Below are 71,889 nucleotides of genomic sequence, written 5' to 3' on the forward strand. Positions count from 1 at the left end.
TGACTCCATAGGTATTGAAACTAATGAAGATGGAGTTGAATGCCTATGGGTGAGAATTAAGGGGAGAGTCAACAAGGCTGACATCCTACTGGGAGTCTGTTATTGTCCACCCAACCAGGAGGAAGAGATGGACAACTTATTCTACAAGCAGCTGGAGACTGTTTCAGGATCATCAGCCCTTGTTCTTGTAGGTGACTTCAACCTGACAGACATCTGCTGGGAACTTAATACAGCAGAAAAGAGACAGTCCAGGAAATTTTTAGAGTGCATGGATGACAACTTTTTGTCACAGCTGGTAGGTGAGCCCACCAGGGGAGAGATTATGTTGGATCTGTTGTTCACAAATAGAGATGGACTGGTGGGAGATGTGGTGGTTGGAGGACGACTAGGGCAGAGCGATCATGAAATTATAGAGTTCTCGATAATTGGTGAAATCAGGAGGTACATCAATAAGACTTTAACATTGGACTTCTGGAGGGCAGACTTTGATCTTTTTAAAATACTTATTCAGAGAGTTCCTTGGGAAGCAGCCCTTAAAAACAAAGGAGTTCAGGAAAGCTGGGTGTTCTTCAAAAACAGAGTTTTTGAGGGCACAGGAACAGACTGTCCCTGTGTGCCGGAAGACCAGTCGACAAGGCAAACGTCCAGCCTGGATAAGCAAGGAGGTTTTGGAGGAACTTAGGAATAAAAAGAGGGTGTATCATTTTTGGAAAGAGGGTCAGATCCCTCAGGAAGTATTTAAGGGGTCTGCTAGAGCATGTAGGGAAAAAAATTAGGGAGGCCAAAGCTCAGTTTGAACTCAAAATGGCGACTTCTGTAAAGGACAATAAAAAGTGTTTCTATAAATATATTAATGGTAAAAGGAAAGGTAAGGCTAACCTTTGCTCTCTGTTGGATAAGGGAGGGAACTTAGTAACTGCTGATGAGGAGAAGGCAGAAGTGCTTAATGCCTTCTTTGCCTCAGTTTTCAGTGGGAAGACAACTTGCCTACAGGACAACTGTCCTCCTGGGTTCGTTGATGGTGTCAGGGAACAGAATGGTCCCCCCATCATCCAAGAGGAGGCAGTCGGAGAACAGCTGAGATGCTTGGATGCTTATAAATCTATGGGCCCAGATGGGATTCATCCCAGGGTTATGAGGGAGCTGGCAGATGAGCTTGCAAAGCCGCTCTCCATCATTTACAACCAGTCCTGGCTCACTGGTGAGGTTCCAGAAGACTGGAAACTGGCCAATGTGACATCCATTCACAAAAAGGGTGGGAAGGAGGATCCCAGTAATTATAGACCAGTCAGTCTGACCTCAGTACCTGGCAAGATAATGGAACAGTTTATACTGAGTGTCATCATGCAGCACCTACAGGATGGCCAGGGTCTCAGGCCCAGCCAGCATGGGTTTAGGAGAGGTAGGTCATGTTTGACCAACCTGATCTCCTTTTATGACCAGGTGACCTGCCTGGTGGATGCAGGAAGGGCTGTGGATGTTGTCTATTTGGACTTTAGCAAGGCTTTTGACACTGTCTCCCACAGCATACTCCTGGAAAAGCTGGCAGCCCAGGGCTTGGACAGGAGCACTCTTTGCTGGGTTAGGAACTGGCTGGATGGCCGGGCCCAGAGAGTGGTGGTGAATGGTGCTGTATCCAGCTGGTGGCCAGTCACTAGTGGCATTCCTCAGGGGTCTGTGCTGGGACCAGCTCTGTTCAATATTTTCATTGATGACATGGATGAGGGTATTGAATCTTTCATTAGTAAATTTGCAGATGACACAAAGCTGGGAGCGTGTGTCAACCGCTTGGAAGATAGGAGGGCTCTGCAGAGAGATCTGGAACGGTTGGGTCGATGGGCAGAGTCCAACAAAATGAAGTTTAATGAATCCAAGTGTCGAGTCCTGCATTTTGGCCACAAGAACCCCCTGCAGCGTTATAAGCTGGGGACAGTGTGGCTGGACAGTGCCCAGGAGGAAAGGGACCTGGGGATTCTGGTCAGCAGCTGGCTGAACATGAGCCAGCAGTGTGCCCAGGTGGCCAAGAGGGCCAATGGCATCCTGGCCTGTATCAGGAATGGTGTGGCCAGCAGGAGCAGGGAGGTCATTCTTCCCCTGTACTCGGCACTGGTGAGGCCACACCTTGAGTATTGTGTCCATTTCTGGGCCCCTCAGTTTAGGAAGGACGTTGAGATGCTTGAACGCGCCCAGGGGAGGGCAACAAAGCTAGTGAAGGGATTGGAAAACAAGCCATATGAAGAACGACTGAGGGAGCTGGGGTTGTTTAGCCTGGAGAAAAGGAGACTCAGAGGTGACCTTATCACTCTCTACACCTTCCTGAAGGGTGGTTGTAGACAGCTGGGGGTTGGTCTCTTTCTCCAGGCAGCAACTGACAGAACGAGAGGACACAATCTTAAGCTGCGTCAAGGGAAATATAGGTTGGATATTAGGAAGAAGTTTTTCACAGAAAGAGTGATTAAATACTGGAATAGTCTGCCCGGGGAGGTCGTGGAGTCACCATCCCTGGATGTGTTTAAAAGGAAACTGGATGTGGCACTTGATACCATGACCTAGTTGAGGTGTTAGGGCTGGGTTGGACTCAATGACCTTGAAGGTCTCTTCCAACCTATATATTCTGTGATTCTGTGATTCTGTATTTCTTTGCTGTGGATTCTTTTAGGAGAAAAGGTTAAAATCCTGCTTTGGTATAATACCCAAGATCCAGCCTAGAAGTACCTGAGTGCTGGAAGGTCAAGTACAGACACAGCTATTTAAGGTGATTTTATATTTCCCTATGATAAAATGCAGTTTAAAATAGTTTCATGACCTTTTTTTTTGCTCGTTGTTATGAGTCACTGTTGTACTAAATCTGCATTTTTTTCAAAACTAATCATGGCTTACCCATTTGGCATATTTTCTCAGAACAGTGAAGTAAATTATCTCTCATTTTAGGTCTGTGTCTAAGCAAATTTAAACATTGCACAGCAGCAAAGGTATTCAGTGTCACAGTGCAATGGAAATTACCAAAAATGGCACAAATCCCATAACCTCATCCCATGCTGGGTTGTATCCCATCCATCCAGTGAAGTAATCAATCAAAGATAATAAATTTTAGAAGCTCACGGTGGAAAGCTTGGTTTTTAAATTGGGTGTTTAGAGCCAGAACCGAGTCTGTGACATCATGCCTTGTACAGGGAAGAGCATATGGAATGTTGACAGTGGGACCATCTCCAAGCAGAGCCACGCTGGAGGAGATCCTTGTTCCAGAGCTGAGGATCACACAGCAGCCAAGCACTTTTCTACGAGCTGCAGGTGAGGCAGAATTTGGGGGTTTGATTGGCCAAACTGCAGGTACTGGTGTTCACATCATTGATTTCCCCTCAGTCATCTTAATCCTTCTATTTGCACTTCTGAAACGTACGTTTCCTTAGATTTCCTTGGCAATTACATCCTGTGCATGTGTCTTGCCCAGCGAAGCTGTGGCTGCCCTGTCCCTGGCAGTGTCTCAGGCCAGGTTGGATGGGGCTTGGAGCAACGTGGGATAGTGGAAGGTGTCCCTGCCCATGGCAGGGGGTAGGACAATGCTCTTCAAGGTCCCTTCCAACCCAAACCATTCCAGGATTTTATGTAATAGTGAAGCCAAACCCATAGACTATTTGTGCAGGAAGGACCTCAAAACCAAACAAGTTTAGTTGTGACTTTTCTTAGGTTTGGTGATGTGAGAACTGGATCACCAGGATAAAAATGTCTGCCACCAAGTCAGTGGGACCTTCTTTCCACGGACTGACAGGACCTCATGTTACACCAGGGGAGGGTCAGGTTGGATATTAGGAAAAATTTATTCATGGAAAGAGTTCTCAAAGCATTGGAATGGACTGCCCAGGGCAGTCATGGAATCACAGAATCATGGAATATGCTGAGTTGGAAGGGACCCATCAAGATCATCAAGTCCAGCTCCTGGCCCTGCATAGACATCCCAACAATCCAACCTTGTTCCTGAGAGCGTTGTCCAAGTGCTCCTGGACCTCAGTCCCCATCCCTGGAGGGATTTAGCAGCCATGTAGATGTGGCACTTGGAGACTCGGGTTAGTAGTGGGTTTGGCAGCGCTGAGATCTCTCGGTGGCCTTAGTGGGCTTTCCCAACCAAAACAATTTCCTGATGTTATGATTCTTTGATTCCACGCTTCCGCAGTTCTATGTCCTCCACCGGGAGTGTGCGGCAGGGAAGGTGGACGAGGCGACGGTGGCCGTATCCTCTCGGTGCCACCGCGGGGCAGAGCACAGCCGCGGTGCCGGTGGGCGGATCCTCCGAGCCGGGGCTGCGGGTATGCTGGGGGTACCGGGTGTGACAACGGTGCCGGGGGTACCAAGTGTGCCAGGGGTCGCGGCGGTGCCGGCGGGCCCGGCCGGGCGGCGGCGGGCGCGGCCCCCTCACGGCGTTGCCATGGCGGCCGCGCTGCGCTCCGCGGGGGCGGGCGGGGGGCGGGCACGGGGCGGGGCGGCCCCTTCAGCACCAACGCGGCCCCGGACAGCAGCGGCCCCGGCGCGGCTCGGGCACCACAGGGGGCGGCTGCACGGTGAGTGTCCCCACACGGTGAGTGAATGTCCCTACACCCGCTCGGTGCGTGAGAGTCCCCACACCTGCACGGTGACTGAGCGTCCCTCACAGCCGCTCGGAGCGTGTCCCCCTCGGCCGCTCGGTAACTGACTGTCCCCGCAGCCGCGCGGTGAGTGAATGTCCCCCACGGCCGCTCGGTGGAATGGGTGTCCCCCGCATGGCGGGTGAATGTCCCCGGAGCACCCAGCCCGCAGGGCCGGCGGGTCGCAGGTGCCCGCGGGATCGGGCCGGGCGGGGCCGTTGCGGGAGCGGTTGGGCTCGGTTAAAAAACTTTGAAAACCCCGTAGCGCTCAGCTCGGCTCGGGCCTTTTCCTTCTCTCCCCGTAAGGCGTTTTCCTTAGAAACTTTAGGGGTGAACTTGTAAAAAGGCCGGTGCTGGAGTCTGTGTGTGTCTGACTGCACGTGAGCTCCGTCTCACTACGGGCGTTCCTTTGCATGAATCCTAGAAGCTCCCTGGATTTGGGCAAGCCCTGCCTTGCCACATTCATAGTAGTGGTAGTAGGAGCGTGGTATTCCTTACTCGCTGTTAGAAGCTCTGTCATCCCACTTAGATGATGACAGCCCTGGTAGCTGAGGCTTTTTCTGTGTATTCTGCAAGGACCATCCGTGTTTTGGGGGAGGTCACAGCCTGGAGGTGACAGTGACAGTGAAGTGACAGTGACAGCAAGCTGCGATTCTGTGCCCTAAACTATTCGGAAGTGCCTGCATGCAAAGCAAAACTGCTTTCCAGCAACTCGGGGCTGGAATTCTGTGTCTTCCCAGCCAGGAATCGCTCTCATGTGCTCCCTGCCTTCTCCCACAGGCATCTCTGATACATCGTTAAGCCGCTGCAAATCTGTAATAACATTAATTGTTTCCTTGGAAAGAGGAGGGTGGGCTCTGCGGGCTCACATATTGTGTTCCATGTGCCGCCTTAAGAGTAACAGCCTGTTCGTGGCTCCCATGAAAAGCGGCCAAGTGGGAATGAATGGGGATGTGCCGAATTCTCCGCTAAAGGCCGAGGGATGAATAATAAATGGCAGTGACTCCAGAGCAGGGACTCTCCCATGCTTCGTGCTCCTGACTTCTCCTTAAGTTCTAGAGATAGATGTGATGTGTCTGTCCCATTCAGAAATGTTAAAAACAATCCCTGTGCCCTTTCATCCTCCATGTGCAATGCCTGCAGCATCCAGGACTCGGGAATACGGGCTTGATGTGTGGAGGGAGAATAGCTGCTTGCATTATACCTTCTATTCCTTATGTCTTATCCCTCTGGCATTCCCACAGCTTAGTTCAAAGGGAGCACCAATAATTCCTTTAATTTGCAGTGCTGCAGACCTTTGACCTCAGGGCAGTGCTGCCTGCATGCCCTCCCTGCCCAGTTGTGCATCCCAGGCATAATGTTAGAGTAAATTTAGTTTTGTTGCCTCATTAGGCACCAGACACACAGGGCTGTGTAAGGACTGTGTGCTCTGGAATGATTCAGCTGCCACACAGAGACACGTTGACCCTTGTGAGCAAAAGCCTGACCCTAAATTCCTGCCCTGCAGATCAGGGCTTGAGCTCCTGCTCAAGCTCAGGAGTAACTGCTGACACAGTAGAGTCCCATAATTTATGAATCAACTGTAAATCAGGAAGACAGAAGAAGACCAAGTTCCTTGAAAGATCACATTAAGACTGAGTTATTTTGGAGAGTCAATTAAGCAGCATTTAGGCTGGCAGTGGAAATTAATTCATTAATTAACAGTGCTTGAAGGAATTAAATTCTACCCATATTTCAAAACACTCCTAATCCAGAGTGGTTTCATGGTTCTGGGCTCTGATGATCAGACTGCAGGAGGGGTTTGGGTTGTGCCACCCCTGCTTGGCCACAGCAAGGGGGAAATCTTGGTATTTTTTGCTCTGGTTTGCCTCTCATTCATGTTGAGAAGCCTTTTGTGGGTCGTCCTGAGGTTGCTGACAGTGTTTGTTGAATTCTCAGTACCTTGATGGTCTCTGCATATGGGGATAGATTTTTTAAAATGGATTTAACACATAGTTATGTTTTCCATGTCATATATCTCTTATGTATCTATGTTTAACCCACTGGTTTTAATGGATGAAAGTCAATGAACAGTTAGAGGATTTGGAGGCAAATTCTAAGTCAAATTTCACCATCAAAGGATGAGTAACCTGTAGTGAGGAATGGTCCATGGAGAGTGGAAGTGAACTCAGGGTTTATCTTACAGAACTCAGATGCTCAGCCATGAACAGACCAGGCCAATTCCACTCCCATTTACACCAGAGCAGTTCCTGCTGAATTGAATTGTTATTCAGTCAATTCTTTTATCAGGAACTGTAATGGTGGGATGGGGAATAATAATTTCAAACTGAAAGATGGGAGATTTCACTTCAATATAGGGAAAGAATTGTTCCCTGTGAGGTTTGGAAGGCCCTGGCACAGGGTGCCTAGAGAAGCTGTGGCTGCCCCTGGATTCCTGGAAGTGTCCAAGGCCAGCTGGAACAGGGCTTGGAGCACCCTGGGATAGTGGAAGGTGTCCCTGCCCATGGCAGGGGGTGGAACTGGATGGGATTAAAGGTCCCTTCCATCCCAAACCATTCCATGATTCTATGAATTTATGCCATTTGGATTCACACATCAAAAAAAATAGAAATATTTTGTGAATTGCAGTCTGGCTTTTTTGCCTTTGCAACCATGATCTTCATGCAAAAATAATTATTCAAAGCATCAGCAGAGAATCTAAGATGCCCCAGGGAATCAGCAATGTACCATTGCCTATGGCCGTATGTGCCAGTTTAGCATGGACAGCAAGAACTAATTAGTTACTGGCTTTGAAGTTGACAGCTTGATTGACCAATTAGGAAGATGACACGCCTCTGGGAACACACAGGCTTAAAAAACAGAAGAACCTCTGGAAAACCTCTCTCCATTCCAGCCTGCCAGCAGGTAACACCAGCTGTGTGGCAACCGGGTGGGCCCGGCCAGGCCCCGCTGCCCCACGGGGCTTTGTGGGGCCAGGCCTGGCCGGGCCCTGGTAGCAACTGCCAGCAGGAGAGGGGAAAGCCCCAGCTACTAACATCTAGCTAACTTTAAAGCTTGCCCCAGCAGCTGCCCGCACCTCCGGCCAGGGCCAGGGGAGATGTTCCCCCCGGGCCCCCGGGAGCAGCCCTGAGCCCGGGCTGGGCCTACTCCATGAGACCGAGGGGTGGGCAGGAGGCATTTATAGGCATTTATGATCCTGGCTGCTGAGGATTCCTGACTGCCCAGACTGCTCCAATCTCTGATCTCTCAGCTCGAGTTCCCCCTCCCCTCCCACCAGCGTGGCCTTGAAATCTGACACTGAGCCGCAGCCTGAGGGAGAGAGGACCTGGGTGTCATGGTTTAGGTTTGCTTATCTGAGTTACGTCACCATTTATGTGGTGGTTTCACGTTAGCTGAATTTTGTTTGCCAACTGGGAGATAGGATTTTGGGAGAAAAAGGCAAAACAGGCCCCAACTTAAGATAAACAGATAGATTTTATTAACACACACTAAGAGAAGCAAAGGGAAAAAAACCCCAAAAATTAATTTCTAACACCACAAACTGTTCATTTTCTACAAACAATGTAAAGAGGCAAAACTCAGAACTCCAGGTCAGTACTACTTATAAAACAGTCTTTCATTCAGTCTTTGAGAGAGAGAAGTCTCTCCTGTTGTCTGGTAACTTTCCACAAGAGAAACAGTCTGCTTGTGGCTTCTAACTCACACAAAAGCAGCCTGCCTAGGAGATTGTGCAGTTGTGGTACCTCCCATATCACGTAGCCTTTCCTGTGACTACATATGGGCCATAGACTCACATATATATTGGGGTGGCACTTTTAAAGATAAACAATTTCAAAGGCAAAAGATTCTTCATCTCAGGGAACAGACATGTCTTCTCACTTCTTTCGCTGGCACAGGGGGCTTCTTCTCATCTCTTTCTGTTCAAACCTCTTATGGGATCACCAAATCACAACTTCTAATTCAATATTCACTCAGTAAATCACAGATACCTTTGCTCAAAGAATCCACAAATCATCTCCCCAATTCATATTGTCCACGATTTAAAGGAATACTTTAGCATATTCATATTACAGTCTGTTACCATAACTCATAGGAGATTTTCAGCCTAGAACTAAGGCAACTTGTAATCTCTTCCACCTAAGAGGTCACTCTTCCTTTACTGACTTTGAGATTTCTATATTGTCCCTTTACATGTCTCCAATTTGGCCTTTTCTCTCATCTCTGAGAAGGGTTAGTTTAAGAAAGTTTCAATTGGTTTCAGAAAAGAGTTAAAGCTTGCCCAGGCCTGCGGTGGTCAAGCCGCAAAGGTTTCAAAGCCATGCCGGGGGGAGGGGGCAAGCCAATGGATGCCTTCTCTTCTATCCCTTGATTTGATGGTGTGAGCTGCTCAGAGCTGCTCTTCAGGGCCCAGCGTAGGGTGGAGGGAGATCCCATCCTCCCCCCGGGCCAGGGGTGCAAGCAGCCAGGAGATTGGGGCATGGCCCTGCCACGGCCCGCCCTGATCCCTGCCGCGGCCCCAGACACGTGGCCAGCACTGCCAAACTGCAGCACTGCTGCTGGCAGCCGGGGAGGGGGGGGGGGGGGGGGGGGGGGAACTTAGCCAGCCCTGCCTCCTCTGCGAGCTCTCGGAGGCCTGGCCAGGCCCGGCTGCCCTGGGGCAGTGGGGCCTAAGCCAGGCCCTCCTCAGCTGCCTACGATGTTACCTGGTCACCAGATGGGGGGAAGAGGAGGGCTCGAACCCAATTTCAGCTTTATATGGGTATTAACAAAAGTCACATTCTGTTTTCTGAGTGGTCAAAACTACATTCCAATCCAAAAACTGGTCCCTGATAGGTCCCTGTCCTTTCCAAAGCAAAGTACCAGGTCCTAGCAGGGCGACATTCCATTAACCAAAATACCAAACTATGTTAACCTATGACAGTAAGATATTAACTCTTTCCTTACACAAATGAAACTTCCAAAGCCCTAACCCTTCTCTGAGTGAGAGGAAAGGGACAGAGTGAATGTAGAGACAACACGGTATGAGACGGAAGTCAGTGAAGAGAGAGTGAAAAGACTAATTGTGAGAAGGGATTAGAGGAGTTGCTATTTTAGGCTGGACTTCTTTTATAAGCTATGATAATGAACTATATATATTAGAATATCCCTTTAAATCATGGGAAAAATATGCATTATGGGGAGATGATTATTCAGATTTGTGGATTTGAGCAAAGGTATCTGTGATAGACCGAGTGAATATTGAATTAGTAGCTGTGATCCTGTGATCCCATGAGATGTTTGAACAGAAAGAGATGAGATAAGAAGCCCCCTGCACCAGTGAAGAAGTGAGAAGACATCTCTGTTCCCTGCGATGAAGAATCCTTTGCTTTTGGAGTTGCTTATCTTTAAAAATGACACCCCAGTATGTATGAGTCCATGACCCATATGCAGCTTGGGAAACTGCTAATGGGAGGGATTTCACAATCTGCAGAGAGTTTTTTCTGGGCGGGTGCAGATTCGTGACATGGGAGCCACCAGAGGACTGTTTCTTGTGGTGATGTTACCATGGGAGTTCTAATAGAGACTCCTCTCCCAAAGAACTGATGAAAACTTATTTTTTAAATGGTGAAACTGACTGAAAATCACAGGTTTTGTCTCTTTATGTTGTCAGTGGGAAAGTGAGCAGTTTGTGGGGGGAGGAGGAGGAGTGTTTCGAAAATTTCATTTTGATTCTCATTTTCTTCTTTTAGTGTGTGTTAATAAATCTATCTTTGTACCCTTTAAGTTTAGGCCTGCTTTGCTTCTATCCTAATCCTATCTCACAGAGAGAAAAAGAGAGTAAACACTTAAACCACTACACTAAATTTAGCAGAGACAGGCAAATGTGAAACCATTACACCGTGCTGAGTTAGTGTGGTACAGCAAGGGAGAACCTGTTGCTAGATTTCTTAGGGAAAGAAAACATGATTTATATTTAGATATTGAACTACCTTGACTGAGGTCTGGCTGAGGCCTAGTTGAGGCCCAAGGCCTGTGATACAGGAGAAAATTCTCAGTTAGCTGTGGCGCAGCTAGAATTAGATATTAAGGTGTTTGGGAAAGATAATAGGGTGTTGAAGGTCATTGAATAGAATTGTTAGTATGCAGGTGTTAGCCACCTTAAAAGTAAACCAAACAATGTGTGTTTACATTTTTTCTTTTGCTGTGTGCCAATGAAAAAGTTGTTACATGTATAAACAATGTAGAATAGTATATAAGTTGCTGCACTGCACGTAATTGGGGGACTTTGTAGAATTAACCATACTGGTTGTATCTACGCCTGTCTCAGTCCCACCCTCTCTTATTATCGGTATCCCTGGCTTCATAATGGCGCCCGAACAGGGATCGCTTAGCTTTAATGCATTTGTTCACTTAAATGCGTTTCGCTTAAATGCGTCTGCTTAAATGCAGAAAATCGTCTAGACGTGTGTGTGGGAACTCTGTTTTAATTGTGGTGAGAGTTCTCGGGCGGATTCTACCTTGCATGCAGGAAAGAACCCCCAGGAGTTCTAGCTTAGATGCGTTAAGGGCTCATTAAGCCTCCTGGCTTGGACCTGAAGCAGAACCGGTTCGAAAGCAGAGTGAGCTGAGACCGGACGAACCGAGTGGAAGGAGCAGAGGGTTGGAGCCGCGGAGCCGGCCGTTCGAAAAGCATCAGTGCTATCCCGTGGCAGGAGGGTAAGCCGCAGTGGGGAAACAGCTCAGAGAAAGTTCAAAGACAAAATGAATGCCAACCTTAGCACGGCAGTGCGGCTTCTTTATTATATTCTCTCTATGAGAGATAAAAAACTGAAGGAGTGTGAGTTAAAGCAGTTAACCCTGTGGGCCAAGAAGAAAGGAAAGTTAAGCAGATAAGCAGACCGGCACTTGCGTTTAGTTGCAGCAGAGCCCGCGCGGTGGAAAAGCGGCGGCCCCGCCTCCTCACAGAGCAGCTGCAGCGGAGCGGCCGTGATAGCGACAACAGCCCCGGCGCAGCCCCGCAGCACCAGCGCAGCACTCACCACACGGCAGCAGCCCGGCGCCGGCACTGGCGTGGGCTGGGGGGGGGGGGTGGCGCGGGCCGGACGGTGGGGGCTGCCGGGGACAGTGGAGTCCGGGCAGTGCGGGACGAACAGAGCAAGCGCAGAGTTGGAAACTACAAATCCCAGGAGCCCTTGTGGCTGGTGCTTGCACAGGCACAGAACCAGGAAGCACAGCGCAGGCGCAGAACTATGTACTACAAACCCCAGAAAGCCTTGGGACGGGAACAGAGCGAGCGAGATGGAGATCGAGCGGCAAGTTCGCTCCGGGCAAGTGAAACCCCAAGAGAGAGCGAGACAGGGCAGCCTCCGGGGGATGGGTCGAGAGAGAACACCCCCGCGGACGGCGCCGGGCCGGCACTAGTAACACCAGAGTGCAAGGCAGAGATGGGAGTGAGGCGGCACAGCCCCACCTCTGCCCCGCGTGGGGGGAGCCAGCCTTGCCTTGCACAGCAACAGCGGCGGCAGGCGGAGCCAGCACAGGCAGGACTGGGGCAGGCGGAGGCAGTGCAAGCAGGGAGGAGGCATGGCCAGGGCGGAGAGTTTCTCCAAGATACCACCCCCTCAGACCAAATGCCGGGGAGCCTGACCCCGCCCACAAGCAACACTAATACAAACACAGCAAGCTCTATCCCTTCAGGTACAAAGAGAAGGGGAAGAGACGCCACGGATGACAGTAACCCTCGGGTTAAGAGGGGCTGCATTCAGGCAAAATAATAATAAATCAATTAAAGTTACAGGTTTTATAAATTCAGAAGCAGAGATCTCAAAATCATTGGATGTTTGCAAAGCAGCTGCATGATCAGAAGCAAAAGACCTATTGTCATGACATGGAAAAGGATTTTTGATTATAGTATTGATGTATTTGGATCCAAGTTGAGTTGTGTTTTAGTATTCTGTTGATATTAAAAATAATTTTTATGTAGTTTTAAGTTTAAGCCTTTTAAGTATAAGTTAAGTTAAGGGTTGTTAAGTAAAGTTAAATTTAAAATAAAAATTTATAAAGGTTAAAATAATAGATATATGTTTTATTAATTTAAAGTTTTATTGTATGTAGGTTTTAAATGTAAGTTTTGTTAAGATATACTAATCTAATTTGCAGAATTTAGTTGTTTTTCTTAGAAATAAGAAGGCTTCAAAGGACACAACTGTGATAAAGCACTGAAAAATTTGTGAATGGAAAAGAAGAAATTTTTATATCATGATTGTTATAGGTTGTAAGCTATTTTGTAGGGTTTTTGTGTTTTATTTTAAGATAAGTTTTAAGATAATAGGTTAAATAAGATAACAAAATAAATAAGTTAAGTCTTAAGATAATAAGTTAAGTTTTAAGTTAAGTTTAAAATAATAAGTTTTAAATAAAAAGTACTGTGAATTATATCATGATACACTTCAAGATTCTTTTTTATGTTCTTTAGTTGTTTAAGCATTTTATAATTATTGTTTTAAAGAGCTTTGTTTTAAAAATGTATTAAAGAATATCACTCTAGATAAAGCCGGGTCCTGGCCACACCTTGACTTTAACTAGAGGAGATGTGATCATCAACAAACCCAGATGTTTCTGCACCAAAAAACCAAATACAAGTCACTTTGACTTGACAATTTGACCTTATAAATATGACAGCTGGACCAACTTTTGAAGTGAATTTGGGAGCCTTGCCCGGGAAAGGATACCCAGGTCTTCACTGGAAGAAAAAAAAAAAAAAAAAAAAAGTTTTTCAGCTGTTACAGAATCTGGAACAATGAAACAATATTTTGGTAATTGACAATTATTCAAATTTACATGTGTTGTTGTTTGACAGTTGTTAACTGTTTGTCATTTGAAAAATTTTCAGTTGTTGTGTGTGAAACTTTTTCTGATAGATTTCAGGTTTGAATAAGGGTTGTACATTTTCAACTCAAAGTACAGTTTTTTACTAACCTATGGCAAAGTGCTTGCTTGTGTTTTCACAGATATAAAACACAAGAAAATTCCTGCAATAAATGCGAAAATCATGTTAAGAACAGAATTTTTAACAGCTTTAAAAATGGAGAAGTGAACACAGAGAATTGAACAAGTGTCAAGACTGCAACCATCTTTTTGCCTTGTGTGCAAGGACTTATAGCTTGGGTTTTCTTTTTCTTTGTGTTGTATAAATTTGTTTAACCATTTTCAATTTACAAACAGTTTTTACAGCTAAAAAGTAACATGAAGAAATTTGTAGTTGTTAATACTCCTTTTGATAAATAGCTCAATTTATGTAGTTTTGCTAGTTAAATCAAAAACTTAATCTATTTTGAACTTATTTTTTATTGTTATTATAGTTACATGAATAGTTATGTCCTATGTGTTAAAGTGTATACAAAATGCAATTAGCCACACCTTTAACTCAGTCTAGGTAGTTCAAAAGAAAAAATGGGGATCTGTTGCTAAATTTCTTAGGGAAAGAAAACATGATTTATATTTAGATATTGAACTACCTTGACTGAGGCCTGGCTGAGGCCTAGTTGAGGCCCAAGGCCTGTGATGCAGGAGAAAATTCTCAGTTTGCCGTGGCGCAGTTAGAATTAGATATTAAGGTGTTTGGGAAAGATAATAGGGTGTTGAAGGTCATTGAATAGAATTGTTGGTATGCAGGTGTTAGCCACCTTAAAAGTAAACCAAACAATGTGTGTTTACATTTTTTTCTTTTGCTGTGTGCCAATGAAAAAGTTGTTACATGTATAAACAATGTAGAATAGTATATAAGTTGCTGCACTGCACGTAATTGGGGGACTTTGTAGAATTAACCATACTGGTCGTATCTACGCCTGTCTCAGTCCAACCCTCTCTTATTATCGGTATCCCTGGCTTCAAGAACCAAGCTGCAAAACTTGAGCATAATATTGAGCATGATTCCTTCATGTTGCAGAATTGCTCACAGGTGAACCATCATTTCAGTTATTTTCTAGAAAAAGTTATTTTAGAAGCTCTAAAAACTGTTTCTTTCAATGTGTACCACCAAAAGGAGAGTTTTCCTCCATAAAATGCCACAAATGGGTACAGCAGATGCTGATTTGTGTCCACATCAGCTGATTTTCTTCTCCATTACCCTTTCTGCTGGATCTTTGTTTATCCAGCAGGTCCTGTTGCCCTGACATCTGATGTCAGGTTGGATGTTTTTGCACATTTGGTGAAAGCTTGACAGTCTTTCTCCCCAACTTGGTGTCGTCATGTACGTGATGGTCATTATGAATTATTGATAGTGATGGAAGAGTCACGAATGCACAGCTGTGCTGCAGGGCCTGGGCCTTTTTCTTGGGTTTAATCATCACTTTTATCTCCTCTCTGCCTTTTAGTAATAATGTCAACAGAGATTTTGTGCTGCCTTCACCACAAAAGAGGAGCAGTTCCCTGCTCTGCTGCTGCAGCCAGAATCCTTTTTCCTGTTGTAGTTTGACCAGAGTTCTGCAGATTTTTCAACTGCAAACTCCAGAAAACATTTCATTTATCAAAAATCTATTTTCTATGGGAATCTTGGCTGTTACTGATTCAAAATAAAACATAAACTCCTGTGCAGCAAATACTTTGAAGATAATGAATAATTCATTTCTTTCCCCCACTTTTACAGTGTAACTCATAAAACTGGGAAAATGGCATTAAAATGAAATCCCAATGCTGTGTTTTGTATTCAGAGAGTAACTTTCTAAGTATGGAAAATAATTCATAAAATTATTAATTCTATATGAACATTGTAAACACAAATAGCAACATAATTAAATAGTGGAAGACACAGTAATCTTTGAGTAGCCTGTGAGACACAGTCCTGTGGCAGTGCCAGCCCAGCCTGCTCCAGGATACAGAAGTTTTCCCAATTGAATTTAAACTCCCCCCTTGCTGTAGCAATCGAGAAGAGCCTTTATTTGGAGGGATCCTAAACTGCTTCACAAATCAACCTGGAGCCTGGGCCTGGAGCCCATGGCTTCTGCCATGAAATGAAAATACTCCTGGAGTGGAACAGAATAATTGTTAAACAGAAACTTTTCTAACCTGTGCAGAGCAGAGCAGGGGTGATGCAGAGAGGCCTTCTGGGTGCATTTCTTTAATCTTTCAGGCTCTTCCTGAGGAAAACTCCAAATCCACTCTGGATAAACCATCAAAACTCATCCTCAATACACCAATGGCTCAGTACTAATTTAGAAGGGGAACCCCCACACTGCACTGACTGAAGGGACTAAATGTGGCTTCCAGAAAAGGTTTTTCGAGTATGATCAGTCAAAAAAGAGAAATCCATTCAGTGGATGTAGTTGTATTGGAACCCTCTCAAAACAGACAAAAATGTGATCCTGGAGGATCATCTCATGGTTTAGTGACTGTACTGGTTTAGGGCAAATTTGGGAGGAAACCTCCGAATAGAGTCCCTCTGGGAAGCAAACCTAAATGGCCCCTCCCCCCAGCCGGTCCAGGAAAAAATTAGAATGACCAGCTGGGAAATTGTGGCACAGAGGGAAATCCAGGGCACAGAGCCCCACGTCATCTCCCAGACTCTGCTGGATCTCAGGATAATCCTGTGCTCCTTTGGCATGGAGACACCAGGGGAAAAGGCTTGAGAATGGGGTTGTTGGTGCATGTTGCCACAATTCACATCCCCAATTCAGGAACAGGGAAATACTCTCTTTTAAAACACAGGGTAATTGGTGACATTGTCTTTTTTATTTTTGTTTTTCCTTCAGCTGAAAAAATCCTGGGAGCCCTGAGCGTAGAGTAAGGAAATGATGCTTTTTCCTGTGGTGACTGAGCCAATAAAAGGCAGCTGTTGGGAATAATGTCCCAGTAGGCAAAGCAGCTCATCAATCTCAGCTGCTGCTTCTATGAACAAAAAAAGTGCTATAAAGGTCTCTTCTTCCCTTAAATATCACCAGGGGAAGCCATAAATTCTGCTCCAGTGTTAATCTGTTCTATCATGGTGATATATCCATTAATGGATATCATATATCCATTAAACCTTCCATCCTTGCACAGAAAGAAATAACAATATTCCAGTGTTAAAAAGAAGTTGGTTTTTTTGGGTTTGTTTTTTTTTTTGCAAAGTGACTGATTTGTCTGACTTTTCCAGACTCCACATGCTGATAGCCTTTTCTCTAAGCAGGCCAGAATTCTTCTCTTTGCCATCAAGACCGAACTGGCTGCTCATTGCCAGGCTCAGAGTAGAGCTCAGCCCTTGCCAGACAACCCTTTATTCCAGCTGCCAATGTGAGCCGTCAGCACATGGATTTGGAAGCAGGTCAGGAACATGCATTCAGCTAATTAGTGGCCCATCAGAAGTTAGAAAACAAATGAAAGCTGCAGACAGGCCCTGACACAACAGACAGGTCCTCACAGGGTGAGCAAAGAAAGTGCCGTGCTTCTGGTAGCACTAAAATGGCATTTTCAGGGATAAAAATCTGCCTGCTGTAGCAGGGAGGAAAAATCCATTATATGCCTAATAAAGTAATAACACAGTCCATACCTCCTTGGGCTATAATTTCAGCTTTTCCTGCAGATTATGCAAATATTTACACTTAAATCATACTTTAAATATTATCTTTACTAAGAACCAAATATATATATTGAGCATAAAAGCTGAGATTGTGGAACACAACTCAACAAGGAGTAAATTCTTGCGAATATCAAACCATACAGTGGACAGACCCTGCTTGGGATAGTCAGGGAGCTTGAGTGGGTGTTGTGAACTTTGCAGGATGGGGTGCTGGAATGGGAGGTCTTGAGAATATTGACTGTCAGCACATGTTTGAAATGAGAAACAAATATAAGGGAGTGCCTTTATGATAGCAGGTGAATATTTACAGAAATATTTCACTCCAGCACAGCCAGTCTATGAACATGGAAACTCCAGCAACAGGATCCTGGGCTTACTCTAAATGAACCAACAACCTCATGTGCCAGGAAACAAGACCTTCCTGTCTGCTGCACACTCTGATAGAAAGAATCTAAAGCCACTACACAATTCATAATGCTTCATTCTGCTGAGTTATTATTCATTCTAATTTTTATATGATTCTACTACATCCCTGCTAATTTGCATGTCTATTATTAATATTAAATTCCCACTCAAAACCCCCTATGGAAAATGGCAAGTTTGTTAATATCCTTGCAGAGGATTAAGCATGACCTGAAACCCAGAGTCTTTATAAACCCTTTGGTGCTTTTTCCACTACTTTTATCTTACCATTCCCAACTTCAAAGTCTGTTGTTCTACCTGCAGGACTGCCAGGTTATAATGCATCATTTATTATGTCCAGCAGGTGACTGATGGTTAACATTGATCTCCAAATGAATGTGATTGTTTGTTGGGTTTTATTTCCTGCAGCTTTCCCAGGGAGCTTCATGTTTTTATCAGCGGCAAGATGACAATTCATATTTCTACCAAATGGTGCAGTGACTCATCCTGTTAACTCTGCTGGAATACACGCTTCCAGTCGTCCTGCCCTGGTTAGTCCATGGGATCTTGCATCCTTGCTGGGAATATTATTCAGGATTTAGTCCATAAGTATGTTTTGTAGTACAAATAGTCTTTTCCTAAAGCAGGAACTTCCCAGGGATGACCACAGCCCCAAACAGACCAAATACTGCATATGACAGCTATTTTTAAAAAGTTATTGAAGTATTTTGGAGCAATCGAGGTACTGCTGGCCTTGTGTTTTTTAAAGCATTCATTGGTTTGGACTGGAAGCCCTGTGAGGAGCTTCATGTGTTGTAGGAACTGATATCAAGTCATGATAAATTGGCCCTTGAAAATGTTGCCCTGTGAGGGGATCCCCATCTGACTGAGTCTACCATGAGTCATGATGGAAAAATGGGACATCCAAAAAAGCCAAATATCCAGTATTGACGATTGAGGAGAGACAGGAAGACTGATTTGGGGATCAGAATTCGATTTTACTCAGGTTTTCCAAAAGCTTATATACCATTTCAGGAAGGTTAATAATTTCTACTACAATAATTAGGTTAAAAGATCATACAAATAACTCATTCATTTTACAACATCTTTCTCATAGGGGACTGATTGAATCTCTCTTCTTCCTGTAAGCAGGTTTAATCCCATCTTCTGTTATCTTCAGAGCTGTGTTTGTTCCTGCCATGGCATCCTGGTTATCAAACCAGTCATGTTAATTAAGTCTGTCTTACTCTCTGTCTTGTGTATTCCCACATCTCCCCCTTCTGTATTAACCAAAAACACTCCTTTAGTAGCCTTATTAATCAATCTCTGCACACATTAAGGCAAGCAAGGCATCATAACTAACATAATTTTTATTAAAATCATCACATGCATTCCTATCCTAAAAAAATTCTTTAGCCAAGGTATCAAACCCCAGCCACTAAACAGGTTATCTAGCCAAGATCCAGATCCCACCTTTAGTTTAAACACACTATCCTTAAGCAGCTGTATGCTTTTATCGATAGATTCTGAGTGATCAGAAAGATTCATACAATACATTCCATCGAAATCCTCACATCCATGGCCTTGGGCCAGGAGGAGAAAATCAATCACAGCCCGGTTTTGCAAACTGGAATGCCTTGCACTGTCAACATCTGTTAATAAATTTGATAAAGAGGAGCTGGTGGCATTCATCTGTTTTGCCAGCCAGCAGGCTGCCTTATTTAATTGACTCAAGGCCTTTTTTGCAGCCAGTCCTGGCAAAAGCAAAGATTCCCAATTCATCTGGGTCACAGACCACAAAGACAATTCATCATCACAGTATTCATCAAATGCATACAAACTGTGCCTTGTTCTGCAGGGATACTTGTGTGTTGCTTCGCGTATCTGTCTCTCAGGTCAGCTCAGCATTCGGCTGGACCACCCTGATAGCTCTGATACGCCCAACAGTACCTTTGCATGGGTCTTTGGCTCCGCAGCCCCTTTGCCTTAGCTGTCACGGCCGTGGTTTGAAAGAGGGGACACTCTCAGGCTCAGGGAGAAAGGTTTTATTCGGGAAACTCAGGGGCAGTCCCTGGTTCCAGGCCTGTGCCTCTGGGGAGTGACCCCCGGCCTGGTTTGCGAGGGGTTTTTGTTCCCCACCGATCTCAGGGGTGGGCACAAGTTACAAGACCAATGAAACAAAGCCAGGTGGGTAAGGCCAAAATGCAATACACAACATTAACAAATCAGGTGAATTTGGGATAGGGTCCTGGGAGATCCACCAATCTCCACCAATCACTGTCAGACACCTCTCCGAAGGTTTTGGGGCCTGGGGGATGATGGACATGGGGGGGAGAATACAATAGGATGACCGAAACTCTGGGCAGAGGATTAGGTTGCCTTGGTAACTCTTATCAACTTCTGATAAGAACAATCCAAGACAAGAACTTTACCTGGCTAGGGTTAAAGTCCAAATCACATCAAACTTACAACTAAAAAACCTATGAGACAATTTCAGCACCCCCACACCTCCCCCTTTTTCTTTTATTTGTGTCACTGGTCTGGAGTGTAGATATCTGAATCACACTCGCTGCTGGAGTCAAAGTCTGGTGGGAATTCGATGGCAGGTGTCACTGAATGCACTGAGGGGGTAGTAGTGTGGAAAATTGCATTCATGATCAGGCTTTTGACCAAACCAGAAGGAATGGCTACAATTAAAATGATGAACAGGAACAACAGTCCGGTTTTGATCCACGAGCTTGCAATGTTAGAGAGTCCAACACCTTTGAAGAGGTTGTCAAACCAGTCCCCTGTTTCTTGCTTGATGGAATCGACCAATCCTCACAGCTGCTGGATTGATGTTTTGATGTTCTCAGCCTTAGATGATAGAACTCAGAAAAAAGGGGTTAGTTAAACAACCACTGAAAACATTCAGCTGGAGGAAACAGCTCTTCTGTTTCCTCTTCATGACAGAAAACCCAGGAGGGAAGAGTAATTGGGCTAGGAGGACTTGCCTCTGGGCCCGCTTCCTCTTCCTCCTTTTTCCTCCTTCTCCAGGAGGCCACAGTGACCTGGGGTACTTTCGTTTCTGAAGCCTTGGGGACATGGGGTCTCACATTTCTGGAGGGGATCCACCGCAACCTGGTGGGAGTGGAGACGCAGGCATACTCGCGCCCCCAGGTGACCAAATCATGAGGACCCTGTATCCTCAAAGTTTCTGGATCCTTGACAAGGACCTTTGGCCTTTCCCGGGGCTCTAACTGTGAGCTCCCCCGAAAGTGCCTTGTCACCGGCGGGTTCATGGTTTCAAAGGAACAGTTAAGAAAATTCAACGTGAACAAGGCACGGGCTAGTCTTACAGATGGTGGCTCAATTTTGAGGATCGGTTGCTGCTGGCTGAGGACTCTTTTGAGGTTCTGATGAGTCCTTTCCACAATCGCCTGACCTGTCGGAGAGTGGGGGATCCCAGTTTTGTGTTCCACTCCCCACTGCTGCAGAAAACTGCAGAATTCTTTGGACCTGAATGCTGGACCATTGTCTGTTTTCAGGGACTTTGGGATGCCCAGGACAGAGAAAGCCTGGATGAGATGCTTGATAGCATCCCCAGCCTTTTCCCCTGTGTGGGTAGAAGCAAAAACAGCTCCTGAGAATGTGTCCACAGAGACGTGCACGTATTTCTGCCTCCCAAAGGGGGCAAAGCGCGTGACGTCTGTCTGCCACACTTCACAGCTGGACAAACCACGGGGATTCATGCCTGTGGGCATGGATGGGATGGCATACCTGTGACATTGCGGACAGCCAGTCACAATCGCTTTGGCCTGGTCACGGGTTAAGTTAAACTGCCTGACCAGACCTGGCGCGTTTTGATGGTGAAGCTGATGGCTGATTCTGGCTTGCTCAAAACGGTTTGGCAGAGGGGCCACCTCCACAGGGGCAGCGAGAGCATCGGCTCTCCTGTTTCCCTCTGCTATGAAACCTGGGAGCTCTGTGTGCGACCTGGTGTGCATCACATAAAAGGGTTGCTTCCTGTGGGAAATCAGTTTGACCAGCTTGGAAAGCAACTTGAACAGAGTGACGTTGGAAACCTCCTGCAGCACAGAATGTTCTGCTCTAGAAACTATCCCTGCAACATAACTCGAATCTGTTACCAAATTGAAAGGTCCAGGGAACGTCTCAAATGCTCTAACGACTGCGGCCAGCTCGGCAACCTGAGGTGATCCTTCCACCTCAACCACCTCTGATTCCCACCTCTGGGTGAGAGGGTCCCGCCAAGTCATAACTGATTTGTGGGACTTTCCGGACGCGTCAGTGAAGACGGTTAGAGCCTTAAGAGGCTCCTTGCTTTGGACAATTTTTAACTTTAATCAAAATTGGGCATCCGAATTGAAAATTTTGTGGGCAGGCCGATGAATAGAAATTTGACCAGGGTAGTTCTCTAGGGCAAACTGCAGTGCTTCGTTCTCTTGAAGCAGATGCTCTAACATTGCTTTTGTAATTTGACCCAATTTTAATTTTATGGGCATGTGAATGCACTCAAAGTCACAACCAGCCAGTTCCCTAAGGCGAACTCTGGCTTTCCGGATCAGGTCAGCCATCAATTCTTGTGGCTTTGTCATTCTTTTGGTCCTGTGGTGGCTCAGAAAGACCCACTCTATAATAGAGAGAGGATCTTCTTTGCCTTGGACCTCCCTTGATTTTTGGAGGGTTTTGTTGTTCCACTGGAAAATCATCCCATGGAGATGTGGCAGCTTTCCTAAGATGATGAAACGAAAAGGCAGGTCAGGTTTACATCTGTTGACCTGTCTGGTGGACAATGCGTGTTGAATGTTATCCAGTGCAATCTTTGCCTCTGGGGTGAGGGCCCTGGGTGAACTCAGTTCAGCTCCCCCTTTTAACAAATTGAAGAGGGGGGCCAGGTCTTCGGTAGAAAGACCCAGCCAAGGTCTCACCCAATTCAAAGCTCCACACAGCTGATGGACATCTGCAAGGGTCTGAATTTGGGTCTTGATTTCCAATTTTTGAGGAACAATAGTCCTCTTCCCAATTTCCAGCCCTAGGTATTTCCAGGGTGGCATCTTTTGAATTTTGGATTCCTGTAGTTCAAAACCTGCATCAACCAGTGCAGCCACGGTGAGGTCAAGGGCATGTGCCAACAGGTCGTCTGTTGGTGCGGAAATTAACACATCGTCGATGTAATGATGTATTATTACTTGGGGCACCGCTGCACGCACAGGTGCGAGCAGGGAAGCAACATACCTTTGACAGATCACCGGTGAATTTTTTAAACCCTGCGGAAGAACTTTCCACTGATACCTCTTTCGTGGAGCCTCTCGGTTCAAGGTGGGCACCGAGAATGCAAACCGTGGGGCATCATCAGGATGAAGGGGAATGTGGAAAAAACAGTCCTTTATATCACTGACAGTCAAACTCCAGTTTTCGGGGAGCATGCTTGGGGCGGGCATCCCTGGTTGCAGGGATCCCATGTCCTCAATTACCTCATTAATTTTGCGGAGGTCGTGTAGGAGCCTCCACCTGGTCTTATCTGCTTTCTGCATGACAAACACTGGAGAGTTCCACGGTGAAGTGGTCTCTTCAATGTGGCCCTTTTTCAGCTGTTCTTCCACAAGCTCATTGAGCGCCTTTAACTTTTGTTTAGAAAGTGGCCACTGCTCTATCCAGACTGGTTCATCTGACAGCCAATTCAGTTTCTGTATAGGGCGCTCCTCAGTGACCACTGCCCGAAAAACCTTTGGAGGGTCAGGAATGTTAATTGTGACCCCCCATTGGGACATCAAATCTCTTCCCCACAGAGGCTCGTCAAAATCCAAAACAAATGGGCGTAGCGTGGCCATTTGCCCGTTTGGCCCTTCAATTGTCACTGCCTTTTTTGACTGCTTGGCTAATTGCAAGCCTCCAATACCATTTACATGTTTGACAATGTCCTGCAGTTCCCAATGTGATGGCCACATCCTTTCTGGGACGACCGTCACATCAGCGGCTGTGTCCCAAGCTCCTTGAAGGAGTTTGGATTCCCCACCCATAGAAAGCTTACAGAAATCTTTTGGCCTGTTTGAGCCTATCTTTTTTACCACAGCGACAGTGGTGTCTTTGTCGCTTTCTCCTTTGCCACTCTCTGTGGCACTTTCCTCTGGACTTGTTTTTACTGCAAGCCCTTGCACTGCTGGTATGGCCTGGGCGATAATTTGCCCTTTTGGTAGGAAGGTGGGTGGGTTTTCACTGCGGAGCCACACAACAAATCACTCTGGGTCAGCTGTGATTGTCCCAGGGGCGACCTGTATGTCTGAGGGGGTGAACTTACAGTCCCCGATGACCACAAATTTTGTCTCCACCATGTGCCACGTGCCGGGTTCCTTTGAGACCATGGCTGTTTGCCACTGACTGTCCCGCAGGTGAAGAGGCTCAGCCAACTGGAGCCTAAAGGGCTTATACCTGTCCGTTGTTGTCAAGGATCCTGATGGCTCAGGCAATACTATGTGCCTCGGTTTCCCTTGTTTTGTCAGGTCCTGTGAAGAGAGAGACAAATCTGATTTAGGTGACCTTTTTTCTTTTTGGGTTATTTGGGCTGCCCGATTGGGGTCCTCACGCTGGGCAGTCCCGCGCTCCCCAATCAGTTTTTTGACACCCTGGTGTTCCTTTTGTTCTCCCTCCCCTCATGTTCCCTTTCCTGTTTTAAGAAATTGTCAAATTGTCCCTTCAATGGACACTGATTGATCCAGTGACCGTTTTTTCCACACAGAAAACACTGGCTGTTAGCTTGTGCAGGAGCGTTCTTCTTGTGTGGTTCTGGTGTTTTAGGTGTTTCCACGGCAGCAGTGGTGATTTTCTGGCGCGATTTTCCCTCTCTAAGGGCTGGTTTTCTGCAGCGTGGGACGACGGCGCTCACGGCTTGCAGCATCTCCTTGAGAGGAGGTGTCGAGCCTGGTTCTCTGGGTATCAGATTTATTGCAGCAGTGCACTCCTCGTTCGCATGAGAGAAAGCCAACTGCTGAATCACTTGTTTCTGTCCCTCCTCTCCAGCAAACTGCTGTTCCACAGCTGATGCAAGTCGCTCCACAAACTTGACATAGGGTTCTTGTGGTTCCTGAAAAATGTCTAAGTAATATTGTGAGGGGCCATCTGGTCGCATTTTCAAAAAGGCTTTGCAAGCTTGATTAGCTACAAATTCAAGGACATTTTGGGGAATGTTGGTGGCCTGATCTGAGGCTGCTTTCCAATCACCTTCACCTAACAGGTGGTTTAGGGTAATAGGATTGCCCGCATTGTCAGTTGCTGTGGTTGGATCCTCCAGCAAACCTGGCAGTGCAGCTTTCAGCAGTTTTCCCCAAGTGACCTCCCAAAGCTCAAATTCCATTTTGCTTGAGAGGCACTTGAAAATCTGCCTCAAATCAAAAGGGACAACTGTGATTCTACCAAAGGAAGTAAACAACATGCCTTCGAAGTAAGGGCTATCTCGCCCATACTCCTTTAAGGCTTTCATGAGATCCTTAACAAGCGTCTGTGACAACGCTTTCCAGGTGGCTACCATCGTTCCCTGCCCCCTGCTCCTACGGTATGTCACCGGAGTAACTGTGGGCACCCCACCTGTGTTTGCACCCCCGGGCTCCTGCTTTCCTCCCTCTCGGACCCCAGTTGCCGCCTCAGCTGCGGGTCCTGATACAGCTGCCGCTTTGCAGCACGTCTCAGATTCCCAGTTGTAAGCTGGGGGTGGCTCCCAGCCTGCCTGTGGCACGGGCGGCTGGGGCCATTGGAAACTTGGAAAAGCATTCCCCAAAGGAGGTGCAGTTGAGAACACCGTGTCCCCGAGTGGGGGGTAGGGTGGGAACGGTGCTGGGGTTGGAGCAGCGCCGCACGGCATTAGGGGGGGAACAGAAGCTCCGTCCGCGCCGCGCGGGGGCTGCGGGGGGGTGGGCTGGGGCAGGGGCGCCCCGGCCGTGCCGCGCGGGGGCGGCGGGAACGCGGGCTGGGGCAGGGGCAGCGCCTCGCTCGCGCCGCGGGGGGCGGGGAAGGGGCTCCACGGCGCCGTCGGTGGGTGCCGCGAGGGGGGAGGGGGAGGGGGGGCCACGCGGTCCGGTCCGCCCAGCCACTGCCCCGGGAAACCGGCAAACGCGGCGGCAGCGCCGGCATTCGGGGGGGCGGGGGGAGCGGGCGGCTGCGGCGCCGGGGGGGGAGGGGCAGCCGGCCAGGGAGCGGGTGGTCCCAGCTCCGGGAGCGGCGGAGGGGGGGCCGGCAGCGCCGGGGGCAGCGGCGAGCCCCACGCTGTTTGGGCTGTGCCGTGATCTCCTCCCGGTCCCAGGAGCGGGATCGGGTCGGGGAGGGGTGGTGGGGGGTGCGGGGCTTCCCCGGGGCCGCACGGCTTGGGATAACTCGGCTCCGGGAAAGTGGGCTGAGGAAAAAGGGGGTGGAGCGGGTAAGGAGCCTCCCCGGAGGAAGGAACCGCCCACTCCGGGGGCGGGGCGGGCAGGGGGAAGGTTCTGGGCGGAGCCGGGGCGGTGCCCTCACAGTAGGAGATGGGTAAACCCCACCCCTGGCTCTGTGGGGGTGGGAGAAGGGGCGGGGGAAGGGGCGGGGGAAGGGGCGGGGGCAAGCCTTGTGAGGAAAAAAGGGGCGGGTACGGGGAAGAGTCGGTGGGAGGGCGGTGAAAGGGATTCTGGGAACAAGAAGGCGAGGGGGGAAGGGAACAAAGAGGCAATGGCTGCTCCTCGAGGCTGCCGCCATTACGGGCACATTTTTCTTTGTTCTCTGAAGGGGGGGGACCCTCTGTGTCTCCCTTTGGGGGGTTTCCACAGCCGCCCTCGCTGCCGGTCCCAACCGGGGGGGTTGGGGACTGTTTTTCCTCCTCGGCGAATGAGAAACGGACTCTGGGTTTGTTGGCTGGGGAAATCGGGGGGGTCGTGGGGGGGGAGTTGGGCATTCTGGCCAGCCAGACTGCCCCGGGAACCCCTCGCAGCCCGGCCGTGGCTGCAGGGGGCGGGGGACCCAGGAATTCTTAAAATGCCTGGAGAGGGGGATCCCTGGGGGGGCGGAGCCTTTTTTAAAATACCTGGGGGGGTTTTGGGGGTTTTAGGGGACTTGGGGGGTTTGGGAGGCTTCGGGGAGGCAGGGGAATGGGACCGGGGGGGCTGGGGGGACTCGGGAGAGGCAGGGGGAGGGGGATGGGGGGAAGGGACTGAGGGAATGCTCTGAGAGAATGCAACTTTGTTATCTTGCATTCCTGTGATCTCTTTTAAAGCAGCCTTTATCTGCCACGGCCAGAATGCAAATTTTGAAGCTAGGACATCTCCTGACTTCCCTAATTTTTCCAACTTTTTAGAAGCATTTTCCCAGAACCAAATGCTGTTCACTTGGTCCGAATCAACATTCAGAAAATGCAAAAACAAATACCTAATAAATTTTTTTAGTTCCTTTTTTGAGTATTTAACTTTGGCAACAATTAAAACTCCAATTAAACTTTCAAAAACCTCTTTCTGGATGGTGTTTAGTCCGTTTCCCATTCCGACTAGCTGTTATCCTTTTCACCACCCCTTCCCAGCAAAACCACCCCCCAAATCCCTGTGGGCGTCCTTTCCTAGGGGTAAGGGCTTCCTCAAGGGCGGACCCCCGGTCCCCCCCTGTCCCGTCCCTCCTAGGGTTCCCTGAGGCTTTCCCAAGCCTCTGTGGTGGGTATTCTCCTCTCCCTTCGGGGAAATATACTCACCAAGCCCTCGGGACGCTGGAGACGTTGCTGAGGCAACCACAAGCCAGAAGGGGACTCCTCTGGGCAGGAGCTGTTCCCTTCATCCACCAGGGGTTCTTTTTTTTTTTTTGAGCAACCCCAGTGGCTCCGTGAAGTGCTGAAAACCTCGGGACACGACAAGGCGACGTCCTCTCAGAAGGTCTCTGGGTCACAGGGTCCGAGTCTTCCTCGGGCCTCCATGTCAGCCCCCACGGCACAGCCGGTCAAAAGGCGTCTGCAGGCCCCACGATGGCGCGCCAATCTGTTGCTTCACGTATCTGTCTCTCAGGTCAGCTCAGCGTTCGGCTGGACCACCCTGCTAGCTCTGATACGCCCAACAGTACCTTTGCATGGGTCTTTGGCTCCGCAGCCCCTTTGCCTTAGCTGTCACGGCTGTGGTTTGAAAGAGGGGACACTCTCAGGCTCAGGGAGAAAGGTTTTATTCGGGAAACCCAGGGGCAGTCCCTGGTTCCAGGCCTGTGCCTCTGGGGAGTGACCCCCGGCCTGGTTTGCGAGGGGTTTTTGTTCCCCACCGATCTCAGGGGTGGGCACAAGTTACAAGACCAATGAAACAAAGCCAGGTGGGTAAGGCCAAAATGCAATACACAACATTAACAAATCAGGTGAATTTGGGATAGGGTCCTGGGAGATCCACCAATCTCCACCAATCACTGTCAGACACCTCTCCGAAGGTTTTGGGGCCTGGGGGATGATGGACATGGGGGGGAGAATACAATAGGATGACCGAAACTCTGGGCAGAGGATTAGGTTGCCTTGGTAACTCTTATCAACTTCTGATAAGAACAATCCAAGACAAGAACTTTACCTGGCTAGGGTTAAAGTCCAAATCACATCGAACTTACAACTAAAAAACCTATAAGACAATTTCAGCACCCCCACACTTGTGCTGTAAAATCACAGATGCATTAGGTGTTAGCACAGTCAGCCGTCCCAAACTACAGGGACCTCCCTTGATGTGTGAAGGGATTGCTGCCCAGGCCCGATCTCCACATACCAGGAACATTCCCGGCAGCAGCCACAGGGGAGCGTTACTGGACTTAGAAGGGCTGCTAGAAGTGTAGTTACACCAATAGGTCTGGTTCCTATACACGGGATGATAGGCAGAAACATCCCAAGCTTTAGACTGTTTTTTCCTGTGTAATTAAAATTATCACAACAATCCATTTTTACAGAACCCAGGAGTTCTCATTCTTGTGGCTCCAAGGGTGTTATAGGAAGGTAAGGAGTCCACTGATCCCATGTATTAACAGGATTTGAGCTCTGTACAATGCTTTTAGTAGCTTCTGGTATTGGCCAGCCATCTAATGGCAAGCCAACTAAGCAGGTTGAAAATGGATTTTCTGGGGATGCGGTAGCTAGGCATAAGGTTTCTTGTTTAGTTGCATTTGCCAGAGTTATCCAAACATTTTTTTTTTTTGGGTTGATCAACAGGCCAGGCTGTGCTACCAAAGGCAAGCAATGCTAATAAGCATAGCATCTGATTCGATCCCATGGTGTTTTGCTTGTTTGTTTTGCTCTATGTTGTGGGAGAAAAAAATAATCCCTTTTAGCATATCCCCTTTTTTTCCTTTCTTAAGATCAGCCAAATATAAGACACTCAATTCTTTTGTCTGCATTCCAGTTTGCAAATATGGCCATTTTTGGAGTTACTCAATACTTCCCTTCTGAGAGTAGGGAGGTGAGGACTATCCTTTTCTTGTGGCCTGCTATAATTAAAATTTCAGTGGCTTTATACCTGATTTACACTACGTTTTTCCAAAAGGCCTCTGTGATATCACCAATTTTCACATCCTTTATACTGACATAAACCCCAAAGTTCACAGTTTCCTTTACAAGTAGGACAAAAGCTGTCATCAGTTGCAGTCTGGGTGGGGGTCCTCCTCTCCTCTGGGCTTGGTGGTGTCAGCTGCCAGTAGGGGTTCTCATAATGGCTTTACATTCTTTGCAGGAATCCAGCAAGGTCCTCTTTCTGAGGAGATACAGGCAAAGCCCCTCCCCCAAGTGATCAAAGGGTAAGGGCCCAGGATTTTACAAGATTCTGGATCACGGATTAATACTGGTGGTTTTTCCTTGCCGGAAAGCAATGTGGATGATGCAAAATGCCTGGTCATAGAGGGATTTAAGTTTGTCATTAAACGGTTTAAGAAATTAAAAACCTACAGGGCCTTGCATAGCCTTTCAGTGGGAGTGTCTCCAGCTCCCCCCTTTTGTTGTACCAGAAGATGTTTGAGGGAGCCATGGGCATGCTCTATAATGGACTGCCCTGTGGGTGAGTGTGGTATGCCTCTTTTGTGGGTGATATCCCATAAGGAGAAAAAATCTGCAACTCTACGGGAAATGTATGTAGGTCCATTGTCTGTTTTAATCTGTTGAGGAATTCCTAGTGTGGCAAAGGCAGCAGCAAAGTGACAGTAGGCATCTTTTGCTGTCTCTCCCGCGTGAACTGAGACAAACAGCTCCTGAATATGTGTCAATAGAAGCGTGCACAAATTTCAAGCGGCCAAATTCAGTAAAGTGTTATATTTGTTTGCCAAAACTGTAGGCTTTGTAAACCTCTTGGACTGACTCCTGTGTTCACGTTAGGAAGGGTGCAACGCAGACAGTTGGGACATGTGGTTATGATACTAGAGACCTGTGCTGGAGTTAATTCAAAAAATCTTATTAAAGCTCCAGTGTTCTGATGAAAAGAAGAATGGCTGAGCCAAGCTTGCTCTATTTTGTTTGGTAAAACATGCTGCACTGATAAGGCTAACAAGTCTTCCTGGGCATTACCTTCAGTGAAATAACCTGGGAGATTGGAATATGACCTAATATGCATCACAAAGTAAGGAGCCGTCCTTTTGTCTAACAGAGTAACCAGCAGTTACAACCAGGAAAAAAGAATGTCACTTTTAACATTTTTCAAGACAGAATTCTCTGCTCTTTGAACAATACCTGAAACATATGCAGAGTCAGTAACCAGATTAAAAAGTGTGTTGAACTTCTGAAACACTCTGACCACAGCAGCTAATTCTACTATTTGTGGAGACCCTTCAACAACAGCAATATCAGATTGCCAGGTTCCAGTTTCAGAATCCTTCCATACAATCACTGATTTATGCATTTTCCCAGAACCATCTGTGAATATTGTCATAGCTCGCAAAGGAGTCTCACTTATCTTTGGCTTGGGGAATAAGTTAAAAGAAGAGCTTAACAATTTGTGTTTAGGGGGATGGATAGATATCTGCCCTGGGTAATCTGCTAAAGCAATTTGCAATTTTTCAGACATCTGTAGCAACCAATTCAAATAAAACATTGTGAGAGGCAGATAGATACGATCAAAATCTTTCCCAGCCAAGGAGGTCACTCTTTGACGAGCTTTGATAATCAACATGGCCATAAGTTCATCTTGCATGGAAATAGTCTTTGGCATGTTATTAGGTAAGAAGACCCTCTTGATAATTAGCAAAGGGTCTGCTTTTTCTGAATCCCACTGAAATATTAAGGCATGGGTTTGCTTACTGGGATTTAGAATGATTAACCACAATGGCAATTCAGGAGCCCAACAAGCTGATTGTCTCTGAGAGATAGCATCAGCCACTTCCTGAAGCGCAATCTGTGCTTCTTTGTTTAAATGCCTAGGTGATAAAAGATCGGGATCTCCCCCCCCAGGAGGGCAAACAATGGCTCCAAATCTGTATTTGAAATCCCAGGTAGGGGACGAACCCAATTTATCATCCCCAGCAACTTTTTGTGCATCATGTAAAGTTTTAATTTCAGTTGAAATTTGCAAGGGTTGTGCCGAAATACAATGCATGTTTATCCTCCAGCCCAAATATTTCCAGGGAGATGTCTTTTGAACTTTTTCAGAAGCAATGGTCAGGCCCACTGATGTAACAGCTTGGCAGACTGCTTGCATTGCTTCTTCCACACAAAGCACAGTTTCTGCAGAGATGAGGATATCATCCATATAATGATACAACAGAACATCAGGCATTCTTTCCCGTACCGGACTCAGAATTTTTACCACATACCACTGGCATATGGTGGCACTGTTTCGCATTCCTTGAGGAAGTACTAGCCAATGATATCGATTTAGTGGTGCCTGCATATTCATGCTTGGCACAAAAAAGCTAAATTTGGGTGCATCGTCTGGATGCAGCGGAATATCAAAAAAGCAATCCTTTAAATCAATTACTGTTAGATGCCAGTTTCTAGGGATCATGGAAGGAGAAGGGAGCCCTGGTTGTAGGGACCCCATTCCCTCAATTGCTTCATTTATTTTCCTCAAGTCATGTAAGTCTCCACCCCCTAGACCGCTTTTTAATCATAAACACGGGTGAATTCCAAGGGCTATTAGATGGGGTTATATGTCCTTTTTTTAACTGTTCTTGTACTAGTTCCTGTAATACTCACAGATTTTTTAATTACATGGGCCATTGGTCTACCCAAACTGGATCAGAGTTTTTCCAAGTCAGTTTGGGGGTGTCGCACATTCCAATGACCCTTATGCAAAATTTGACTGCATAAAAATTCCCGGCTGAGATAAAACATCTCTCCCCCACAAGATCAGCTGTGCAGACAGCACAAAGGGTCTGACAGTAGCCACTCTCCCCTCAGGCTCTGTGATTTGCACCAGGTGTTGGCTCTGATAGTTTTGACTGTTCCCACCCATCCCTGAAAGGACCTGGGGGATGGGCATTATTGGCCAATCATTAGGCCATTGATTTCAATAAGCCTGCTTAAATTAACTCCTTGCCTTTCAGAGACACTTTGCATTGGCATGTGGGACACTGAGAAGTGATACCTTGTGTCCAGAAAACCTGTGGCACCCCTGTTGAACCAAACCCGCCTCCCCTCTGTGTAGCTATCGGAGGTGCAGATAAGGGGCTGCTGGGAACAGTACAAGCTGAGCGATTTTGCTGCTGAAAAGAATGGACAAGGAGATCTACTCCTTTTTAATGCCTTTATTAAGGTCAGCTCTAGGTGGGGGCCCGAGGGACCACACACACTGCCACTGCTCGCGATGAACGACGCAGGGGAGGATGTGTTCAGCTTTGCCACACGGCAGAGTTGCGGCTTCCGTCCTCGCGCGAGTCCCTGGGAAGACACTGGCTCGTTGACAAGTCAAGGGTAGTCATGCGGAGAAGGTACTATTTAACTCACGGTGACAAGACATGGAGCCCTAGCAGGTAGCCCGATGCTTTCCCTGCTCACTGATGTAGTTTGGAGTTCTGTTCGGGCCACGGCTCGCTGGCTTTAGGGGTTTTTAGGTGTCAATCCCACTTCTGCTGGGTGCTAAGGCCCATGGGAGTTCTCCTCATCTGCATGCCGAGTGGTGTCATCAGTTGCCATGTGGGGAGCAGCAGGGGCGATACTCGATGGGAAGGATACAGTTTCAAAGAAATGGCATCCAAGGTAAGTAGCATTTAACAGAGAAAACATTTAGGAAAGGCATTTGCAATTACAATAACAATAGGTCTGAGGTAAATGGTATTTAACAGAGAAGGCCTTACAATAGGTACGAGGTGAATAGTATTTAACGGAGAAGGCACTTTACAGTTACAACAATCAACTGAATTCAGGAACTTGTATTTTAGTTCTTACACTGCCTGCGGGGACCACACAGGGGGGCAGTGGAGTCCAAGCCATGATTTTTATTTCCCCAACTGTATCAGTCAATGACTCCTGGCAAAACAGACTGTCCTGTCACTGAGGTAGAAGTTCTACCTAAAAGCAAAGCATAGTAACCTGGTGGTAAAGGACCACAAATCCCTGTGAGGAGACAAAATACGGAGCTATTGGTCAACATTACTGTGTTACTAGTTGATACGTCCAACCCAGCGCTTCCTGGAGTGGCTGCCCGTAGTTCTGCGATGGTCCAGGTGGTGGGGGCAGGGCTGGCTGGAAGCCGAAGGTTGGCTCTGGCAGCTGTGGCTGGGAAGGCTGTGGAACTTGTATCTTCACGCGTCGCCATCCTGCGCTGCAAGATGAGTTTCCCTGCAAAGGCTGGCCATTTTTGTGAAATTTAGAGCAACAGGAATTGGCAAAGTGAGGACCTTTCTGGCAGTGAGGGCATACACTTGGTGTCTTTGGTTTTTGTGCCTTTTGGCAGTCTTTTTTAATGTGCTTGGGTGTCACGATCTGCTAATGCAAGCGGGGGTCATGATGGTTCGTTAACTGATCTCAGAGTGCAAAAACAACACAGAGGGGATTTCAGTATTAATCAAAACAAATGCACCTTTATTGAGTGCCAACAGCAAATGCGATAGAAGGATTTGAAAGGAAATAAAAGATAGAGAGAAAAGGGAAAGAAGGGGTGGGTAATAGCTACCAATGGAGAGATGAAATCATTGTGGTCCAGCCAATAGATCCGTCTTCTTCCGTGGGGTGATCACAAAGTCTTTGGTTAACCCCGGGGTCTTTTATAGTCTTTTCCAAAGCAACAGGCAGTTGGCCAAAATGTGGGGAGATTGTTACAGTGTGTTCATTTTGAGAGAACGAGAACAGGTACAGAAATAGACTGGTCCATCAGCAAGTACAATCGATTAACCGTGACTTGCCCATTGTTTCTGCTCAGGTTCTGATGGAAATGCGTGCTAGTTCTTTCCATCGAACACACCTATAGGCAACACTTGGCAGACGTCCCACCTCAGCCAGGCCAGAACTCCTGTGCTGGGGTTTTAGAGTCCTTTAGGGGTTTCAGTCTCTGTCATTGACGATGGTTGTGAGGCAGATGAGGGGACTTCAGACTGTCTCTTACACCAGGCTCCCCACAGCGAAAACAAACCAACTGCTTTCCGGGTACCATTTTCAAAGTGGCAAATGCATCGGCTTTGCCTTGCCCCACGGCTTGGTAAGTTACTGCTGTTGTGTGTTGTAATGTCCCCAAGCGATTGCAAGCTTCAATCATTTGGAGCAATGTGGGCTCAGGTTCTGGGGGCAGGGTTTTCAAAAGGTGTCTACAATCCTCATTAGGATTTTCAACAGCAAGTTTGAGTAGCACAACTTCCCTAGCTTGATCATTATCAATTTGTCTTTCCAGTGTTTGTTTTAATCTGTCCACAAACTGCATATAGGGTTCTTGTGGAGCTTGTTTAATATTTGTAATAAACAAAACAGCTGAATTGAAAAATAAAAAAATAAAATTTATTTTGTGTAACAGCGATTTCGGAGAAGCCATAATAAAAGGACAACTCCGATCTCAGGATCGGAGCAGGGTGAACCTCAGACTGGCCTCTATCGCACCAGTCCCCCCATTCACAAATCCTGCCACCGAAGGTGCAGTTTATATACAGATTATTTTCCCTGAGGCAGGGTTTCTTTGTCCACTTCTGCTCAGATCACATATTCATGCATCTTCGTTTGGGACTTCTGTTCTCCTGGATAGCCTTCCTGGCAGAGGCAAGGGATTGATGAGATTTCCAAGAAGCTGATATTGAGATGCTCGGTCCTGACAAGCTTGGGCGTCTTGTCTTAGATGCATATCTGGTATCAATCATCTAGACGTAACCTGGCTGATCACCCTTGATTGCTCATCTCCGTGGCTGCAGCTCTTTTTCTGTTGTAAATTTTGTGGTTCCTCCTCGGAGCTGCCCGTCCCCTTACAGATGTAAATCAGTTTTCCCGGTAGCCGCTTGTGAGTTCTTATTTCTATATTTCTTAATTCCCAAGCATGAATTATTTTATGCAGACATCACACCATCACACATAACAATATTTATGAAGGATTGTTGCAGGGTTTTTGCATCAGGCACTTTGAGAAACGCATACCAAGCTGCCTCAGTGATCCCCTCCAGGGCTTCCCTCGGTAAGGCAGCCTGGCCATTAGGATTGGTATGCACCCCCTCCCCTGCCAAATGGCCAGTAGTTAAGGCAGCCAGGGCTTGGGTTTCGTGCCCTGCATATGTTATAATTAAGTTCTCCAGTCTTTTTTTCCATTGTGCCATGAATATTGCATATTGCGTTGGGGTGAGCAAAAGGTTTGCCAAGAATTTAACGTCATGAGGAGTCATGAGGTGAGTATTGAAGGTTGCTCTTAGTAAATTACTGAAGTAAGGGGACCCCAAACCACATTCTGCCGCTGTACGGCACAGTTCCTTAATTTCTGAGTGGCCCAAGGGCTCCCATTGTGGATTTCCACCCCCCTCGGGCCGAGTCGCACATGGGCTACAAAGATTTCTGCTGCAGTATCAAAGTCTCTGTCCTTAAGGGCTTTCTTTTTTATCTGTAACCAATTGTTATGCATATTTGAAGGGAATAAGTCCAGATCTTTTTCGGGGCCCAGGTCGAAAGACTCTCCGTTGCTACTAGAGTCACTGTCCCCATAATCAATTAATGTTCTATGGCTCTGAGGTCGCTGGTGGGATAGCGGCAGGGCTACAGGTGGCATCTGTGCTCAGTCCCTGGCTTTTGTCGGGAAAGGGGTGCGGATGGGGGACAGGGAGTGGGACCTGGGCAGTTCTGGGTTTAGCATGGCTGCAGGGGCCATCTCTGTGGTTGCCTCACAGGTTGTCTCACCTCCCCACTCTCTTAATCATGTCCATGACCACCCTCCAAGCAGGGAGCAGGCAAAGCTCTGACTCATGGCCAGGCAGCATAGCCAGGTCGTAGAGTTTTACACTGGCCTTGTCCCAGTAGCGGAGAGTAAAAATAGAAGAAGGGGTATTGTAATTCTCTGGGGGAATGGTCTTTCCCTCCTGACCCCCTGGAGTCCCTTACCATATAGTTTGACTCTTCCTTCCTTCCCTGACCTCATTGGCTGTGGTCCAGCTATCTTTTTCCTGAGCAGGGGGCTATATAATGCCTCGACCTTCCTTGTTCTCTCTCTTTCCCCCCTGGAACCTTGAAGAATAAACGTCTGGGACAAAGGTCCCGGGAAAGAGCCTCTTCTGATATCTTTTATCTTGTTCCTGGTATAATTCCCTCCAAAGCCTCCTAAGAACTGAGCTAGCTGAAGCCCTCGGAGGCGGGCGGGGGGCTGTTATATCAGGGTGGTATTGGGGAATATGCATGACACCCATCGTAGGAGCGACTTAAGGTCCCGCTTAAGGAAGGGGGATCCATGTTTGCTCAGGAGGCGTAGCATGGTTTCATAGACGTCTCTCTTGGCGGACATTCCCTGTCCCATACTTTTAGTTCCCCTGGCTCACCTGTCATGTCGCAGCATACAGGTGATTGTGGGCCCAAACGCAGTTCTCTCACCACCACGATCAGTTCCAGAGGTGTCGTCAATTGCTGTGAACTAGCCGATCATTCTCCGTTCACATGGGGCACCAATTATTGACGATTGAGGAGAGACAGGAAGACTGATTCGGGGATCAGAATTCGATTTTACTCAGGTTTTCCAAAAGCTTATATACCATTTCAGAAAGGTTAATAATTTCCAGTACAATAATTAGGTTAAAAGAACATACAAACAACTTATGCATTTTACATCATCTTTCTTGTAGGGGATTGATTGAATCTCTCCTCTTCCTGTAAACAGGTTTAATCCCATCTTCTCTTATCTTAAGAGCTGTGTTTGTTCCTGCCATGGCATCCTGGTTATGAAACTAGCTATGGTAATTAAATATGTCTTACTCTCTGTTTTGTGTATTCCCACAATCCAGCATGACAGAATATGGATTATGATTTCATATTGGGTGCCCAAATTAAACTCCTCATTTTGTGCCTCCTGAGAACTCCCAGCTCATCAAGCCAATATCCTGGAACATTCCAGTAGAAAGAGAATCCCAGGATGGTTTGGGTTGGAAGGGACCTTACATCCCATCTCATTCCATGGGCAGGGAAACATCCTAGTCCAGGATGCTCCAAGCCCTGTCCAACCTGGCCTTAGACACTTCCAGGGATGGGGCAGCCACAGCCTCTCTGGGCATACTGCCAGGCCCTCCCCACCCTTAAAGGAAAAAAATTCTTCCTAGTATCCCATCTAACCCTGCTCTCTTTCCCTTAAAGCCATTATCCATGTTCCTTTTGTTGCGTGGAAAAAATAGGACACATTTTTGTGGATCAAGTCTCATCCTGTGTTTGCTTTTTTTGCCCTTGAAGGTGCCATTCTGTGGCACAGCCCAAGCCCACAGCTTTGCAGTGCATTTTTCCCACCCTGCAGCCTTATCTGCCAGGTAAGAGCTGAACTATCATTTGTTATCCCAGAGAAACTCAATGGTAACTGGACTGAAAACGGATGGCAATTCATGCATTATCTCTTGATAACAGGATAAATAAATTCTGCCTTCACTGCCTGAATTAACATTAATGGAAGGGAAAACTCATGGAAAACACTGTCAAACCAATTTAAATATGTCCCCATTTAGATTCCCCAGATGCTTTACTGCTTCTCCTTATCTCGTCTGAGTTTAAATTATGACTGGAAGTCTCTCCACATTTGACATTCCTGCCTTTGGAGCTTATGCCAGCTGCAGTCCTGAAGTAAGTGAGCAAAATACTTCCAAATGTCCAGTTTAATAGAGAAATGGATCTTTGAATTAAAGTTTTAGCAGGAGATCATGGGCATTTATAGTGATGTATAAAATGTGTAAGCAGGAAAGCCAGTGCAGAGATGAGAGGAATGGCAGAGTTTCTGTGGGTGTTACTGGAGTGATCTCCCAAAACAAGGCCACCACAAGCTCCCGAGACATTTTTCTACATCTCTTTTTTAGCCTCTTCTCCCAAGGAACAAAGGACAGGATGAGGGGAAACAGCCTCAAGCCATGCCAGGAGAGGTGCAGGTTGAACATCAGCAGGAATTTCTCCATGGAAAGGGTGGTCAGGCCTTGGAAGGGGCTGCCCAGGGAGGTTTGGAGTCCCCATCCTTGGAGGTGTCCAAAGAAGGACTGAAGATGGCACTGAGTGCTCTGGGCTGGTGACAAGGTGGAGATCAGGCACTGGTTGGACTCAATGGTTTTGGAAGGCTTTTCCAATCTCAGTGATTCTGGAATTCTGTGATCCGTAAAAGGTCCCTGCGCAAGCGATTTCAAGTGCAAAGTAAAAAGAATTGGAGCATTTAACTATTCCCAGCCTTTTTTGTAAAGAGAAAAACATGGGAGCAGATAGAAGAAAAGGGAAGAGGATGGAGCTGCCACAGCTGCACAAAAACTATTTCAGCTGTATCCTGCCTGAAAATGCCAGCACATTGCAAACCCTTTGAAAACACACTGAATCAACATTATGGAATATATAAGAAGAGAATCTAAACTGTTTATCAGTAAAATATGAGCTAAATTTGATGAGACTGTTCTCTAGACTACAAGTATCAGTTCCTATGAAAGTTGTGGGGAACATGAAAGCTGTAATTGCCATGGCAGATTTGCTTAATTCAGCCAGATATGCTTGGATTTTTTTGATGAAGCTCATGCACCCTGGAGTGTTAAGAGGTGGTTAATGAAACACTTTAGCATCATTGTAAGCCCAAAGTCAGAGTTGCTTGCTCCAAAAAGAAAATTAGAGGCTTGTCGTGGTTTGAAAAGCAAAACGAGTGAGAAGCTCCAAGTCAGAAATACAATTTAATAAGAAGAAAGGTAAAAAGGTAAAATAAAATAAAATAAATGCAATAACACAAAGGACCACTGGCAGAGTCAGAATACAACCTGACAACCTGAGTAGAGTGGTGGAAGCAGTCCAGGTGAGGTGCTCTTCCTGAAGCAGTGATCCCGTAGAAAGATCTGGTAGCTCTGGTCCTCTGGGAATCCAGTAGGTAAGGGCTGCTTGTACTGTCCCAAATCCCAGATTATATCCAAGCGAGAATGCTTGGCTCCTCCCCATGGGCGGAGCATCTCACAATGGGATGATGAGTCGTGAAGTGGGTCCTTGATGGCCCATTAAACAGAGAGAACTCCTGGAGGGAGTTACCTATGAGTCATGGGCAAGGCGTTGATGAGCCATTAGCAGAAGATAGCCTAAAGGAAGGGGGCCTGGGAAGAACACTGCCCCATCTGGTTTCAACAGTTCATGAAGATGGTGATAGAATAAATACTTTGTGTACATCCTACACTACAACCCAGGACAAGGCTCTAATTTCAGTGGGAAAATAAATGATAAAATTCAACAATGTTATGTTTAATGATCCAACAGCATCCAAACATTTTTCCACATTGTAACTGCTTTATCAGGTGAAAGTGACCACTCAAGGACAAGTTGGAGGTTGAGTCAGGGAAATATTTTTCTAACCTTATAATAAGGATGATATATCACAAAACTCAACTGGGACTGATCCATCTTATTCTGTGCTTCTCTAGCTGGTGTATGTAAAAGAAAACACCCTGAAAACTGCTTTTCATCATCCTTTTTTTCTGGCAGAGATCTTAAATCAGATGGGATTCAGGGTCTATTGCAGTTTATGGTAACATTTTAAATCCCATAAACAAAAAAACTTCAGAAAAATCACTAGGAGAGAATCTCAGTAAATTAAAGTATTGATAATGTGTTGAAAAAAAACCCTCTTTTGGATTTCATTGCCATGGTGGTGATGTTTGTGCAGCTTCCATTTGCCCACGTGCAGACTTTAGGACAAGAAAACCCTGAATGTGGAACTCATGAGATGCTTTGGGGTATTTGTGTGGAAGGAATTTCACAAAGGGAATTCTTTGGCAGGGTGCATCAGGGAAGACTTAGGGACAGCTGGGATTGGGGATGCCAGTGAGGTGAGATGTATCTGCATCCAGGGATCACAGAATCCCAGGATGGTTTGGTTGTAAGAGACCTTTAAGATCATCTGCTTCCAGTTCCACTTCCACTGCCCCAGGTTGCTCCAAGCCCCATCCAGCCTAGCCTTAGACACTTCCAGAGATCCAGGGACAGCCACAGCTTCTCTGGAATCTGTGCCAGGGCCTCAGCACCCTCACAGGGAGGAATTTCTCTCTAATTTAATCTAAACCTCCCCTCTTTTACTTTAAAACCATTCCCCTGTCCTATCACTCTTCCCATGTAAATTGATCATCCTCCATTGCAAACAGCACCAGTTTCCAAGGAATAATGTGATTTTCCAGCCCCTTTTCCAATTAACCAACTCAGGACTCACTTGTGCTTGGCTTCATCCAAGTGCTGTGGTCACGTGCAGGGAGTGTCCTTCCCTTCATCCCAGGATCTCTTGTTTTACACAACACTTTGACTAATTACAACCTCAGTGTTGCTGCTGATGTATTGTAACTGAGGTTAATTATATTAATAATAACTCCTGGCATTACCCTGAGCACCTCAGTAAATAAATTTGCACTTGCTTTGAGAAATCAGGTTCCTAATGACTATAAAAATGGCTGGAAATTGTTCTTGATGCCAGACAAGACTGAAGAAAAGAACAAGACCAAATCCTTCTAGGAGAGTGCAGGGTTAAAGTATTGGGTCGCAAACTGGTAGCAAATTAGTAAATAATGAAAAATACTACTACTACTACTACTAATGTTTATTTAGGCTTACCTGCAAATTAATTATATTTTTGAAAGTGGAATTACTGGGGTTTTTTCCTAGTACATTTTGCTCACTTGTCAGAGTTGAAGGTGTTATTTCAGCAGAGAATTCTTTAATATTTATCATAAAACATTAATGGTAAGACTCTGAGCTCCCAAAGCCTCCCCACATTCTCCAGGAATCACTTCAGAGAAATGACATTTTGAGGGATGCCTCTTCAACACAAAAGAGAGATTTACTGACATTACCTTCTCCTTTCAGTTTCAAACCTCAGTATATTCCAGTAACATCTGAAAAACCTAAAAACATGTAGCAATAAAGGAAGGATTTCTAAGCTTATTTGGGGATACGTTCATCTTCTGACTTTCCAAGTGTTTGAACAAGGTTCCTCTGCTAAAAGGGGATTAAATTTCAACATTCCCTTCTCTACTCTGTTTTGTTTTTACATCACAGCATCAGCCTCAGAAAGGTCAAACTTTTGCAATATCAAACAAATGCCATGATAAAAACTACTGCTTAGACAACAATTCTGACAATTTTAAGTTTGCTAGGGGATTGTTTGGGCTGGTCTACCATAATCTGACATATAAAAAGTTGGACTTGATTGTAGCCCTGGTTCGTGCCTTGTAGAAATTTTCCATGGATGGCAGGTACAAGGAACTCTGCAGACCTGAGATGTTCTAGAAACACGGGGCTTTATTATTACACGGGTCGTGGGTAAAGAGGGCCTGCTTCCAGCCACCAGCCTCGGCTGAAGCAAAGCCCTAAAGAGAGAATGGGGAGAGAGAGAGATAGAAGAGAGCTAAGGGGTAGAAACGGGGTAGGAGCAGGGGAAAAACGTGGGGAGAAAGCAGTAGCAAGTGAGGTGAGAGAGAAGAGAGGGGAAGGGCGAAAGAGAGCAAGCGAAGAGAGCCAAGAGGGTAAGAGAGTAAGAAGGTAAGAGAGTAAGAGGGTAAGAGAAGAGAGCGATCATCTTGTTACAATACATTATATCTCTTTTTGTGTTGAATATTCTAATTTACAGTGACCAATCGGCGTGAGATACAAAACATACAAACTTTGCATGCAGCCTATAAGAACTACTACATTACCATGTCATTTTATATTCTAAACTTTATAGACTCCTTTCTTATGTACTTGTTCCCTGATGCCTTTGCAGGGTGGAAAGGCAACATTCCTGTGTCTTTTGTTTTTCTGTCTTTCAACCCATCTTCAGCTAATCACTGTCTTCCTGCCTGCCATGCCTATATCTCGAAACTAGCTTTCATTTCTATTTCACTCACAGGTTTTACATCTGCAGTATTTCTTACCATGCAATCATATCCATATGGTCCTTCCTGTTCCATCTTTCCCAACAGTGCCTGACATGTTTTGGTTTCTGAAATTCCTTTCCCAGGGAACTTTCTGTATACAAGAGACGTTTTGGTAATGGCAAGAATGTTTACATATTTCCACTAGGAGGGATTTCTTTTTGATATCACTCTAGTCTGACCAATGTGACTGAAGAGGTTTGTCTTCTTGTCACCAATCAAATTGGTCTGTGTAGAATACTATAAAAAGAGAAACATTCCCGGAAATAGTCACCTTTTCAGCCTTCTGAAGTCGGAGTCTTTGTGTCATTGTGGTGTACAATTGGGACACTTGATGATCTTGGAAAGTCTTTTCCAACCTTAATTCTGTGATTCTATGAATGAGTCAGGTGACAACATGGCAGCAAAAACATTTGAACAAAACCCTCTCCTTCCAACCTGCCTCCACCCAAGGTTGTCACACTTCCAGAATTAACAGTAGCTCTCTGTAAAAGCTGTTTTTTAGGATAGACTTGTACTGAGTTGTCATAAAGGCTCTGAAGGATGCATAGCTATAGTTTTAAAGGAATAAGCATGGAATTCTAATGAATATTTAATGGTGACATCATTAGCATGTAAAATTGGCAGTGCTGTGGAGGGCAATTTCTCTCCTTTTCAGTTCAAATGTTGTGTCCTATAACTGGAGGAAAGATGTGGATATTTCCGAATACACCTGAAAACATACCTGTTATGGGTGTGGAATTATACACTATGTACACGATGCCAGGAGCTACATGGTTGTGCCAGACCTATGGGACTGATTCCAAGACCATCACACTGTCAATTAAATTCCCAATTTCAGTCCTGCTTTAGCCAACTTTTAAAACATTCCTTCAACTTCAAACATCTCGTTAGTCCCATTCTTTGTCATGAGGCCAGGAAGGTGCTTGGAATTACATATGCTCCTGATCAGCTTAAATGGGAACTGAAATTCCAGCAGAAGTATGTGAAATAGAGCTCTGCCATATTCCCAAGCCATTTGGCAGCTCACAGGTTACTTGAAATTACTAAAATATTCCAGAATGCGGAATCTGAAGGTGAGGGAACGGGAATGTATGACAATGTACATATGGAGTCACCACTGGTTAAGAAACAACAGTGGGGACTTTTCAGTAATGTTGTTACTTAGTATGATTTTACTTTATTTTCATTCCTGAGCTTTGGCTGAAAGAATATATTTGAGCCATCTGGCTGCAGAAACACTCGGGGGTGTTTCGGAAGCAGGTTCTGGGTGCTGGCAAATTCCCAAAGGCACTTCTTCCACCTGGCTAGTGCCTCACTGAGCCCATTCAGATCCCACCTGGCCACCACCTGAGTGTCTCATCTCCTTGCTAAATGTGATGCTGTGAAGTCAAGATACCATTTTAAACTGAGAATTTCCCAAAGCTGAGCTTTATCCCATGTATTCTGTAGGTGCTTCTTTACAGGCTTTCTTGAGGTCCTTTTTCCACAAGACTGGAAGGGGTTTTCTCACCAGATCTGCAAACCATGACTTGCAGCATTATTGATACATTAATGTAAAACATGGTTTATGGCTTAGAAGGGAAATATTTTCCTCAGAAACATTGTGGAAACGGCTTGAAAATTATCAGATATCCAATTCTTAAACCACAAGTGATAATAAAGGATGCATGGGTTTAGATGATCCATGGAGACCAAAGTTCATCCAAGGCATATGGCTGGATAGACGGGGAGCAGGTTTTCAGAAAAAACTTCCTGGTCTTTTAGTACTTTTAAGTATTCAAGTCACTGAAGATCAAAGATCAATGGGGCTGTCTAGGCAGGACAAAAAGAACAATTTTGCTCATTTAGCTAATTTTAGCTCTTCACGATGAAATTTATTTGGAATTCCATTAGAACCACCAAATATTTAATGTTATTAATCTTTGAGTAGTTTTAAATTGGGTCTATGCGATTTGCTGCATTTACTTTGAGTCATGAGTTATACAATAACGTGATGGCTTCTCAGCAGGATTAAAACCTGAGTACATTAAATTTCAATTAAAAGCCTGCGACAAGTGCAGTGGTTGACTCAGATCGTTAACTGGAGTTGCGCCTCTAAAATGAACAGCTCTGTCACTACACTGAGGGAGGAAGTTTGGTATAACCAAGTGAAGTGTCCTCTCTGGTATTCCAGAAAATTCTAACATTTGTCTCTAATGCCTCTTTCTCCCTGTTTAGCCAACTGATATCACAATGACTGAGGACTTGGACCATAGATTCAGTTATCTCACCTGGGATCAGATTAAAATCCTGGATCAGGTTTTAACTGAGGCTATACCTATTCATGGGAGAGGAAATTTTCCAACCCTGGAAGTAAAGCCGAAGGATATAATCCTTATGGTAAGGGAGCAGCTCATTGAGAAACAGATCCATGTCAGGGACATCCGCCTGAATGGTTCCACTGCCAGTCACATCCTGGTGAAGCACAATGGCACTAGTTACAAGGACCTGGACATCATTTTTGGAGTGGCACTTCCCAGTGAGCTCGAGTTCCAGGTTGTTAAGGAAGCAGTTCTCAATTGCCTGTTGGACTTCTTGCCAAAATGTGTTAACAAGCAAAAAATCACAGCTCAGACCATGAAAGATGCCTATGTGCAGAAGATGGTCAAAGTCTCCGCTGACAACGACCGCTGGAGCCTCATCTCACTGTCCAACAACAGCGGCAAGAACGTGGAGCTGAAGTTCGTCAGCTCGCTCCGGCGGCAGTTTGAGTTCAGCGTGGACTCCTTCCAGATCATCCTGGACTCCATCCTGGCCATCTACAAAGCCTCAGAGCGGCCCCTGACACAGGACTGTCACCTCACCATCATCGCCGAGAGCATGTACGGGGACTTCAACCAAGCCATCGACCACCTGAAATACAGACTGATCTCCACCCGGAACCCGGAGGAGATCAGGGGAGGCGGCCTCCTGAAGTACAGCAACCTCCTGGTCCGTGACTTTAAGCCAGCGGATGAGACTGAAATTAAATCTCTTGAACGTTACATGTGCTCCAGGTTCTTCATTGATTTTCCCAACATTGCTGAGCAGCAGAGGAAAATCGAGTCCTACCTGTGCAACCACTTCATCGGGGAGGAGAAGAGCAAGTACGACTACTTGATGACCCTGCGTGGGGTGGTGAACAAGAGCACGGTCTGCCTGATGGGGCATGAGCGAAGGCAAACCCTCAATATGATCACAATTCTGGCTTTAAAAGTGCTTGGAGAACAAAACATCATCCTGAATGCGGCCAATGTCACATGCTACTATCAGCCTGCTCCCTATATCAGTGACAGAAACTTCAGCAACTACTACATTGCTCATGGACAACCCCCTGTGTTCTACCAGCCATACCCTTTCCACATACAGCTACAGAGCAGGATGGTGTAGGAACACTCCAACCTCCAAGCACTCACCACTCCTCTCTTTCCAGTTCTCTCCTTAATAAAGGCCTCATTAAAGCAAGTTTTATCAGCACTTTTGAGTTAAGGACATATTTTTGTGCAAGTTGCCAAAGTCGTTTGGTTGATCAATGTCTAACTCACCCTTAAGCAGGTGAAATAAGTGAAGCATCTGTCATTTGTGAAGTGTTTATACCTTGAGGTGTGTTTGGGCTGTATTTTTTTGCAATGAAAAGAGAATAATATAAATTATTCTAATTTTATAAAAATGAAATGCACTAAATTCCGTGTTCTAAAAAAAAAAATCTTAAGCAAAATTTAAATGGTGTCAATGAAAACGGAACCCAATTAAATACGTCTGTAGAAATGCCTGATGTTAGAAGGGACAGTGCTCTGGATACGTCAAAGTCAATCATCCCTTGGTTTTATCCATGCAGTTTCAGCAACATTTATTTGCAGCACCTTAGAAAACAGACATTAATGGGTCATCTCTTGGTGATGTGAGCTCTGCTGATCATTCCTCAGGTCAGTCAGAGACACAGGGTCACTCCCCTTCCCAGAGTACTGGTTTGTACCGGTGAGCAGGAAATGCTCCTACCAAGAGCAGACTCAGCATTTTGTGTATCCAAAATTTTCACTGATCCCAGTGAAAGATTTGGCTGCTCAAGTCAGGCAGTGTCAGAGCCCAGGAGCTGCCTCACAGATAACAAAAGCTGTAAGAGGTATGACTATTCTGATTAAATTGGTCATGAAAACCAAGGCAAGAGAATGGAAAAGGAGGTGAAAATTTAGCAGAACGGGCTCACTTTCTATTGCTAATTTGTTATTGATCAGAGCTGCTTTAATGCACAACAGAGTCAGGAAAAAACTCCAAAAGCCCAGGACTGCACTATTTTTAGGTGAATTAAAACAAATCCTTGGCAGTGGCTTTTGAAAAACTATTTTATACTGGTAAAGTCCTATTTGTGTTTAGATACCTGCACACATCCACCAGTAGCAAATGAGGATTTACGATCAGGAAGCAAAACATGAGTTACACATTTCTCTGTGTGTGTTTACCAAAGATAAGTTTTAAACATGTCACATAAGTGCCTCCCTGTGCCAGTTGCTCCATGAAATATTGGAAATGGTGCCAGAGAGCTCCTGAATTATGGAAAGGGAAATGCCCTGGGGTTGCAGAGTGTTTGTAGCAGCGACGGGTGGAGGGTTTGCTCCAGGATGAGCAGGTTTGGGACAGATGGATCTAAGATGGTGTCACAAAACCAAACATGGGGAAAAGAATATGGAACAAGAAGGACTAGCGGGAAAAGGAGGTTTGGAAGGAGTGTGTGTATAAAATGGGAACAGCCAACTGGAAATGCAAGCTGTAGAGTTTCTTACATCGACTTTGTGTGTTGCTGTGTCGTCCCTGTCACTGTTCATCCTCATCTCCTCCTGCTCTAGAGCAGTGGCTGCATTGCATCCATTTACAACAGGTGTCAGGCCTTGGGAATTTCTTCTACTTGGGCACAAGAGTTTGATTTATTTTATGGAGAAATGTGGTCCATAAATTTGCTGTTTTAAATCAAACATTTCTAAATTTTCTAAGATCTATGAAGTCTGATTGCTAGTGAAATGTAGCTTCCCTTTTCCCCATTATATTCCTGTACATTTGAACAAAGAAATTGTTCAAAGACCATTAGCACTAAAGTCAACTTTTTTTCTGTAAAATACAGTGCAAAAAATTGGTATTTCTGCAACATAAAAAGGGTTTGCTGATGAAGCTGATTCATTTTGTGATGTCTTTCATGAATACTGTTACTTTTGCTGATTTTTCAGGTATGTCCAATTTGGTGTCTGAAAGCACACTTTATTCCACTTCCACTAAGATCTTTCCATTGGTTAAACTATATTTAATAAACCCGTCAATTCTAATTGTTCTGTGATCAGCTATGGTAACACCACATTTGCATGAAAGCACTTCTAGGGAATTCCCTGTCAGGAGCAAAATGGAGTGAGACATGATGGATTCCTTTTATTTATGTTTTAATTGAACTGTCAGGATGACAAAGGGAACCTTTCCATTTAGTTTGGTGTTTGCCATGTTAAATAGCACTGTGAAATTCTGCAAGAGCCTTACGTAGGTCATGTCCCTGCTACTGCTTGGGATCTGCAGGGATGAGGAGCTGAGAGCTGGACTGGGGAATCTGTAGGAATCAGGCATCCAAATGCTCCTAATATCTTTAGATTTGTTGGAAAGTCTCAGTCCATCTGCACTGACCTGTGACCTTAATGTAGTGTTGCCACATTGATTTATTACTCCTCCACTCCTGGTTTCCATGGTTGCTGGGTGGAAAAATAAGTTGATCTTCCCAAGAACTAGGGAACAGGTCAGGCAGGAAGGAGCATTTTCAGCGTGTCTTGCATGGTCAGTGATCCAATACCCAGAAAAATTCTTCACTAAGGTGTTCTCTAACCAACAAGTAGAAACATGCATTGGGTAAAGGATTAAAATACCTTTTAAATCAAATATTGTGGAAGTATCAGGAGTGGTGAACTCACTGTGGATTTGTATAAACCAGCCTGTGCACTTGTACAGAACTTTATTTAAATATATATTGAATTCTGTCACCTCTCTGTTGATCCAGGTTAGGTAAGGAAGGGCTCAGGCAAAGTCCATGGAGCTGATGGGAAGAATCCACCTGGCTGCAATGGGCTTTGTACCCCAGGAAAGAGGAAAGACTTAGGGGAGCACCTACAGGCAAAGGTACAAAGACATCAATATGCAAAAATCTCTCAGGTATAAATAAACCCTTTAAAATTATTGAAAAAAGAGCTTATATTTCTTACCTAGAGGTAGTTCAGTTCTAAAGGTTGAGGTTGTGATTTTGTGTATGTAAGCATATACATATATATGTAATTTATTTAGCCTTACATATATAAAATCTCGTGTATCTACACCTACAGGGCAATTAACAAAACCTGATGGCTTTAATTATTTCCTTCCAGATGTTCTATTGATACCTGGCAGCAGTAATTGACCTGGAGGGTTTTTTTTGTTCAAGTGTGGGGGTGCTGAAATTGTCTCATAGGTTTTTTAGTTGTAAGTTTGATGTGATTTGGACTTTAACCCTAGCCAGGTAAAGTTCTTGTCTTGGATTGTTCTTATCAGAAGTTGATAAGAGTTACCAAGGCAACCTAATCCTCTGCCCAGAGTTTCGGTCATCCTATTGTATTCTCCCCCCCATGTCCATCATCCCCCAGGCCCCAAAACCTTCGGAGAGGTGTCTGACAGTGATTGGTGAATCTCCGAGGACCCCACCTTAATCAACCTGATTTGTTAATGTTGTGTATTGCATTTTGGCCTTACCCACCTGGGTTTGTTTCATTGGTCTTGTAACTTGTGCCCACCCCTGAGATCGGTGGGGAACAAAAACCCCTCGCAAACCAGGCCGGGGGTCACTCCCCAGAGGCACAGGCCTGGAACCAGGGACTGCCCCTGAGTTTCCCGAATAAAACCTTCTTCCTGAGCCTCGAGAGTGTCCCCTCTTTCGAACCACGGCCGAGACAGCCAAGGCAAAGGGGCTGCGGAGCCAAAGACCCACGCAAAGGTCCTGTTGGGCGTATCAGAGCTAGCAGGGTGGTCCAGCCGAACGCTGAGCTGACCTGAGAGACAGATACGCGAAGCAACATTCAAGGTCATAATGACTCTGTAAAGTAATATTGAAAAGGGGATGATGTACTGACTGCTGCTTGAAAAACACTAATATCAGTGTGTAGGATGAAATATTGGAACCTCTTCTCCAGTTGTTACTGATTTTATCATGTGCAGATCTAAATCTACAAAGAACTGAGAGTTTTCTCAGTGCCACTCTCCTGAGCTTCATGTTTTCATTATAATTATATCTTGTTGTTACAATCTGTTCAATGATTATAATGCCTGGAAATTGTAATGCTGATTTTATTTAATCACAAAACTTCTTAGGGTTTACAGCTTAAAGTAATCTAATGTTGCCAGGACCTAAGTGTTACAGTTTTAAGTGCTTTCCTAAAAAAATGTCCTTTGAATTTTGTGTTTTGTTGTAAAAGGTCTATTTGAAGCAAATACTTTATGGTAGTTCCTTTAAAATGTATTTTGTGAGCTTTATACTCAACACGTTACAGAGGTTTTTGCAATGGATAAAAGAAATGCAAATTGTCCTCAGTGGAGGTGTTGCCTCTCCATGTGTTACCTGGAGCCTGAGGATCTGTGAGGGGATTTGGGTGGTGTTAGAGGAGTTACAGTGATAAATTGGGAATAAATTTGGAGTTATACAGGTGTGGATTCAATATGAGCTGCAGAAACACCTGGAGAAAGGAGGGCAGCAAGTTGAGTTTTGGGTTGATCCTTTTTCTATTAAATAATCACATGGAAGGGCGTTCAGGACAAAGCTGTTGCAGATGAAATATTCCTCTTAATGTGCCATCTGAAGCTGTGGAAAAAATATTGTAATGCTACAAATGTGTAAGAATCCCACCAATTTGTAGGTCATTAGTCCACAGTGTTCACTGGTGTGTTTGGGTATTTTGGGGGGTGATCATTAAAAGAACATTTTATTTAACATGTGGTTTCCTGTAATCCCTTGATTGCTCCAGCTGGAGCAGGCAGGTTTCTCCAGGAAGCCAAAGTGGAGTGTGGTAACTGTGACAGAGATGAAAATTTGATTACAATTCCTCAGGTGCATAAAGCACAGACTCAGATTCAGCCTGGAAGACCCACAGGGAAGGTTCCAGAGGGGTTCCTGTGGATCTCCCATCCCTTGGAATGGGTCTGTGCTCCTTGTCACCAGGCTTGTGTCAAATACTCACATTTCAAGTGCCTACATCTCTATATAATAAAAACCTCACTGTCTGCTGGGTCAATAAAATGAATACTTCAATGACAAAGGATTGGACTTTACATATGCACATCCCCATAAATCTGATCCCATATTTATCCAGTATTTCTGGTGATGTTGGGCCAAGGTCAGAGAAACTCCCACAAACTTGTGGGTTTTAGCTGGGCAACATAACCACACTCATCACAGTTGCATTTCTGGTTGTTTACTTGGATTTTCTGGGTTTTGAGGAGTGCGTTTGGGATTTTTTTTTGGGGGGGGGGGAGTGTTTCATGTGCTGAGTTTTGCACTACTGCTCATTAATTCAGAGTTTTTAAAGAGGACAAGACAATATTCTTTCTCTGGGGGAGATGTCATAGCTGTTAAATCCCATGGACTCTCAGAGTCTTACAGAAGAGGGGCAGGAACATTCCAGAGCTTTTGACCCCATGTGAGAGCTTGGAAATTCCCAATTGGCTTAAAATGGTCCTCAGTGTTTTCCCCAGGTCCGCTCAGCTCTTCCTTGGGCACCGGAGCCATCCCAGGCTCTGGGTGTGGGAGGGCAGCAAAACCCCTGCACTCCAGGGAAACCTTTTTTCTTCAATTCTATCCAACATTGCTCAAAACAGGATTTTTTTTCACCTCTTTTTCACTGTGCGATGGGTAAGTTTTTGTAAAAGCCCTCCCATTATTTTAACCAGCAAATAATTTCATTTCCTGACTGTTTTTTTAAACACAGTTGGATTTTTAAGAGTTTACCTCAATAAAATGGAAAATGGGGAAGTGAGAAGGCAGCACATATAGGGGAGTTTCCCTTCCTTAAATATTCACCAGATGCTTTCCTGAGGAATTCAAAATCTGAGGAAACACATGAAGCTGAGAGCTGCTTTGTGTTCTAGTCCCTGTCACCCCCATTTTTTCTGCTCCGTCAATCCCCATCATTAAATACTATTTTGTAAGCAAGCAATTTTCTTCTTCCCATCTGCCTCCATATTCAGCTCCATTTCATCCTGTGGCATTGCAGAACCTGTGCCTCAGAAATCACAGTTACCATGGAAAGGAATTCAAGACCATAATAAATACACTCGAAGGCTGTTCACTCTGCCTAGGATTCCAAAATAAAAGTAAAAATAAGTCCTCTGGAGAACTGGATGCAGATCATGGATGTTTATGGGCAGTGTGTGCTTGTACATCCCCAGGTTAGGGTTATTTTTATTTCAATTTCCTCATGTCTGGTGCATGGGAACAGCAAATCCGTCCATGATGCAGCCCCACTCCCTCCCAAGCCCACTCTCCGACAGGAACCCCTTCCCCCATCCTCTGTCTCATTTCCCTATAAATATTCCCATCCTGTTGTTGATAGGAGTTTATTCACACTCCTGGTTTGCTGCTGGGATAGACAGGGACAGGATGCTGCCCATATGTTCCTGGATTTCTGCACACATGAAACCAGCAGTGTTTCTATGTCCCAGGAGGTGCCCAGGGCCAGCTTTGCCCTCCCATTTTTCCCATGGAGCAGCAGGATGACAATTCACAGCTCAAGATGATGTGATCCCGCAGTGCTCTCACCATTCATGCCAACAATTTCTTCCTCCAGCGTTTTCTCAGCTCCTGACATTTTCCAGACAATAGGCTGGAATTGCAGCTTGTGGTTCTGTCTCAAGTATCCAAATGAATGTTGGAATAGATCCCTTTATATTGTACTGCCTGCTTATCCCTGGCTGTTCCCAGGGAATGGCATTGCCCAAGCAAGGATCTGGCTTCACCACCATCCTTGGGGCTGATTTACCTCCAGATCAGGAGAAAGAGCTGTGACCTTCCCATGTTAAAGTACCCACAACTCATTACATTTCCTTAAAATTGATTAAACCTGAAATTCCATCCCAAACACTCAGCTGAGGAACATTATGATCATTTAGGTTGGGAAAGACACTGAAATACTGTATCCAGTGAATGAATTTGTCAACTCTTATTGCAGGAAAACAAAGTGTCACAAGTGTTTCCATCCAAGGTATGATCCAGGCATGTGTGCTGTGCTTCTTTCACTGAGACACAGCCCTGGGTACATTTAGGTGCTTTCCTGAACTGAAATGGGATTTTTTTCCCCATGGTTTCTAAGTCAAGTCATAACAAAAAAACAGGTTCTAAGGACAAAAACTAAGGAAGGTCTCTGGGAGAGTGGTTTAGGTAAAACCAATCTGTGCTTTTGTGAATGTACAAAACAATGGGTGCTCAACGCCTGTGGGAAGCCAAGGAAGAAGGATCCCAGCCTGGAGCTGCTCCCTTGGTCCAGGATGAGGACCAAGGGTGAGGCTGGGTGATCTTAGCTTTGCCAGTCTGGGAGGCAGAATGGAGCCTTTGGACATGTCCATGTCCTGCCCAGTGGCCACAAAGAACCCTCTGTCCTGCTCTGCCAGGACTGCAGCTCTATGGAAACACCACTGGACATTGTCATTTATGGCACTTCAGTAACCCTGGAAACAAAGTAGCTGCTCTCAGAGGCGACTTTTAACACAGCTAATTATATCATTAGTGTCAGGGCCACTGAACCACGGCCATGTCCCTTCCCTGGGCTGGCGCTGACGATGTTTCTATGGGAATGACTGGGCTTCACACCTCGGAGGGGATGCGCCCGAGATGTGACAGGACCAGGGTGAAGTGTCACAGCTTTCTGCCACTCCTCCCAGGGCAGGTTTGGTGGCTAATTCCAGTCCTGCATTGGCTAAAAAAGACTATTTGGAGAGCAAGCAACTGCTGATGAATTCAGTCTGATTTATTGAGTGCTCTGGCCTGAAACATTTCTGGTGCCATCCCCATGTGTGGGGCTTCAGCAGCGCTCCCACCTCAGAATCTACTGAAGCAAAAGAATTAATTCAATAAAAGATAATTACAAAAAAAAAAAGAGCAAAGTGAAAGCTTTCCTCCCTCTTTCCCAGGGCTTCCTTATCAGTCCCAGCAATGCTGATCAGCACTTTAAGGTTTCAGAATGACTCAGAGGAGATTTTGGTGGGTATCCAAACCACTGCCTGCCACAAGCCACTGGTTCCATGGGTGACCATGTCCAAGAGCCACGTCCAGCCAAGATCTGCTGCAACAAGAGTCTACCAGGCTCCTGAGATCCACAGGCAAGCAGGAAAATGCTGCTGTTTACCTCCTCAGTTGTTCATACCTGGGGCCAAATCACTGCTGATGAGAGTTTGTGAAGTTTAACAGCATTAGAGCCACACCCTCACAAAGAATATTGCTATTCATTTCTGACTGAGTAGCAAACAGTTCTGTAAAGAGCTAATAAATGATGCTTGGAAGAGAAATCCACTGAATTATTAAATCCCTGTCCTGAAGGCTGCACAGGTTGGCTCTGCAGCCTTACGGAGGTGCTTCCCCCAGGAACAGCCCTGAGGGATGGGCTGGTGGGTCTGAGGCTGATCATCAGCATACAGCTGTTCCACAGAGGTGTTGCCACCACGACTGGCTGGGGCTGGCAGCATTTTGGGGGTGATCAGTGTGTTTTGAGAGGCTGATTCTTCCCCAGAGCTGCAGGTGGTGGTTTCTGAATAAGGGGAAATAAGAGGAGGGATGGATGGGCAGGTTAAAGCTGAAAACTGAAAATAGTGCTTGTGGATTTAGAGAAATCAGTTAAAAAATAATGAAAATCACTAAAGAGCCACTGAGAGCCACATGAATGTAGTTCCCCTCACCTGGGAGAGATGGATGGCTTCGTTAGCAGGTGATAACCAACAGATCCAGATCCAGCACTGCTGGAGGCACAGGTTTACCCAGGGAATATGGAAACCACAGGGAGATGGTTGGGGAGATGTGCCCAAAGCTTTGAGAATAAACCCAAGTGCCTGGTGAATATTTTTCAGCAAAGACAAGTGAAATATCCCCCCGCTGCCTCCCAGGGCTCCTTGCCTAGCTCAGTTCCTTGAGAGGCTTTGGAGGAATATCTCAGGGACAAGACAAAAGATTCCAAAAGAAGCTCTTCCCGGGATTATTCCAAGGCATTTATTCTCGAAGGGTTCCGGGGGAGAAAGAGAGCAAACAAGGAAGAACAGGGCCTTTTCTAGTCTTATGCTCAGGAAAAGATAGCTGGACCTCAGCCAATGAGGTCAAGAAAGGAAGGAAGGGTCAAACTACATGGTTACAGGTTTCAGGGGTCCCGGGGGAAAAACCATTCCCCAGTGAAATACAACTCCCCCTTTTTTGTTTAACAAAGTTACAAGAAAAACATTAGGTTCATTTTGACATGGGATGTGGGTTTTCCCACCACTTAGAACTGGTGTGGAAATTGGACTGCTTTAGATTTGCCAACTCTATGTGGTTGACTTCTGAGGTAGAAGGTATGAGACCATTGATAGCCTTGAAAATCAAACAAGGTGAGATCCCGAATGCTATTGTTACAAGGAAAAGAATAACAAGAAATAACAAAATTATTTTAACTATAGCGGTCCACCACCCTGTAAATCCCCAGCTCTTGAACAGTTCTTTGACCCAATCCTCAGATTCTTGTTTCACTTGTCCGATCAAGCTGTTCATGCTCCGAAGGGCAGCATGGACATCTGGAGCCTTCGAGGTCAGGTTCAAGCAACAGAGTCCTTCAAATTCCTGGCATTCATGTCCATGCAGGAGCAAGAGGAGCAAGAGGAAGTCTATGGCAGCACGGTTCTGGAGTGTTGCCTGTCTGGTAATTTTCTCGTCCTCTAGGAGAGAGCTGATGGCGGTGGATGTCAAGTTTGCCTGTTTGACCACCCAGCACTCTAGATGGCCCAATTCACCTAGAGCTTTGGCTGCTACGACCCACGGAAGGAACAGGGAAGCAGCAACTCTTTTTGACTTGGCCCAATGAAAAATTTCTGAATTAAAATTTGGGTCCAATTTGTCAGCACTCCTCTTTTGAATTTTGTTTGCCGATTTGTTTTTGTGAGTCCATTCACCAATTAAAGTTTGGTTGGGTGTCAATACGGACAACCGCCCTATGGTACATGGCCCTCCTAGAAGTCGAGATGGAATTCCTGCCCACGCCTGATTCCCACAAATCAAGAACAATCCCTTAGGGAAGCTTTTGAGACTTGAGTGAGATGGGTTGTCAGCTGCAATATGGCTTATATTATGACACCACCTTTTTGCAGTAAACTCCCCACGATATTGTCCTATATTGTGGTACTCATTAGTGCTATAAGGTTTTGGGAAGACGGAAAAATGTATGCAGTATGACACAGGGGAAGAACCCGATAACTCTAACTCTTGGGGTTCCTGAGCTATCTTAGGCAAGCTTCGCAAGCACTCCTCTAAGAGGTTCACGATCACCACAGCTTGCTGCTGATGCTCCTTGTGTGGTCAGGGGGTGCATGATTCTGGGATTTCATTGGACCTATGTGTGTCCAAACCTGCTGGAAATTCTCCAGCCTATAATGGAATTCCTACCAGACAAGTGGACATAGGATTCTTTCCTGCTGCAGTAGACAAACATATGTTTTCCTGCTGAAGTGTCTGTGCCAGGGTCACCCAGATGTTTTGACGCAGCTGAGGGACGATCCATGCAGTTGCCAGATGGTTCAGCATTAACAAGATGACAGCTTGGATGGGGTTCATCACAGGGTTGAGTGTGAGGTAGGTTTTCTCTAAAAGGGAAAAACAAACATTTTTTAAAACATGTTAAAAGTTTCTGTTTCTGCCGGAAGGAATCCACACCTAGGAAGATTCTTTTTTCTCCATCCGGTGGTGTCTTGTCTTTGAAGCAACGGCTACTTGCCTCTCATCCCCTTCTGCTGGAGCTGGATTTTTGGGGACAAAAGGTTTCACTCACTTCTGGGGAATCCACGGAGGGCCTGAGGGGTAGCCACACATGCATAGCCATGACCCCAGGTCACGAGCTCATAGGGACCTTTGGTTTCCCAAGTCTCTGGGTCCCTAATCAAGATCGGTGGATGCTGAGACAATTTGAACTGATTGCCACTGTTAAAATGACGTACCACTGGTGGACTCATGTTTTCAAATGAACAGTTCAGAAAATTGATGGTAAACGAGGCTTTGCAGAGCTTCTGCTGCAGAGACATCCACGCAGTTGAACTGCTCTGTCTAGCCAAGACCTGCTTGAGCATCTGGTGTGCACGCTCAACCACAGCTTGACCTGTGGGGGAGTAAGGGATGCCAGTTTTACGTTTTACTCCCCACTGCTGGACAAATTCCAGGAACTCCTTGGGCACATATGCTGGGCCGTTATCAGTTTTGATTTCTTTTGGGATTCCCAACACTGAAAAAGCTTGCAGTAGGTGCTGCTTGGCATGCGCAGACTTTTCTCCTGCGTGGGCAGAGGCATACACTGCACCTGAATATGTGTCAATGCTTACATGAACATATTTGAGGTGACCGAAACTAGGAATGTGTGTGATGTCTGTCTGCCACACCTCACAACTGCCAAGTCCCCGGGGGTTAACCCCCATGCCCATCGATGGTATGGCCTGGAGCTGGCAGTTGGGACAGGTGGCCACAATGGCTCGAGCCTGACTCCATGTTAGCCGGAACTGATGGATCAGACCTGGCACATTTTGATGATATTGTTGGTGACTCAGCTTTGCCTGTTGGAAGACATCAGGGAGATGTGCTTTTTCAACTGGTGCAGCCAGGGAGTCTGCATGACAATTCCCCTCTGCACTTTCACCTGGCAAATCAGTGTGTGACCTTACATGCATCACATAGAATGGATGCTTTCGATGAGAAACTAGATAAATTAGCCTTGAAAGCAACCTGAAGAGATGCTCATTCTCTGTTTCTTTGAGCACAGCCGGCCCTGCTCTGGACACTATCCTCACTACGTAAGCAGACTCCATTATCAAATTAATTGGTTCCGAGAACTTCTCAAAGGCTCTTACCACTGCGGTCAGTTCAGCCACTTGGGAGGATCCCTCCACAAACTCAACATCAGCTTCCCAATACTGAGTCTGTGGATTTCTCCAAGTCATCATCGACTTGTGGGAAGCCCCGGATGTGTCCGTGAACACTGTGAGAGCCTTGAGTGGTCTCCAACTCCTCTTCTCACAAGGAATGAGGTGGAATTCCTCACTGAACAACTTGTGAGACAGGACATGGACTGATATTTGTCCCCTGTAGCTGTCCAGAAATAATTGGAGAATGACATTGCCCTGGAGCAAATGCTCAAACATCTCTTTGTTCAATCTCTCAGGAGAGTTCCTTCCCTCCTCAAAAAGTTTGACTGGGAGGTGAATACATGTAAAGTCACAACCAGCCAGTTCACACAATCTCACCCGGGCCTTCCAAATCAGCTGAGTTATCAACTCTTGTGGCTCTGTGATGGTCTTGGATCTTTGGTGAGAGAGGAAGACCCACTCTATGATCAAGAGTGAATCTCTCTGCCCCTCGATCCATTGGAAAATCAAACCATGCAAATGTGGCAGCTTTCCTAGAACAATGAAATGCAAAGGCACGTTTGGCTCACACTGATGAGCCTGTCTCTCTGACAAGGCCTTCTGTACCTTTTCGATCGCCATCTTTGTCTCTGGGGTCAGTTCCCTGGGAGAAACCAGCTCCCTCTCCCCCTTCAATAAATTGAAGAGAGGGGATAGATCCTCATTTGTGAGGCCTAGCCAGGGTCTTACCCAATTCAAAGACCCACACAAGGAGTGGAGATCTGCTAGGGTTTTGAGATTGCAGTCAATTTGCAATTTCTGTGGGACAATGGTCCTTGCAGTGATTTCCAAACCCAGGTACTTCCAAGGTGGCATCCTTTGAACTTTATCTTCCTGCAATTGAAATCCAGCAGAGGTTAAAACCTTAACCACTAGGTCAAGCATGTGTAGGAGTATTGAGTCATTGGGGGCACACACAAGCACATCATCCATGTAGTGAAGGATGATGGCGTCATTTCTCTCGGCACGTACCGGGGACAGCAATGAGGCTATGTACCGTTGGCATATGAAAGGGCTCGATTTTAGACCTTGCAGCAAAACTCTCCAGTGATAGCGCTTCATTGGGGCTTCTCAATTAATGGTGAGAACCGAGAATGCAAACCGTGGGGCATCTTCTGAGTGTAATGGAATTTGGAAGAAGCAGTCCTTGATATCTAGGGCAACCAATTGCCAATCTCGAGGGAGCATTGCTGTAGGCATCCCTGGTTGGAGTGTGTTACAGATTTCCTCAGGAAAGGAGGACATGATTTATATTTAGACCTCCTTGAACTACCCTAACTGAGGCCTGACTTGAGGCCTTGTTGAGGCCTTGAAGCCTGTGACGCAGATAAAATTCTTTAGTAAGTTGTGGCGCAGTTAGAATTAGATATTAAGGTGTTTGGGAAAAATAATGGGGTGTTGAAGGTCACTGAATAGAGTTGTTAATAGGCACATGTTAGCCACCTTAAGAGTAAACTAAATAATGTGTGTTTGCATTCTTTCCTCTGCTGTGTGCCAATGAAAAAGTTATTACATGTATAAACTATGTAGAATTGTATATAAGTCGCCGTGCTGCACGTAATAAAGGGACAACGTAGAAGTAACCACACTGGTCGGACCTGCGTTTGTTTCTGTCCAACCCTCTATTATTATTATCGGTATCCCTGGCTTAATGAGTGGTCCCATGTCCACTATAATTTTATTTCTCGGAGATCATGGAGCAACCTCCACTTGTCCTTCCCTGGTTTCTTTACCACAAAGACTGGGGAATTCCAAGGGCTTGTTGTCTCTTCTATGTGTCCTTGAGCCAATTGCCCCTCCACAAGCTCCTCAAGTGCATTGATCTTCTCTTTACTCAATGGCCACTGTGCTACCCATCTTGGGGTATTATCCAACCACGTTAACTTTTGGGTAGGGAGCTCCACAGTGACTATTTTCGAAAATCCTGGGGTGTCTTAGGAATGACCAATTGGAGTCCCCACTGGGACATGGTGTCTCTCCCCCACAGGGGGGCCTTATATTCTGCAACGAATGGACGGACATTTGCCAGTCTTCCCCCGAGTCCCTCAATATTCACAATGTTTTTTGAAATTTTTGCCAATGTGATTCCTCCTATGCCCTGAAGTTTGCCCGCTACAGGTTGAAATTCCCAATGTGATGGCCACATGGCCTCAGGTATAATTGTGACGTCAGCTTCGGTTCCCAGCACCCCCTCCACATGGAGGCGCTCTGAGCCACAGGCTAGGTTGCATGCCATAGAGGGTTTATTCTCTCCCACCACCTCCACCCAGTAGACTTCCTGTGATTTTCCATCTGTTATGATCTCTGCTGGAATGGGAATGGCCTGGGCAAGAATTTGCCCCTCTACCAGGTAAAATGGTGGGTGCATGCAGCGTGCCAACAGCATAAGGTATGTTATCTTTCCCGTAATGGTCATGGGAGCTACCTCAATCTCTAAGGGGGTGTGTGCTGTGTCCCCAATAACAAAATACTCACTGTCCAGTCCCATGTGGTAAACCGTCAGGTCCAGTGAGATGTTTGACAGATCCACTGTAATGACTGTCCAATCAGTAGACCTGAAATAAAAACCTTTGGTAGTCACAAGCCTAAATCGGCCTCACGGCTGCCAAACCTTGTTAATTGAGCATTTGACATTTTTATTTTTCTGCTGCCCCACACTGTGTGTCCCGTCCTCCCCCTTTTTTGTTAAGAGAGAGGCATTCTCCAGTGTGAGTCCTGCTATATTTATATCTTTGCGCGTAGTTGTTTTAAAGGCGGGTTCGCACTGTAAGCTCAGTTTTTTTGTTTGTTGAACTTCTTCTGTTTCTGGTTTTGTGGGCAGGCTTTGGCGAAGTGTCCTGACTTTTTGCAGTGGAGGCAGATGATTTGCTGCAGCTGGTCTGGTGACATTGGTTGCCTCCTCTGTCCTGGTACCGCAGCTGCTGCAGACTGTGGGTGTGCCAGTCCTGGATTCCTTTCAGGTCCTCGATTCCTTTCAGGTGCACTGAACAATTTTGTTTTCCTGGTACAGGCTTCTATCATCTGTGCGAGAGTAGGTGATGGGTCCAGGGGAAGGCTAAGAATAATTCTACCACAGGTCTCATTAGCATTCCTTTGAGCCATCTTGATCAATTCTGCCTGCACCACCGAGTCTTGCACCTGTCTTTCCACTTGTGTTCTCAGACGGTCCACAAACTGCAAGAAATTCTCTGAAGAAAACTGTTTAATGTTAACATAACTGCCCTTAACTTCAATTGTTGGTAACTGATAAAACGTTTTTTCTGCAACATTACAGATCTTATCTAAAACTGACTTGAATAATGCTCGAGTTTGCTTTTCTGGACAGTGCCAATCACCTTCACCACACAGATAATCATGTGTAATATCATTATCATCATTGTCTTTTGCTTCACCAGGAGTTTGGTGAATCTCCTGTAATAGTGTTGTCAAAGCCCTTTTCCACCTGCTTTCCTACAGATCATACTCTGAGGGAGTTAACAGGCATCTGAATAAGTCTTTGATGTCACTGGGTACCATCTCATTTGAACTAAAAGTTGCCCTCATCATGCCTTTAAAAATTTCACTGAATCTTCCAAATTCTCTCTGTATTTTGCAAATCTCCTTTTTATCTTGGTAGGAAAACGGCTGATAAGTTCTCCTGACATTTCTCCTACCAAGATAAATGACAGGTGCCACAGAGGGTATGCCTTCATCAACATTTTTCTGAGTTCCTAAAATTTCTGCTGCTTTTCCAGTGCCCAGGGAGGCAGGAGGTATTCCCTCTCCCACCTCCTGGGATCTGGCAAGAGGCAGCCTCCCCTCCCTGTCCCAGGGTCCCAGGGGAGGCTGCTCATGTCCCCTTGCTGTGAGGGAATCGCTCCCCCCGCTGGGGCTGTGGGCTGAGAGCCGCCCACTCTCATCCCCACCGGGGCTGGAGGCTGCTGAGGACCCGCCCCTGTCCCCAGGGTAGGTCGGAGGGAGGGGGAGGCACTGGGAGGAAGGATGGGGCGGGACAGCCAAAGGCCTGAATGGATTGGGAAAGGGATATGGAGTAGGGGTGGGGATTAGGGGGGAGAAGGGATTGGGGGAAGAGGAAGGAAGCACATGGTGTCTGCCATTGCCCTCCATGATGCAGCACTGTGGGAGTCCCAGGAGTCCTGGGCTGGTATGGTCTGTCCCAGAGTCCTGTTTCTGTTGGGGAGACTCGCTAAGCCCCACCAGTTCAGGAACAGAGGAATCAGGAAAAAAAGGATTATTTGGAGAATTTATCTGTGGCAGTCTGCTTTGTTCCGCTTCTAACAGCTGCTTGCAAGCTTGTAAAAATATTGGAATAAATAGAGAAGCTTTTTTATCACCATTTTCAATTTTTAAAGTTAATAATTGTCCAATTTTATCCCAAAATGAAATGGAATTCAAATCTTGCAAGGCAGAATCTGGGATTTCAGCTGACAGCCAGCAGACGAAATGTATTAATAACTTTTTAGGGATTCTAACATTAATTAAAATATTTTAAGCTGTTGTAATACACTCTTTTGATGGACAGATAGCCATAAGCCCATGTTTCTGATGTTTTAAGAGCTATTTGTCCAATGTCTACCTCCTGAGGCGAAAAGACACAGCACGAACTTTCCCAATCCCCGCTCTCAGCCGAGAAGCAGGGACGGATGGGGAAAACTGCGGTGCCGCAGCTCCGGGCACACGGGGTTGGGGGGGGGGGGGGGGCAGAGTGTCCAGCCACCGTAGCCTGGCTTCTGGGATCCGATCCGTGCTGTGTAAACCCCCAAAATGTGGACTCTGCCAGCCAGGGCGGCCCCACTTGCCACGGAGCTCCGGCCAGGAAAAAAACCCGAAAAACCATGTTTATGCAAATCGCGTCTGCTGGGTCCTAGTGCACCCGACAGCCGCGCTTTCCACGATCCCACTGGCAGACTCCCCACCCAGCTAGGGACTATTCCCGGGGAAGCCACAACATGAGGAGGTCTTACCTGTCTCCTGTGGACCGTGGGTTGTCGTTGCTGCTGTATCAGAAGTCCTGTCGTGGTTTGAAAGCAAAACGAGTGAGAGACTCCAAGTCAGAAATACAATTTAATAAGAAGAAAGGTAAAAAGGTAAAATAAAATAAATGCAATAACACAAAAGACCACTGACAGAGAATACAAGCTGAACAGGGTGGTGGAAGCAGTCCAGGTGAGGTGGTCTTCCTGAAGCAGTGATCCCATTGAAAGGTCTGGTAGCTCTGGTCCTCTGGGAATCCAGTAGGTAAGGGCTGCTTGTACTGTCCCAAATCCCAGATTATATCCAAGTGAGAATGCTTGGCTCCTCCCCATGGGCGGAGCATCTCACAATGGGATGATGAGTTGTGAAGTGGGTCCTTGATGGCCCATTAAACAGAGATAACTCCTGGAGGGAGTTACCTGTGAGTCATGGGCAAGGCATTGATGGGCCATTAGCAGAAGATAGCCTAAAGGAAGGGGGTCTGGGAAGAACACTGCCCCACCTGGTTTAACAGTTCATGAAGATGGTGATAGAATAAATACTTTGTGTACATCCTACACTACAACCCAGGACAAGTCCCTGTCCCAAGCCGACTTGCGTGTGGCGTGGTGCAAGCTACCGACCCTTCCCCAACACCTGCAGCCGCGCAAAAAACAGCTGATAGGTGGGGGAGTAGTTGACCCACTCAAAAAGCTTTTGGGACCCCTGGATAAGGGCTCCAGCTATTGAGTGGGGTTTTAATATGTCATAAAAACCTACATTGAGTGCCAACTGAAATATCCCCCCGCTGCCTCCCAGGGCTCCTTGCCTAGCTCAGTTCCTTGAGAGGCTTTGGAGGAATATATCAAGGACAAGACAAAAGATTCCAAAAGAGGCTCTTCCCGGGATTATTCCAAGGCGTTTAATCTCGAAGGGTTCCGGGGGAGAAAGAAAGCGAACAAGGAAGAACAGGGCCTTTTCTAGTCTTATGCTCAGGAAAAGATAGCTGGACCTCAGCCAATGAGGTCAAGAAAGGAAGGAAGGGTCAAACTACATGGTTACAAACTTCAGGGGTCCTGGGGGAAAAACCATTCCCCAGTGAAATACAACAGACAAGTAGTGCAGTTGGGGACTGTTTTGCTGGGGTTCAGCTCCACAGTTTAAATGCAATGGGAGTTTTTTCCCCTTTTGGTGATGCTTCTATTTATCCCCTGTTCCCATCACCCCACATGGAAAATCCCTGAACCCAACCATGCATCCACCTCTGACATTGCTTTACAGCCACTGGAGTTCTTGAGGATCCTCTGCCTGCTCCATGTTGCAGCAGTTTTTTGCTCTAAAGCAGAAAAAAACGGGCAAAAGGACGTGTCTTTACAGAGGAAACAATGCCAAAATGAAATGACTCCAGACTGGAAATAAAAAGAAGCAGGTGGCTCTTGACTGGAAATCCTTTATTGAAAGGTTTTGGCTGGAGGGCCCAAATTCCTGTACCCACCCCAGCCCTTTCCACCTCAGCTCTGGGAAAGGCAGTGGCACCAGAGGTTGGGCACTGCCACCTCAGTCAGCAGAGTGGATTTGAGCTCCTCTCTCAGATTCCTGTTGGGAAGACCTCATGGAAGGTGGGGGTGAAGGGCTGCAACACACCAGCAGAGCCTGTTCATTGTCATTGTTCTCCATGGACAGAGGGGAATGGGGCAGAAATGGCTTCTCACTGCTAGAGGGCAGGGCTAGGTGGGATAGAATTGGGAAGAAATTCCTCCCTGTGAGGGTGGGGAGGCCCTGGAATGGATTTCCCAGAGAAGCTGTGGCTGCCCCATCCCTGGAAATGTCCAAGGCCAGGTTGGACAGGGCTTGAAGCAACCTGGGTTAGTGGAAGGTGTCCCTCCCCATGGCAGGGGGTGGGATGGGATGGGATGGGGTGGGATGGGATTTAAGTCCTTTCCAACCCAAACCATTTTGGGATTCCATGTGCTGCTCAGTGCTGTGCCTGGAGTGACTCTGGCACAGATCTTGCTGTAAATCCAAAGACACTGCAGCAGAATTCCTGTTCCCACCGAAATCCTCTGGCAGCCTCTGCCTCAGGTGCCAATTAGTTCAAACCTAACTCCAGCTGAAGAGCATCTGCTCATAAATATCCACAAATCCTCCCATATCCTTTTTGCATCATCCTCCCCATTCTTTGGTGGGAGAGAGCATGAGTAAATGACTGACTCACAAGGTCATATTTCCCAAATTTCATGCAGTTTTACTTCTATTTTGTATTAAGATGCTTTTATAACCTTCATTACACAGAACACAGACCCAAATAGCTCTTGAATTCATAAATATGGAGCAATCAATGTATTTTATTTTGCAATTATTGGGATAAACAAATAGAATATTTTGGGGCTGCTCGGATGTGCTCTGTAAGTGATGCCTCCCATTGTCCTTTAGTTGTAAGGATTTGGTAAATGAGCTTTAAAGGGTCTATTAGTATTCATTAGGCAGAAGCTCCCATACATTTTCTGCAAAATTAATGGAACAGAACTGTTTCCTCTGCTGATGACATGGCTGAGTTGCAGCCCAGTTCAGTGCAGGTTTATTACAGGTATCTTATTTTGGTTCTGCTCAAATCCTGCTTGGGAAGGTTACAAAGTGGCTTTTTTCAGCTCCTGGCTCTGTAATGAACACAGGGGTGGGCACTCAGCAATTTTCTGAGGATTTTCAGGGTACAATCCATTGCCCAGCCAGGAAATAATGCTTGAAATCCAACTGGATCTTGGAATGCTAAACCAGCATTACCAAGCCAACACCTTTGGGGTGTCCCAGTGCTCCCCATGGTCAACCCCAAAAATGCAGAAGGTGCTGCCAGTGCTGGGGTGAGGGAAGAGGAGGTGATCCCTGCCCAGGGGAGTGTGGAGGCATGTGGAAGGCAAGTCTTCTCTCTCTCTCTTTTTTTTTTTTTTTTTTTTTTTTAAATATTATTTTACATCAAATGCATTTAAAACAGTTTGCATGATATTATTTTTGGTTGGGTTTTGAAACATGAACCAAATTTATTTTTCTTTTTAAATAAAACCAACTGCAACCAAAAGCCCAAAGGACAGCTACACAAGTCCAGAAGGATTTATAAAACCTCAGTTGAAGAGCTGAGGACGTTTTCCTCACTAATTAAGGAAAACTTGACCTAAGGAGGATTTCAAGGGTCTCCACATGGTGAAAAATTCTTGAAGAAGTGAGGAAGATGAGCTGAGGCTGAAACAGGTTGTGCCAAGGGATGAAAATTCCACCAGCACACCCCTCATGGATTCATGGATTCATGGAAAAGAAGGTTCTGTGGGAACATCTACACCAGTGGCTTTGTCAAGAGCAGGAGGCAGCACATGGGAACAAACCTTCCTGCATCATCCCTGGAAAACAACACCCACTGCTTGTCAGGGTGTGGATATAACATAATAAATGCATTTATAATGAAGCATATAAAAGAAAAATAACCCCAACCATGAATGGCGAGCTCTGCTGACAGGAGTTTTGTTATAGGTTTGTTGTGGAGATGCCAACTTGGATCCTGGCAAGTGATTTAATAACCCGGAATTGGAAAGATCCTGCAGCCAGTTCCAGGAGCTGAGTGAAAAACGAGCAAAGGCAGAGGCTGCAGAATGTGACAAGTTCCTACAGACAGAGGTTAAAAAGGACTGAGGGGAAGCATAGTTAAAAAACCAACTCAAAACCAATCAGGAAAACTATTTAAAAAATCAATTAAAATATAATGAAGGCTAAGACATTCTGAATTTTCCTCTTCCCAAAAGTCTGGTTAAATCAGCACAGGGAGGGGAGGAGTGTGGGTTCTCATCCTGAAGGGAAACACTTACTGGAACAGTGATCCATCAGTCTGGGAGAAAAGTTCATCATCAGGGGATTACTTATGGCAAAAGAGAATGCCACCCCCAAGTCACAGCAAACTGTGGGATTTGGCTCTAAATCCCAATGGAAGTGGCAGAAGACTCATTCATTTATCCAGAGGATCTGTTCAATAAAGAAGGGAACAGGTCAAGCAGCTGATGGCTCTATATAAATATTTAAATGGCACCAGGGCAGCCCAGCATTAGCTGGCCTTTCCCACCTTGTCCTCTGTAGCTTGGTAAATATTTGGGATGCTCAGCCACCAAGAACAAACTTTGGGAACAAAACCACACCAGGCACTGAATTTAAGAGCAAATATCTCCACGCTTCCACTCTGAGGGAAGAAATGATTGCTGCTTTCTGGTTAAGTCAGAATAATAAAGAATTTAGTAAATTTGCTGCTTAAAGGCATCTGGAATTACAGATAAATTATGTAAACTGAAATCTTATTGATTTTTTGATCCATCTCAGGGTCAGGTGAGGACGTGCAGCTCCATGTTTCTGGCATGTGATGTTAATGCATGGAAAGACAAACTCCAGCCTGCTTTCCCTAACCAGGAGGAACTCTGCTGGGTTTAATGGACTTTGAGGCATCCTGAGAATTCCATTTAGGACCTGGGATGTGGTGTATAGGTGAGGCATGAATGAGTCAGGGGCTTTTCTCAGTTGGAAGAGGCACAAGCACCTCCTCCCGCTTTTCAAAGGCAGAGCAACACATTGATCCCATCTCTACCCAAATCAGGAATTTTGCACGTCTCCATTCAAGGCAAAATCACTCCAGGCACCGTGTCAGTGTTTTTCTCTCCTCCCCAGCCCACGCAGAGCAGGGCAGAGGCTCAGCAGCACCAGCCAGAAATAGAAACACTCCTTGGCAGAGCTTGAACTCCCTGCTCTTCCCCATCCTTCGCCTCATGCAGGGGAAAGGCCACAAAATCATTGCAAATCTGGGCTGCTGCAGGAGCTGCTGGGCTGGAGGATCCCTGGAGAGGTGGGAAGGGACAAATCCCAGCAGGAAATTTCCAGCTGAGCTGTCTGGGATTCAGGCTGGTGGCAGGTGTGATGGGAGTGTGATCTGAGCCAGGGGTGATGTGTCACAAGCTAGAAGTGCCTGAGTGGTTTCCCTACAAAGCAAATTTGATTTTTACAATTTTATGAACAATGCAAAATAAAAGGTATTTTGTGGGATCACGGAATGGTTTGAGTGGGATGTTCAAGATCATCCCATTCCACCCCCTGCCATGGGCAGGGCCACCTTCCACTAGCCCAGGTTGCTCCAAGCCCCGTCCAACCTGGCCTTGGGCATTTCCAGGGATGGGGCAGCCACAGCTTCTCTGGGAAATCCATTCCAGGGCCTCCCCACCTGTTGGAGTCCAGGGCATCCCTCTGGGTGCCCTGGGAAGTCACAGACCTCGGTAGAGAGGCCTGGGACCTGAAAAAGAGTGTCTGGGGTCTGTGCAGGGGGGTTTGCCTGGCACAGAGCCCAGGAAGACACAGTCTTTGATTTTGGTGCATGAGAAAAACATCTAACAGAGAGAAGAATTGCAAGTCACAAGGGTGTTACTGAGAGTAGTGTAGTTATCACTGTGCAGAAGATTTTGTAGTTTGGGGTTTTTAGAATGTAGATGCAAAGGGACAAGATGGAGATTTTTAGGGCGGTGCCCTGGGTTCTTCTTCTTCTTCTCCCTTGGCATCCATCTTCTGTAGTGACGTGGGCACAAAGTAGTTTCAGTGGATTGGATCAGAGTAGAAATTACCCTGTTAGTATAGGTGATAGACATTGGCATAGAATTGTAAATAATGGGTATGTAGTTATCTGTATAAGAGGTAGCGACCTCCCATCACAATGGGGGAGTCACCTCGTGTCCAGGCTGCTGTGAACATCTTGGCCGGGCACACAGAATTGTAAGATAAGAACTAATAAACAACGTGAGAAACCAGAAAACCAAGACCTCGAGACTCCTCATCATTCTCGCACCGAACACCGAGCACCGAGCTGAGCACAGAACACAGAGACACAGAGTCAGACAGCAGACCCTAAATCCTTCAGAGGTCGAGAGGGAAAATCACTCCCTCGAGCCCACACGAACCACCAGCCTTGGAATCTCGGGTGAAAAAAAAACAGATTAAACCCGAGACCCACCCTCACAGGGAGCAATTCCTTCCTTCATAAATCCTCCATTCACCAAAACAGAGTTCAATACAACCTCCTGTAACAGCACAGGGACAGGAGAAATGCCTGGAAATGGAACTCCAGTGACCAACACAAACCTCTTTATCCAACCCTTGTCTAGACCAAGGCAACACAAACATATTGAGGGAGTAAAACTGTGTGATTAAGGAAATCAATTTTCCCCCACCAGCTTTATTACAATCAGAATTTATCCACTGGGTAAGGCAGGAAGGTTTGGCAAGGAAACACCTTTTCTATCCACTCCACGGCTACCTCACCTCTCCTTTGGGGCTCACCTTGTTGAGATAAAAATGGGGAATTGTATTATATTGATTTAAATCCTGCAGCTTGTTTTGCATCAGAGGAGCTTTGCTAGCTCCAGTCAATTATCCATTTGAAGTCTCAACAAGAATTACTTTTAGGGGTGAGAAGGAGGGGCCTGTATCACATTAACAATTAAACCTGGTCCTGGCTGCTGTGGGCATTGGGATCTCACCATGGCCTTTCAAACAGGGAAATAAAATGATCCCAAACCTGGAAGAGAATCCTGAGAGTGTCCATAGGTCTGATTCCTCCCTGCCCAGGCTGCCACAGTCAGAGGGTGATTTGAGATTGAAGAAAAGTATGAATCTACACTGAGTGATAGAGAAGATGAGATTTCTCCTAAAATGAGCCTTCTCAGCTCTATGAGGTGTGGAACAATTCACTTTGAAAAGGAGAAAACTAAACTATCATCATTGTGAACACTGCTCAGAGATGTCTACAAGAGCTTTTCTGAAATGTCACAGATAAATGAACACAATAATGTAATATTGATAAATGAACACAATAATAGGATATTGCTGTGCACATCATGGGAGCAGAGACAAAGCATTTAAATGAGCAATCCCTACTGGATGTAAAACACTGCCCAAGGTAAGTTTGCAGTGCCTCAGGATTTTGTGTCATCCCAGGTCACATTTCCAGGTGGGCTGGGACAGATAAATGTGTCCTCCTTGACTTGGCATGTGGTTCTGGAGACTGCTTTGGCATTTAAATGGGATATGGGCAGCAAAATACACAGGGAAGGATCCTGAATGGCACCCAGGAGGTCTCTCCCACCCCTCCTCCTCCTCTGTCTCCACTGAGTTCATCCAAGGTTTCCCTCCCAGCTAAACTCAACTCTGCCACCTGAGATATGAACATTGGGGAGCTTTTTCCTGGTCCTCACTTTCCCATTGCTGCATATTTTCAGGAACATCAAATCCTACAAACTTTTTATAGCTGGGTTGACACACACCTTTTATAAAGAGAAAATTCTGCACTCACCATAAAAAGTTATTTGTGCTGAGGAGGAAATAAAAGGAATGCAATGGACTTTCATCACAGGGGAGTAAAGGAGAGCACAGGAATTGAGTTGAGAAAATTTGCATCCTTTTACCCCAGAATAGCTCAGACCTGTCCCACTTCCACAGTATCCAAACAGGAAAATGAAGACACAATCCCACATCCACAACTGAGTGCCTGCAACAGCCAAATTCTGGCTGTTTGGCCAGAAATAGTTAATTTTCCAGTGATGGGATCTGCAGGTGGCAGCCTGGATGTGGCACTGGAAACAGGAGCTGCCAGGGGTATGTGATGACCCCAGATCATCTCTGCCAGACAAGACTAATTTGGGGTCTATTTCATCACTTGAGAGGTATTCACTGCTTCTTCCATCCTTTGGTTGCCCCTAAAAACAGTTTCCCTGCCCAGGTTTTGGGGGCTGTGACTGCTCAGAGGATTTAGAGGTTTGCATCCTATGGAGAAGGATCCTTTCGGTTCATTTAGAGCTGGAATTGGAATTTTAACCACACCTGGAACACAGAGGTGTTTTTATCACCCCAGGTGGGGTGGGGTTCCAGGGGCTTTCCTTTCCCAACCTCATCCCCCTGTCAGGTAACCAGGCATAAGCATTAAGCATTCCCAAAAGCTTTTTGCAGATTCCTTGGTTTGTTTTTCAGGACGACAGAAACACGCAAGTTAGATTTATTCAAATAAAAGAAAGCCAGAGCAAAACAGAAGAGGACATTTGCCTGCAGAGTCAGCCAGGAGACAACACTGCACTCAAGGCACAAACAAGAAAACTTTCATGAAATAATTATGATTTGCATAAAATTGAAGGCAAAGAACTTCCAGAGGGCCTTTTAAGAGCTCCCCTTCCCAAGTCTGGGAGAAATACTAGGACTAGCCTAGCCTCTCCTTTTATTTACTCAGAACACTTGGTAGCAATTTCTTGCAGGACATAATTAGCTTTTAATTAGCAGGCAGGTCATTTGTACTCTAGCTCTGGGCATCCTATCCTCGCTTGATGAAGGACCTTTGCTCACAGGAGCTGAGGTTATGTTTGAGGTAGTGCCTCCTGCTTAAAAAAAAAAAAAAAGAAAAAAAAAAGTTTATTTCTGGTATTATTTACTGTGGCATTGATATGGCTGTGGTGAGTTTTTATCTGCTGTAATGAGCTGTATCCTGGGAGTTGCTGCTGGTGGGAAATCCCTGTGGAGATAATGAGCAGAGAAAAGGGCAGGTCTGCTCCAGGGGAGTTGTTCAGGAGCAGGGAGAGGGGATTTTTGGAGAGCTGTGCAGCAGCTTGCCTGCTTGGATGTTTTGTCACCTTATTCCAGCTGTGCCCACATGGTTTGAGCTGTGCTTTGGGGCTTGGAGCAGTCATTAAAGAGATTTCTGCCCCAGATCAGTGTCAGCAGAGTGGTGGATACTCAGAGTGGGGGTTTGTCAGTGTTCCCGAGTGTGTCACAGGTGTGCAAGAGGCTCTTTACCTGCCCCTGCCCTGCCCTGCTTCTCTGAGGGACTGGATGGAAAACCACAGCATGGAGAGGAGCTCTGGGGAAGGATGAGGCTATTTTAAGGAAATCCATTTGTTAATCAGGGTGGAAATCTACCAAGGAGAGGGGACTTGGGCACCGATGGCTGTGCTTTCCTGGGTGCCTGCTCAGAAAATATCCTCATAATGTGGATTTAAAATCCTGGATTTTAACATACCAGCTGATTCACCCAAATACTTGGAAACTTTTATCTTGACTTTCTGGGGGGGAAAAAAGCTGTGTAAATACTTTATACGATGGTTAGGAAGGGTAAATTTGATTAGGGTAAATCATATTAGGGGATTATTGCCTTCCTCTGAGGTGGCTCTGTAACAAACTGCTCCTTCCCTGATCTCCCTGTCCCAGGCATGGGCTCCTTCACAGGTGCAGAGTGTGCAGGAGAAAACACTAAACTTAGGGGAATGCCATGGAGAACTTTCTTTGCTGATAGCTGGGGGCAGCAAAATGCTTCCTGACATGTATTGATTCAACAGAAAGTCTATGATATATATTAATGCCACTTTGTCATTTTATATCAAATTACTTCTGCTCCACATCCTTGGGATTTCCCAGCTGAGCATTATGAAGTGGGCAGAGAGCAGCCTGCACTTTTTAGCTTGCTTAAAAAAACGCAGATGCTGCTGGTCCTGGAGGAGCAGCTGAAATTCTTCAGGGTAGGCTGGGCAAGAAGTCCCCTCTCATGGCCAAAATGCCCTTTGCTCATGTTTGGGATTCCCCTAGAAGTGGCTCCTCCCCTGATTTTCCTGCTCTTTGCTGTTTTCTCCTTGCAGGAAGCCAAGCTGTGATGTTTCCTAAAATCCTCTGTGCAGTGGTGATACAGCAGCCCCTGGGTGAGGGCTGAGGGCTCAGACCCCTCAC

The 71,889-nt window shown here is 46.0% G+C and overlaps 2 protein-coding genes across 2 annotated transcripts in view; one reads left to right on the forward strand and one right to left on the reverse strand.

The window, feature by feature from the left end:
• Window positions 1-18,018: 18,018 nt before the first annotated feature.
• On the forward strand, window positions 18,019-45,393 carry LOC310922127 (terminal nucleotidyltransferase 5C-like; the record flags this gene model as incomplete). The annotated part of the gene is made up of 3 exons (XM_083882524.1): window positions 18,019-18,107; window positions 29,238-29,301; window positions 44,203-45,393. Exon 3 carries the CDS (start codon window positions 44,218-44,220, stop codon window positions 45,391-45,393), a length of 1,176 nt encoding a protein of 391 aa, XP_083738650.1. The 5' UTR covers window positions 18,019-18,107; window positions 29,238-29,301; window positions 44,203-44,217.
• Window positions 45,394-68,194: 22,801 nt separating this feature from the next.
• Window positions 68,195-71,889, reverse strand: part of LOC310922234 (bromodomain and WD repeat-containing protein 3-like) — a gene marked incomplete at both ends in the record, with an annotated part of 94,275 nt that continues 90,580 nt past the window's right edge. The window contains 2 exons of the mRNA XM_083882693.1: window positions 68,195-68,207; window positions 69,272-69,288. Of these exons, the coding sequence (XP_083738819.1) occupies window positions 68,195-68,207; window positions 69,272-69,288 (30 nt within the window). The remainder of the gene's footprint in view (window positions 68,208-69,271; window positions 69,289-71,889) is intronic.

This window comes from Zosterops lateralis (assembly GCF_965231275.1).
Source record: "Zosterops lateralis genome assembly, chromosome: W".
NCBI lineage: Eukaryota > Metazoa > Chordata > Aves > Passeriformes > Zosteropidae > Zosterops > Zosterops lateralis.